The sequence below is a fragment of the Mirounga angustirostris genome, unplaced genomic scaffold, assembly GCF_029215605.1.
Source record: "Mirounga angustirostris isolate CCGP_5_RB_7025 unplaced genomic scaffold, mMirAng1.0.hap1 SCAF_2, whole genome shotgun sequence".
Lineage (NCBI taxonomy): Eukaryota > Metazoa > Chordata > Mammalia > Carnivora > Phocidae > Mirounga > Mirounga angustirostris.
Window position 1 is genome coordinate 89,079,742 of NW_026991710.1, and position 52,316 is coordinate 89,132,057.

At 41.8% G+C, this 52,316-nt stretch overlaps 1 protein-coding gene across 1 annotated transcript; it reads right to left on the reverse strand.

Annotated features, from left to right (window-relative positions):
* Nucleotides 1-11,231: 11,231 nt before the first annotated feature.
* ETNPPL (ethanolamine-phosphate phospho-lyase) lies at nucleotides 11,232-31,506 on the reverse strand. Its single transcript, XM_064584949.1, has 13 exons — nucleotides 31,231-31,506; nucleotides 27,916-28,034; nucleotides 27,492-27,651; nucleotides 25,619-25,693; nucleotides 22,841-22,931; nucleotides 21,763-21,879; nucleotides 19,535-19,617; nucleotides 18,707-18,932; nucleotides 17,646-17,800; nucleotides 16,903-16,992; nucleotides 16,264-16,394; nucleotides 13,996-14,063; nucleotides 11,232-12,850 (listed from the first exon to the last, which is right to left on the reverse strand). The coding sequence occupies exons 1-13, from the start codon at nucleotides 31,419-31,421 to the stop codon at nucleotides 12,722-12,724; spliced, it is 1,635 nt and encodes a 544-aa protein (XP_064441019.1). The 5' UTR covers nucleotides 31,422-31,506; the 3' UTR covers nucleotides 11,232-12,721.
* Between the last annotated feature and the right edge of the window lie 20,810 nt (nucleotides 31,507-52,316).

Below are 52,316 nucleotides of genomic sequence, written 5' to 3' on the forward strand. Positions count from 1 at the left end.
AGGTTTCTATGAGAAAAGCCTGGAATAACTGGGCTTATTTAATTTAAAAAAGATAAATTTGGAAGCATTTTAATAATATTGGAAATCCAAATTCCAGTTTTCTCCTCCACTTTAAGGGTCATTCTGCACCATTATATTTGGTAAAAAGGGGGAAAAGTGACATTCAGCCATGACTAGTTTATTGGCTTCAGACAGTGTGCAGTGGGTTTGGCATGCCAGTCCAGAAGTCCCCCATGGTGGGGGGCGGGGGCTGTTGATCCCTTTAAATCTAATCCTTTTTAAGGATTCCTGGATAAATTTTGCAGATATGCTGGTATACTTTTAAGTGCCCTTGAGGTACCTGTTGGAAAATAAACACACACACACACACACACACACCTCCCAAGGACCAATACAAATTCTCAGAAATAATATGTACTAAACACATAAAAAGAAAGTCATTTCTCTAATTGACTCATAACTTACAAGGTTTTGTATGTTCACAATAGAATTGGCCTTAATTGCTCCATTACTGACCCCTTAATGGCAACTTCCTTAGCTATACAAACTCCACTTGTTTCAATTCTTTAACCAGATATTTCTCAAAATATGGTCCTCAGACTACCTGCTCAGAATTATTTGGAATGGTGGTTAAAAGTGCAGATACCTGAAAGTGAATTTCTAAGGAATCTGTATATTAAAAAGTCCCCAGGGGATACCTGGGCGGTTCAGTGGGTTAAGTGTTGGGAGATCGGGCTCTGTGCTGGGCATGGAGCCTGCTTAAGATTCTCTCTCCTTCCCTCTTCTTCTGCCCCCCCCCCCTTCCCTAAAAAAAAAAAAAAAAAAAAAAAGTCCCCAGTGATTATTAAACCACCAAGACTTGAGAACACCCATTTTAACTATTAGGAAAGGATTAACTTTTTTCTCTTTCTAATGGATACAAAACAAGAGCAAACTCTCCCTGCCACCATTTTAGTTTGGAGATAATGTGGTCCTAGGAATGACTTGCAAAATTGAGTAGTTCGTGTATTCTAAAGATTCCTTATGGAGGTGGATGCCCATTTTTATGAAATGACACAAGGGGGGCCAAGCACGAAGGGAGGCAAAGGAATAGATGGGGCGCAAATGGCCACCAACCCATGTGTGTAGGGCGTTTGGCTAGGGCACTGCCTTGAATGATTTCTGTCTAGTTCTCTAAGGTTAGTAGTTTCTTCCTTCTATCCATCTGTCCTTTCTTCCTTCCCACCTTTCTTCCATTTAAAAAACTTAGGTGTATATATGTATAGAACTGAATGAGCATTATCCTTGGTTTGTAAATAGCCTCATCATTGGTTCATGCATGGTCTTTAGTCAGTTATTTAATTAGATATTTTAAATAATGCAATAAATACCCAAGAACATAACACCTAAATCGAAAGCTAGGACCCTAACAATAACTTACAATTAACCACATGATACCTTTTATCAAACTATCCTTTGTCATCCCTCACCCTCATCCTCTGCTCATCACTACCTGCTTTGATTTCTCTAGACTTCTTTTTGGTATCTAAATGTATTATTAAAGAATACATTGTGTGTGTGTATAGTGTTTATAGGAAGGGGTCTCACGTTGTCTGGACTCTTTCAGACATATTTTTCACCTATGATTATATTGATAAGGTTATTCCATATTGTGTGGCATTGCAGCTGATCATTTTTTAATGCTGTATTATATTCCACTGTGTACATATTTCATAGCTCATTAATCCACTCAACCGCTGAGGGGGCATTTGTGTGTTTCCAGGTTTTTGCTGTTATGAACAGCACTAGTGACAACATGAAATACAGGAGAGGAGGTGGGTCTGCAGGACCTCTTCCAACTTGCCGGTGAGAATGGATATTGAGGTAATGACTTTGGTAGGAATAGTTTGGCATTATCTACCCCAGCTGGGCGTTCACATACCCTATGGACTCAGCAATTCCACCCCTAAGCACACACTCAACAGAAACTATGGCAATGTGCAATCGGAGATGTATAGATGAACATCCAGAACGGTGGAGTGGTGTATTTGGGACAAGTTTGGAACCCTCAAACTCAGGGAATGGGGTGGGGTGGGGTTGGGAGTGGAAGAGCCTGAGGTCCAGCATGGGGGGGTCACAAATCCAGGCCCCCCACTGCCACCCCTCACCACCCCCCTGGCTTTGCTTGCGGGGAGGTGCAGTTCTGAAAGGAAGAAACACTTAGATTGTCATTCCTAGCCCAAGGTTTGGAAGAGGAAGCGGGGTGGTAAAACAGCTGTCTGAGGTCAGTGAGTCCCCACCTACAGTTCTCAGTTCTCCTAGTGACCTTTCAAACCGTGACTCTCGTGCCAGGGACCCCCGGAGCTGAGGTCTGAAGACACTCACCGGGTGACCCAAGGCAACGGCCAGGGTGGGCGAGCGCGGAGCCCAGCGATCTCCCCTCGGGTTTCCTCTTTTCTCCACGGAGCTGAGCAGCTGAGCGGGCCTCCTTCCTCCACCACCCTGTCCCTCCCCCTCCAGACACCAAGGTCAAAGCACCCCCACCCACGCAAATTTCAGTTTCCTCTCGTGGTTCCTTCAACTCTGGGCTCTGGGGGAAGGATCAACGATCACTCAGCAATGCGGGCCAGCTGTGTGGGAGTTTGCAAATTTGGTCCTAGGAGTCAACAGTAGTAAAACCTGGGTCACCAAGGTCACACGGTGATTAAGTGGCAGACCTGAGGAGACGCTCTGGCTCCCACCTGGTTGGGGGAGCGCTGCTGTGACCTCTGGGAGCCGGGAGCCTGAGCATTGCCCCCAACCCCCCCCCCCCCCCGGGGCTGGTGGGCAGCAGCCCTCCCACACTCACCTCACCTGCGCAGGCCACCTAAGGCCGCTGAGCGCACCTCACGGTCTCCTTAGATGTGTGTCTTATGTAAAGACAGCTTTCTTGCCGTGGCCAGTCCACAGGTGCTCTCTTGTTAGATTTTTTATTTATTTATTTATTTATTTTTTATTTTTTATTTTTTTTTAAAGGTTTTATTTATTTATTTGACAGAGAGAGACAGCGAGAGAGGGAACACAAGCAGGGGGAGTGGGAGAGGGAGAAGCAGGCTTCCCGCCGAGCAGGGAGCCCAATAAGGGGCTCCATCCCAGGACCCTGGGACCATCACCTGAGCCGAAGGTAGATGCTTAACGACTGAGCCACCCAGGCGCCCCAGATTTTTTTTTTTTTTTAAAGAATTGTTTTTTTTGTGACAGGAGAAGGAAGCCATGTTTTAAAATGCTGTCTACATGCTCAGACATCATAGTGAAGGCTCATGCCCCTGTGTCTCAAAATAAAAGATAATGTGTGAGAGGTCTCACGACAAATAAATCTCTTCTGAAACCCTTTTTAATGGATGCCGCTGATGCCCTGCCCGGACAGACCCTCTTATCAGGCTCATACACCCAGCCGCCCCAACTTCTCTTAAGTGTTGACTCCTGATGGCTCAGGGCTTCCTTTTCTCTGGAGAAGTGACCTCTGCCCAAGGGAGCTGGCTCTCCCAGGGATGTCTAGAAACAGCCCCCTCATCGGCTTGCAGCTAACCTGATACCGTAAAGGCCCCGGCCGCTTGTCTGAAAGGGGGTTAACTGTATGGTGTCATTCGTGTTCCAAAGGTACTGCTGGCTTCTGCTAAGGAGAACAGCTTTGCTGCCTCTTTCCCTGACTTCTCCTCTCCCCTTACTTCCTTAATCCATTCCTCCTGAGAGCCCCTCCAATAAATCACTTGCACAAGAATCCCTGTCTCGGCTCTGCTTCTGGGGAACCCCTCCCAAGATACCCTTCAATTCACAGAGAATGTATTAATGCATTCTAGATGCTCTAGAGTAGCATTGAAAACTTGGTATATTTGATTCAACATAGAATTTGGTTCAACATTTACCATTTCTTTTTGAGACTTCTTCACTTCTTTGACCTAAGATTTAAAAGTGTGTTGTTTTGGGGTGCCTCGGTGGCTCGTTGGTTAAACATCCAACTCTTGATTTCAGCTCAGATCATGATCTCAGGGTCATAAGATTGAGCCCCATGTCCCTCCACACTGACCATGGAGCCTGCTTAAGATTTTTCTCTCCCTCTTCCTCAGCCCCTCCCCACCCCTGCTTGTGCTCCCTTTCTCTCTCCCTCTGTCCAAAAATAAATAAAAGTGTGTTGTTTAATTTCCTAGTGTTTGGAGATTTTCCTGTAATCATTCTTTTAATAATCCTTAATTAAGGATTAATTAATCCTTAAAAGATTAATTCCATTATGATAAGAGAACATACTCTGTAGCATGTATCAGTCATGGTCCAATAATAAAAGCAGAACTGCTAGGATATATATCTATATATTATATCTAGTAGAGTGTGTGTGTATATATATATACACACATACACACACACATATATATCCTAGTGAGTCTGCTTTTCATATACATACACATATGTTTATGCTTATATTACATTTATATTTATAAGGATTTGTTACAGGGATCTGACCTTGTGCAACTGTTGAACAATCTCCGTAAGGCAGGACAAGCATTTATTTGGAAAGGGAAGGCAGATGTAATATGGGAAGAGCAAAATCTGGAATCCAAAGCATAAGCCCATGAGGACAGGCTGAAACCCATGTCGGGTTTTGTTGCCTCTGACCCTAGTGGTGTGAGTGTCATGAATTAGCCTGGTCCTTAATCATGGCTCTCAACATGTACCTCAAATCCAGGAGTTGGAGGAACTAAGGGGGACCCAGAGGAAAAGGGGCAGCTGCAGCCCAGTCACTGCCTCACATCGGGGAGGTGAGTTAGCACATTGGTGACAATGGGTGTTAGCTTCAAAGTGACTTCTGCTTTGCTGCCTCCTTCGAAGTCTCAAACCCAAATCTATCTTATGGCTTACCCTAACCAAAAACACACCAGAAAAGGAATTCTTGGAAATACAGCTCATACTAGGCAAGTTGACACATTACAAAGCCACCACGGTCCTTCCTTCTTCATCTTGGAAGCTATGCACATCTCCTTAAACTGTATTTAATCTCCAAATAAAGACAATAGCAACTTCATATTTCCACTGACCATGACACAACTATACCACCATGCAACCCCAAACACACACCCCTTTCCCCAGAAAAGGATACAAAATCCACTCCAACACATACTTTTTTTAAAATTTTATTTTATTTTATTATGTTATGTTAGTCACCATACACTACATCATTAGTTTTTGATGTAGTGTTCCATGATTCATTGTTTGCATATAACACCCAGTGCTCATGCAATACGTGCCCTCCTTAATACCCATCACCAGGCTAACCCATCCCCCCAGCCCCCTGCTCTCTAGAACCCTCAGTTTGTTTCTTGGTCTCCATAGTCTCTCATGGTTTGTCTCCCCCTCCGATTCCCCCCCTTCATTTTTCCCTTCCTTCTCCTAATGTCCTTCATGCTATTCCTTATGTTCCACAAATATGTGAAACCATACGATAATTGACTTTCTCTGCTTGACTTATTTCACTTAGCGTAATCTCCTCCAGTCCCATCCATGTTGATGTAAAAGTTGGGTATTCATCCTTTCTGATGGCTGAGTAGTATTCCATTGTATATATGGACCACATCTTCTCTTTTAAAAATCTTTGGGTGAGGGGCGCTTGGGTAGCTCAGTGGGTTGAGTGTCTGACTCTTGATTTTGGCTCAGGTCATGATCTCGGGGTCGTGAGATCAAGCCCCACATCGGACTCTGCACTGGACATGGAGTCTGCTTAATATTCTCTCTCTCCCTCTTCCTCTGCCCCGCCTCTGCAAAAAAATCTTTGGGTGATGTTTACTTTTCTCTTGCATTCCAGAAATACTCTTCCTTACCCTGATTGCATCCTAGCAACACTCGTTCCCCTTAACAATCCATATCCATCACCCCAATGAATTAAAGCAACCATCCTCTTTGCCTGTTGATTCAACGGCATGACAAACCCAAAGCGGCCAGGTGGCAGTCTCCATTTTTAGGAGGAAACATTGTTGTGTCCTCTAGTGGAAGGATTATTTCCTTTGGAACCAAGACTTCCAGACCAGCAAAGCCTAAAGCTACAGGGATAGGAAGCAAAAATTGGTCTAATGGATCTCTGTTGTTAATAGTGAGAGGATTCGCTTTCATTTCCACCCCATGATTCCCAGTCCCATGAATCCTGGCTGCAGGAGAAAGAACACCGTATATCAGTCACTAATATAAACCATTTACTCCACTCCTAAGGGCATTTCTCCAGCCTCGCAAGATGTTGGCACCATAATCGGGTAATAAAAAGGCCACTCCCCCATTCTTGTAAGCTAATTGTTTCAGGATGATGGAAAACGTTGGAAGACCAGTGAACTCTACAATCACGGACCCTTTTCCACATTTTATTTTCTGCGAAATGAGTTCTGTGTCAGAAGTCGTCATGTAGTGTGTAGTACCGTGTGTGGTACCATGACAGTGGACTTATTCTAGAAGTCTGTGTTTTGGTAGGAGCACTGCAGGCAGGGAAGGAAAATCCACATCCAGAGTTAACTATCTCCTCCGGGAAAAATAAGGCACTTCCCTTCCGTGGTTGAAGCAGTATAATTTAATCAACCTGCCACTAGATATTTGGCGGATTCTCTGGGGAATGGTGTCATCCTGGAGGTTCAGCATTGACTTCTGCTGTTGGCAGATTGGGCAATCAGGAGCGGCTGTAGCCAGACTGACCCTGATAAACAGAAGTCCATGTTGCAGAGTCCATATGTAACCCCTATCCCTGCTGCCATGGCCATTTCTTTCATGACCCCATTGGGCAATGACTGGAGTGACCGAATCAGACAATCACGAGGAAATTGGTGTTTCTATAAAACCAATCTGTATACTTGAAACCCTTTAGAAAAGAGGGATTAAATAAAGAAGCAGTTCTAGAAGAAAAAAGGAAAAGAAACAAACTTAGGATCTAGATAGATACCATAGGTTAGTAATCTCAGGAATATCACATGGCAATATTATCAGTAAAGAAGAAAAGCAAATTATTGAATATTTGAAAGGAATGGGTGATTATTATTCTATCTTTTCTCATTCTTCTTTTATAATTCTTACACCAAGAAGACCAGAAACCATGTGTGAAACATAGGGGGATATGGTTACACTCAGAGAGTCCTCAGCGTGTTCTGAAGGGAACAGATGTTAGGGGACCATGGCTCCCTGCAAATCATTCTTGCTTTCTAAATCTGCATTTTCTGCTCCCAGACTCCTGTTTCTCCTTCAAATCCTGTGTTATGACTGCAGTTTTCTTCCTTCCGGGGGTGGGAAATGCATCCTGGATTTCTACTTTCCTTGGGGGTAGCTGTTTATTTCCATTCACAGATGATATTGTTATTGGTATAAAAAGTAGCAAGGATGCATAAGCCAGCATTTGGTGGCCAATGTTATGTTCAGGTCAATATTACCTAGTAAAATTATTGTGTATTTGTTACTGTATCACTTGAGTGAGTTCCCCTAATTAATATTTTTGTGTCTGTCACTGACTGATAAACTGTGTTTTTCATTTGCTTCTAGTACTTCAAAGCCAATTCATCAAAATAACTGGTTTTACATTTCATTAGGAGATCCAACCATCTATGTTAAAATTGTCAATATTATGCCTCTGATCCCAACATTTTAGTATTTTTATTTTTTAAAAAAGATTTTATTTATTTATTTGTCAGAGTGAGAGAGAGAGCATGAGCAGGGGAGGGACAGAGGGAGAGGGAGAAGCAGACTCCCTGCTGAGCAGGGATCCCGATGTGGAGCTTGATCCCAGGACCCTGAGATCATGACCCGAGCCAAAGGTAGACACTTAACCGACTAAGGCACCCAGGCGCCCCTGATCCCAACACTTAAAATGATGTGGAGGAAAAAGCACTGGCCTAAGAGTCAGAGTGATCTGGGTGCCAAGCCCAGCTTGGCCTATAAAGACTGTACTTCATTCAGTCACTTAACATCTATGGCCTTCAGTTTATCCATTGATCAAACAAAGGAGCTGAACCAAGGACCCACTCTAAAGGAAATATTAAAAGGGTGTTCTACAAGAGAAAAGGAAAATAATTGCAGAGGGAAGGAAGAAATGAAGAACAACAAAAAGTATATATATAAAACAATGTTAATACATATATACAAATATATGTCTAAAATTATGGACTTAAAATATAAAACAGTAACATTCAGAGAGATAAACGAAATAAAAATATTCTAAAGTCTCTGCATTGAACAGGAAGGGGATAAAAATTCTAGTCATTACTGCATTGCTGGATTTTTTTTTTAAAGATTTTATTTATTTGTCAGAGAGAGAGAGAGAGACAGAGACAGAGCACAAATAGGGGGAAGGGCAGGGGAGAGGGAGAAGCAGGCCCCCTGCTGAGCAAGGAGCCCCATCTGGGACTCGATCCCAGGACCCTGGAATCATGACCTGAGCTGAAGGCAGACACTTAACTGGCTGAACCATCCAGGTGTCCCTCGTTGAATTTTAATAAGTACAGGTTTGGTTTGCCAGAATTTAGTTTAGGATTTTTGCACATGTATATATTTGAGATATATAGCTCTCTCAAATTCTATATATGTCTACATATAGAATATATAAATATAAAATAAAATACAAAATATATAATACATGTATAAATATATATATATAATTCTACATATAGTCTCTCTATATGAAACAATGCATCATGATGAAGTTGAGTTTATTTCAGGTTAGTTTTACACTTGAAAATAAATCTGGGTATATGACCTATGTAATTTTTCGGTCAAAATGTTTAATTTGAATTTAATCATGAGCAAAATTATACAAATTCAAATTGAAAGACATTCTTCAAAATGTCCAACTGGCTTGGATTCTTCAAAAATGTCAGTGTGATGAGAGGAAAAAAATAGAAAAATATTCTAGATTAAAAAAGACTAAACAGGGGGCACCTGGGTGGCTCAATCATTAAGCGTCTGCCTTCGGCTCAGGTCATGATCCCAGGGTCCTGGGATTGAGCCCCACATTGGGCTCCCTGCTTGGCCGAAAGCCTGCTTCTCCCTCTCCCACTCCCTCTGCTTGTGTTCCATCTCTCACTGTGTCTCTCTCTGTCAAATAAATAAATAAGTAAAATCTTAAAAAAAAAAAAAAAAGACTAAAGAGAAGTGACAGCTAAATGCTTTGCAGTATCCGTGATAGGATTCTGAATTTTTAAAAAAGGCTATAAAGGACATTATTGACACAATTTAGGAAATTTGCATATGAGTTGTATATTAGATAATATTATAAATTAATGCTAAATGTTCTTAATGTGATAATTGATTTGTGGGAAGATGCCCTTGTTTGGGGGGAAAACAAGGTGAAATATTTAGGGTAAGTTGCCTTGATATCAGCCACAAATCTCAAATGGCTTAACCAAAGCCAAAAAGTTTGTGTGTAACAGTATATAGATAGGAAACAAAGTGGGGCAAAATATTACGATCGGTGAACCCAGGTGAAAGATACATGGCATTTGCATTACTGTGTGAAACTTTCTTGAAGGTTTAAAATTTTTCAAAATAAAAACTTGGGGGAAAATGTAGAATAAAATGTAAAATACAAAAAAATGCCGTAACAAAATATAAAGTGCTTATTGACGTCAAGGAAATTAACAATGAAACCCAAGGGATAATGTAAAATGACTTTAAGAGAATACATAATTAAAGAAATTCCGTAAAGAGAAGATTGGAGCGTTGACGGAAAACATAGAAGCCTCCCACAGGAATAAGTAAAACTGTCGTTATTCTCAGGTGATATGATTACATATGTACAAATCCAAAAGAATTCACGAACTTTTGGAATTTGCAAGTGAGTTTAGTGAGTTTGCTGAAACCAAAGTCAATATGCAAAAGTCAACTGTATTTCCACCTAAAGAAAGAAAGAAAGAAAGAAAATTTAAAGAAAATCTAAAGGATGCAGGGGTGGCTGTGCCTATCACCTCTCCTCTTAATTAGCTGACTTGCTTCTACAGAAACGAGGTGCCAAGTGGGAAAAGACTATTCACTACTGGTAGCCCCATCAGTAAGTAGCCCCAGCTGCATGTGCCGTGCTAGGCGTGGGGGTGTTGCTGGAGCGCATTCATCAGGCCTCATGACTCTGACCTGCAGGAGCAGGCAGGGCTACTGTTCCACGGTGGGGGAGGCAGGATACATGTGCGTGGAGCTCGGATGGTACGCTTTGAGGCCTCTTGGTATGCCTTACCTAACTGTAACTGTGGATGGACTGTGCCTCAGCCCTGGCCCGAGGAAGGCATGGTTTCTAGAGGCTCCCACGTCTCAGGAAGGAGGGCTTGAGATGCACCACTACTAGGACATCCAGAAGCGATGGGCGAGCGTGAGTGGAATTTCAGTCGTGGAGAAGGGAGGTAATGAGTACCAGGTGTGGCCCTGAGACTACTGGCAGCGACAGGAGTTGCAGTTTGCTCCACTAAGCTCACCCAGAATTCTAAGTCTCCCCTGAGGAAGAGAGATGCGCAGGAACCATTGAAGAGCTACTTCCCAAACGTGTGGGGAAGTGGGTCCGTGCGGCACAAGGGGCCGACCATGGCGGCCAAGGGGGTATGCTGCTCAGCTCCCCTTCAAGAGGGAGCCTGTGGTGAGGAGTGCAGTCGGCTGACAGCCTCCAGCTACAGCATCTTCAAGATCCACAGCCGCATTCGAGCTGGTATGTGCTCCCTGGGCACTCCCAGTCAGGGAGGGAAGTCAGTAGGGCCACCCAGGGCCCTGTCATCTCTGCCTGCGGTTCTGTATGCGCATCCGTGGGTCCCCAGCGTACTGGCAGAGACTTTCCACAGAGCTGCGTCTCAGTCTGAGGCTCTTCCCGCTCAGATCTCCTCTCTGGCTCTTCTCTTTTCGTATGTGTCAGACCCGGAAGATCTTCCTGACAAGTCCTGCTTCCTTGCTCCTTTATCTTCCACAGGGGCTACCCCTAGGCCATCGCTTGCGCGCCCGGCGATCTTGGTGTTAGATCTACCTTGGGACTCGATCTAGAGACCCAGGGGACCCGAACTGACACAGCCTCAATTGTGACGCCACAGAAATGCGGCAGTTACCAGGAACCTCACGCACAGGTAGTCACTGCTGCATTCCGGAAGGTGTCACTTATTTCGAGATCTCTCCTCCTTATTATGGAAACCTAACTTATAGGCAACGAAGAAGAGTGGAGTATATCAAAGAAGAAAGTCTTAATTTTCTATTATTTTACATTTGGAAAACTTGTAGCACAGGTATGGGTGGTTTTCTCCTTCCTCTCTTGAACATACATACCCGCTCCAAAAAGAAAAGAGGACAAGGACTGTCTGAGCTTGCACCCAAGTGGTGCGCTGGGGGGTGCTGATCTGTGTTGTGAAAGATCTGATTAGCTGTCCCCTAGAAGCCAGCCACAGAGACCTCTATGCTCCCTCGTTTTTGCCAGCTTCTGGGAACCAACTTCAGTATTATCCAGCCAGAACTCACAGACTCAGTGCTATTTTTAGGAGGAAAAAGTACTTAATAACAAGACCCTGCTTTTTTAAATAGCATTTTAATTAATGATGAACTCAGAAAGGAAGATTTTACAATTAATTTTCCTCTCAACATCCCTCTCAGTTGTCATGAAACAGCCATAGCAAAATTATTCTCTCTCCTGTATGGAACAAAAACCAAAATACAAAGTTTAATAAGTCTTAGGAAGGCCACAGGGACAGAATGGGAAGGGAATAATAAACGTCAAATTTCTTCCAGTTCAGTACATTGGCCTCCAAGTGAACATCTCATGGTACCAGCATGTTACAAAGAGACGCTTGAGGTTCCAGATTTCCTCACTTCCCTTGGCCAATGTCTGGTTACAAATGTGTGTGTGTGTGTGTGTGTGTGTGTGTTTGCACGTGCGCAGGGGGGCAGGGGGTGGGGGTGGGGTGTGTGCTGGCTACTGATAAACTTGATGAGAAAGGAAGATGGCTGGTTGGAAGGTAACTTCCTACCTGACAGTTTGGTGATTTGTCAAGGTGACACAATCTACGTAGACAGAGCTGAGGTCTCCTGACTGAACACGGTGCTTTGGCTACTGCCTCTGTTCTAGCTACGTCTGTGTGCTTCTGAGTTGACTCTTTGTGCCCCTGGCTGCCGCCAGGCCCCCACCCACGATTCCACAGGATCTTGACTAACCTGGTCCTCAGCCAGAGGTCTGATTTATCCACTTACTTCTTAACACTTGCTGTATGTGATTTTTTCCAAATGGCTTTGATTTTACCACCCCTAATATTCTCTGCAAAGAAGGGTACATTTTTCTAGTAAAAATGTTTTGGTGTACATCATCTTTTATTATAGCCCCCCAAATATATATAAATTAAAACAGTAAAGAATGATTCCTTCGTATTTTAAGACACTAAGTCTCCAAAATTAAGGAACCTATTGTGCTTTGCTCTCTCATTTCAAACATTACAACACACGAAGTAAAACTGCCAACTTCATTTTCAATTCGAAGCATAAATTTAGTAGAATAAATAAAACACTTTCAGAAATCTCAAGTCAGGAATTAACAGGCTAGAGGCTGAACTACTCATCTTGACATGGCTTGATTATCACTTGGCTTATTCTTTTCACTCCGTTACCTTTTTATCAACACACCGAAACGGAACGCAAATTCTACCGTTAGAGTAGGTACGATAGAGCTGCTAAGAGAAGAAACACTTCCAATGATTCTCTGTACCCCTGGACATTTGTCCTGCTTTACAGTGTTAATCTCTCATGTCTTGAGCCTCTTACTGAGCAGGGAATGTTTATCTGTGCACAGTCCGTTCCTCTTTGGGCTGGGATTTTCCCTGGGGTCCGAGGTGCCGTCCCCGAGCAGTTCTGAGTGTGCTTCGTTCGGCAACTGCAAGACAGACGCATAGACTGCAGCGGGCCAGGACTCCCCGCCCCCCTGCACCCCCCGCACCCCCCAGCCTCCGCGGGCTGACTCAGCGGGCCAGTGGGGCAGCTCAACCCCACACAACACCACAGTGCTGGGCTGTCCTCCCGAACCCTGGCTACTCTCTTCCATAGACATCTGAAATGCAACGTCAACATAAAATTCGGGACTCCCAGCCAAAATTTCAGGAACATGTGTGCTAACTCCAGTGTGCGAGTTCCCATGAACTCCCTTCTTCTGTAAGCTCCTTGTCAATGCGTGCTCAGTTCTCAGCTACGATTCTGTCCGGGACGTGATAAGCGAATCTCAAACTACAGATAAGAATTGATTTCTAGAATTGGTCTGTGTTCCACCAAGAGACAGAAGCAGTCCTGTTAGCAAACCATTTGCTCTCAAAGAGCCTAATGTTTTTGCACCAGGAAAAGGGCTTTGCTGACTGCTCCGTACGTGCAGGCGGGCTCGAGGCACTGAGTGTTCCTTTATGCATCGGAGTCATAAACAAATAGCAAATTATGCAACAAAGCCTCTTGAGTGTTCGCCTTTCTGTTTCCTGAGCCGGGGAGCGCTTTCTCACACCCTGGGCAGCTCGGGGAGAGAATGGAAAGGCCCTCTGCTGGAAGCACATCAAATGCAGAAACTAGGCCACTCGGTGCCAGAGGGTTCCCAGGCCCCGGCGGCCATCTGAGACCGAACCCGGGCCTTCTGGAGCCACGCTGCTAAGGATTCTGCTGATTTTAAAGAGTGATGTGTGGGAATCCAAGCCAGTGTCAGGTGGCCCTCAGACAGGAAGGAGCTGAGGACATTTGTTATCATTTCTCTCTATACTTTGCCGGTTTCCTTGGCAGGCCTGAGGGTTTTGGGGGGCAGTATGGGAATGATCCTGTAAGAATGGCTCTTTGACTTTATTTCTTTCAAACGGTATGACACTTGCTTTGAAATGTAATTGTGCACTCAAAATTGCCACAATAAGCCAACCCCAGCAAAGGTGGATTTTATTCTAAAGGTTATTGTACAACTTTTTAAAATTTGCCTTGGAAAATTGACTGAAAGTCAATTTTCCAAAGTTTTAAACTTTTCCCCTAAAAATAGAGTAGCAGACTCTTCCTTACCTTTGCTCTGCATGGAGCATTCTCAGAGATCATACTCTCACTTTGGACTCCGATGGCTTCTTCTAAAACTACATCAAGGAAGATACAATGGAGAAGACAGAATAACATAAAAATCTTAAAAAAAAACCTTTCTGGTCTCTTTAGAAATACCTTTAATGAAGAACTGAGAAGTAAATGTAATGTGTTTAAAACATGTCCCTATTAGAATTGCTGCTTTTAACTACTGGGTATTTACCCCAAAGATACAAAAGTAGGGATCTGAAAGGGTACGTGCACCCCGATGTTTATAACAGCAATGTCCACAATCGCCAAACTGTGGAAAGAGCCAAGATGTCCATCGACAGATGAATGGATAAAGAAGATGTGGTATATATACACAATGGAATATTATGCAGCCATCAAAAGGAATGAGATCTTACCATTTGCAACGATGTGGATGGAACTGGAGGGTATTATGTTGAGTGAAATAAATCAAACAGAGAAAGACATGTATCATATGATCTCACTGATATGAGGAATTCTTAATTGCAGGAAACAAACTGAGGGTTGCTGGAGTGGGGGGTGGGGTGGGAGGGATGGGGTGGCTGGGTGATAGACACTGGGGAGGGTATGTGCTCTGGTAAGCACTGTGAATTGTGCAAGACTGTTGAATCTCAGATCTGTACCTCTGAAACAAATAATGCAATATATGTTAAGAAAAAAAAAAAAGAAGAAGAAGAAGGTAGCGGGAGGGGAAGAATGAAGCGGGGGAAATCGGAGGGGTAGACGAACCATGAGAGACGATGGCCTCTGAAAAACAAACTGAGGGTTCTAGAGGGGAGGGGGGTGGGAGGATGGGTTAGCCTGGTGGTGGGTATTGAGGAGGGCACATTCTGCATGGAGCACTGGGTGTTATGCACAAACAATGAATCATGGAACACTACATCAAAAACTAATGATGTAATGTAGGGGATTAACATAAGAATAAAAAAAAAAAGAATTGCTGCTTTTAAACTTTTATTGCCACATTTCATCATTGTCATTTACAAGGGGCACTGAACCTGGGTTAGGTATGCCTCGTTCCCTTTATTCAAAGGAAATTCTTCGGCCCACCGTTATTAATGCCCAAGCTCTGAGATGCCTTTGAAGCGATGGTGACAGACTTGCCTCATCCTATACTCTTCCTTCCACCTGGCCCTTCAGAGGACCAGAGGAAGTGCAGGTGTGTGAGGAATGCTTGCCAGGTGTGGGTGTGATCTTGATCCAAAGACAGTGACCATACTACAGATAACTTGGGCTGACTCCCAAGTTTTCCAACACTGACAATCTATTTTGTATGCTATATTGATTCCTGGCTTATCAGCCTTACCCTAACCCCCAAAAGTCTGAGAAGGGAGCAAGTGATAATCAAACCATGTCAAGATGATTAGTTCAGCCTCTAGCCTGTTAATTCCTGACTTGAGATTTTTGAAAGTGTTTTATTTATTCTACTAAATTTATGCTTCAAATTGAAAATGAAGTTGGCGGTTTTACTTCGTGTGTTTTAATGTTTGAAATGAGAGAGCAAAGCACAATAGGTTCCTTAATTTTGGAGACTTAGTGTCTTAAAATACGAAGGAATCATTCTTTACTGTTTTAATTTAAAGCTATAACTAAAGCAAAACCAAAGTATTCTAACATTTGACAGTTTGTTATGTTTTCCAACAGGGTTTTATGTCGCTAGTTTACTTTTTAAGCTCAATTTATGCTCATAACAAAAAACCAAATGAACCTAATTATATGATATAGGTAAGCAAAAGATAAATTCCTGTGACAGGGATAGTTCTGAATGACAAACAAAAAGCCTCAAAAGTTAAATGTAATAAGTGAAATATACACACAAGTCACACGATTCAGCATATAGCAAAGAACTGTTAACCCGTATCCTGTAATATTTATTACTAATGTTTCTCAAATTTCCCTGGTAGAAGGCTAAAACCCTATACACTGAAGCATCTGTAGGCACAGTGCGAGGCAGACATGCAGTTTTTTTAAAAAGTGAAAATAGGGAAAAAATAAGGCTGTGTCAGGTCCTTAAAAACCCAGATCTGGAGCTGTGGGAGGGCAAACAGAAAATTTAGAGTTAACTAAGAGTCTACATAGGTATTACTTTTCAGCTTTTTCTAGTGCTACCTACAAAGTTACACATTCATTTCCAAGCGCCTTCCATTCTGTCATGAAGAACAACACGCACCATCATGTATGACCGGGTGTGAGATGGGGAGGCATCTGAAATGTCTTTGAACAGACCTGTTAGAATCTCATCGAGTTTGTCCACCATAAACTTCGCATCTTCTTCCGTGAAGCACATAGGTGGTTTTATTTTAAGCACATTTCGATGAGGTCCGTCGGCACTGAGAAGGACTCGCTTTTCTTTCATCCTAATTTGGGCAGGAAATATGCGTGAGTGCATACAACTGGTAACTAAGGTTACTTAAGAATGATGTGAAAAAGAAAAAAAAAAAAAAAAAAAGAAAAAAAGAAAAAAAAAAAAAAAAAAAAAAAAAAAAAAAAAGAATGATGTGAAGAGGGGTGCCTGGGGGGCTCAGTTGGTTAGGCGTCTGCCTTCCACTCAGGTCATGGTCCCCGGGTCCTGGGGCGCATTGGGCTCCCTGATCAGAAGGGAGTCTGCTTCTCCCTCTCCTTCTGCCCCTCCTCCCGCTTGTGCTCTCTTTCTTTCTCAAATAAAGAAATAAAATCTTAAAAAAAAAAGAATGATGTGAACATAGACCAGTTAAGTATTCTCATGTAAGCAGCCCACATTTATAAATTGTATGCATCTCCAACTTCCCTTATTTGGAGAGATGCGAAGAAATAAGAGACACTTTCAAGGAGTGGGAGGGGCATGTTTCAAACCGGGACATCAGTCAGGTGTGGGGATGCACTTACGCGTAGATGACATGTTGAGCTTCATCTGTGGCGGGGGTCCTCTTCTGACGGTCCTTCACCAAGTCAATTCCAATAAACAGGCCAATGCCTCTGAAGAAGGTAAAGAAAGAAACTTGACAGATGCTCTATCAGACACCGCATTGTCATAAAATATTAACACTGTTCCCAAACTTCAGTTTAATTCGAAGCTGGATATGATTCCCCATAGGGGTAACTGTTATTGATTCTAACTAATCCAAGGTATCAATCCAGTGTCACAGGTCTGTCCAGTTTTTGAACCAAGCTGGTTTTGTCATCCAGTTTTTTTCTTTACTTAATTGTAAAAGAAAAAATCTTAAAAACAATCTTTTATGCTATTTAGTTTCTCAGGACATTAATGATGATGTTTAATGTTTACATATATCTATGAAAAACATCAAGTTTTCCAGGATGTCATTTTAAATAATTTTTAACAAATCATTTAGAGTTACTTTAAGTTCCTTCTTCTCATCTTTCAGGGGCTGAAATTATATTGGCTTTATTTATTTATTTTTTTAAAGTATAAAATTGAGAAAGATATACACCCAAAAGTTAATAGTGGTGATATCAGGATTCTGGATTAAGAATGAGTTTTGTTTTTTTTATGTTTTTCAGTGTTTTCTAGATTTGATTTTATGTAATTTATTTTAAATTTGTAAGATAAAATTTAAGCTATTTTCATTGGAAAAATGAATAAGCACATGACAAGTTCATGATAAACATACCTGATGTCTCCTATCAAAGTATGTTTAGCCTTCTGTTTATTGAGTAACTCAGTAAGATAATCCCCTACTCTAGTGGCATTTCCTTGAAGGTCTTCATTTTCAATTATATTCAGGACAGCCAAACCAACAGCAGAAGATACTGGATTTCCTCCATACTGCAGAAAAAAGATTGAAAAAGCATAATAGTTGAGTTAGTGGTATTGCTTCATCCATGAGAAATTTGGCTCACACATAGGCAGGTAGAGCTATAATTTCAATAAGTTTTTCCCTTGTGCTATAAACTTTTTAGATTCAGAATATAATGTGATTCTATTTGCTTACAACTGAGTAAAAATTCACCCCGAATTATATTCTCTATCCTGCATAATTGTTATGGAGGACTATCAGGGGATTTGTTAGTTCATCCAAACAAAAACCAGACACTGCTTTGGGAACTAACGATTTCAGAGTGTGGTTCAGTGAGGGGGATATGGGCTTCTGCCCCTGAACAGTTGTGTGAAAACAGCTAAACAATGACATTTTCTCCGAATAATTTATGTCCTTAGATTCATATCTTACTTTTAGTTGTCACAAGTCCTATTACACATACAGCACAAACTATAATAATTTTTCCAAGCTTAAAGTTCACGACTTATGGGGGTAAAACCAAGGAAATAAAATTTCCCAAAGATAGAAAATTTAGTATCTTCTGTGACAGTCATATAACATTTATAGTTCTGTATCATCTAAACACTTTAGAAATGTTTGGGGAATTTAAATGTGATATAAAATAAAGAAGATCATATCATCTGTGGATGAAACATCATAACCTCTAGAGTTAGCAAGGCAACCACTTATCACTGGAACAATTAGTCATTTTAGAAAGGGGAAAGATACACAAGGAAAAATACAAGGAGAATTATGCCAGATAGAATGAAATATGGTTAGATCAAAATTTGGCTTAGGTCCTGGGGTGGTTAGCTGGCAATCACTTTATTCTTTATTCTTTACTACATTGGCAAGAAGTGTAAGAACACACAGTATTTTTCCCCGTAAGCATAAACTGGGAGGCCAACATTTACCGTATTGAAATATTCCATCCCAGAACTGCTGAAGGCTTCTGCGATTTCTTTGGTTGTTACCACGCATGCCATTGGGTGGCCATTGCCCATTGGTTTTCCCATTGTGACGATGTCTGGAACAAAGTCTTCACCATGCATTTGGAAGCTCCAGAAATGTTTCCCAACTCGGCCAAAGCCCACCTGAACTTCATCAGCTATAAACACACCTCCTGCTCTGTGTACGTATCTGAAAAGCAAAAGGGAAGTCTAACGTCTTCAGGTCACTGAGAGTCCCCAAACCCACCCACAAAGGTACAGATTATGGAGGACTTAAAAAAATGTTGTTAATTTGAGGTCTGGAATCGTTGTCAAAAACAGTTCTGTGCTCAAACCCCCAGTGACATCTGTGTGATGTCACTGACTTTGAAATATAATCACATACTTTCCAGAGTAGACATATTCTTATTATTCAGGTTTGTGCTGCTTTAAGTAAGCTCTACTGTGGCATTTTAAGTGGGAAGAGAAAGACGTGAACAAGAAGTAGTGGTTAGCAGGGTTAATCTTCAAATGTTTACTCATTGGTAAGGCATGGGCACCAGCCAGAGACGATGTCAGGCTGGGAACTGGGGCAGAGCCCCGGAGGCCCCCCCTCGGTGGACCATGTATAAACCCTTTATTTGCTGGATCTTGGGAAGGTGGAGGGGTTCGGGGGGTCCTGGCATGGCAGGCATGCTGAAGTGGCTATTTACCAGCTAGTCTGGAAGTACTTCAATATTTTAACCAGTATGGCCTTGCAGAACTGTCACAGAGCCTTCAGTTTGACCCAGAGTGCCCAAGTCAAGTACATACTCTGCCACTTTCTGGAAGTAGCCTGCTGGAGGAATTATTTGTCCGCCACAACTCTGCATGGATTCAGCAATAAAGGCAGCAATCTATACAAGAGAAGATGGGGTCAAAGTCCATTAGGTGCCCCTTGAGCCCCCTAAAAAAGAGGACTTCTTACAGAGCAGGTTATTTTCAAAATGGTTGGGAATGGGCCTGTGGAAGGTGGCAAGTCGCAAGTAGGCCAGTTGGTGACAAAGATGAGAAGAGATGTCCGTGCTGGAAGAGCAACTGATCTGAAATTCATCCGTTTCTGAAATTCTAGAGTACCAGTGACACTACCATGAGAAATGGAAGAGAGAGCAACCTCCGGTTCTCCATTATTAATTCAAATGCAGTGTTTTCATTAGGATCAACTGAGCAAGAACGCTGATCAGTCTTTGACATCAACTTCTAAAAAAATTACCCAGGTTCTAACCCCATTACCGAGGTGCCTGTTCCCCCAGCTGGGTGATGAGGACTGCCTGAGCCTGGAATTTGCTCTCGGGAAAGCGGAGGGTGACTGGTGGCCACACAGGTTAGTTACTGTGCTGTATTTCTAATTCTTACCCTGAACCGGACTTAACGGAATCAGGCAATTCACAAGAGGAATTGCAGAGGGAATGCTCTAGAGGGGAAGAAAGGAGGAGTAGAAGATAGGTAACACTAAATCAAGAAGAGAAAGCATAGACAAGATGAGATATGAAGTCAAGAGAACTGAAGTTTCCGTCCAGACTACATCTCAGTAACTAGATTACCTTGGCTTAAGTTCTTCACTTTTAAATATTTCATTTATTAGCTATAAAATGAAGCCACTGGACCTAAGAGATTGCTTCTCTAAAATCCCCTGACTTTTCAAGCACATCTAATATTCTGAAACTTCCATCTTATATTTGCTCATTGCTTTCAGCATTGTTAACAGGACAGCATCGGGTCCATAACTACTGAATGTTAATGTTCTCAAAAAGTTCTCCGAACCCTTTTGGCAGCAAAAAGACCATGTGATCTTGGTAATGTAAACTTTTTTCTGGAAGCACTCTTTACCGTTTGTGTAAGGAGGGATGGGCTACCCTTGAAAAAGAAAAGCATATGAAGGTCTCCAGAACAGGTAGCGCTTAGGGCTAGTTGCACAGATGTCACATCTGAAGATACAAAAAATGATTGGGATGGGAAGAAAACATCCTGTTAAGAAACGCAAATGACTCTCCAATCACTAAGATAAAAGTATTTGCATTGGAAAAAGGAAAGGCTTCATTTTTACCTCAATTAAGATTTTTTTGGGGCGCCTGGGTGGCCCAGATGGTTAAGCATCTGCCTTCGGCTCAGGTCATGATCCCGGGGTCCTGGGATCTGGCCCCACATCGGGCTCCTGGCTCAGCGGGGAGCCTGCTTCTCCCTCTCCCTCTGCCTCTGCCCCTGCTCATGCGCTCTCTCTCTCTCTCTCTGTATCTCTGTGTCTCAAATGAATAAATAAAATCTTTAAAAAAAAAGTTTAAGATTTTTTTTTATTTTATTGCCCTGTTGATGCTATAAGCCAGTTTAAAGGCAAAGCATGTGTCAAATCACTTTAAAACTCCACATAAGTAACCCCCAAACGGGCTGAAAATTTATGTTAGGCTGAAGAGAGTAGGGTGAAGACCGAGAAAATGGAAACTCTTTTTTCTTACTCTGGAGGATTCTGGTTCTGTCTTCGAAGCCCAGGCTCAGGTTGGAGAAACACCTGCCTTGGCTAACCCAGGCTCTGCAGCTTTGGGTAAGTTGTACCAGTTCGAGGGAAGCAGCATGGCTTCCTGGGCCCGGGAGCCTGCACTGGCTCAGAGGTCCCAGGGCCACTGTGCCTCTTCCCTTCCCTTCCTCATATATCAGCCCACCCCCCAATGCTACTTGCATTTGGAAGAGTCTGTCCATGGGCCTTTTCTAATCCCCACTCCCCCTCCCCCTTTGGGCCAGAGTCAGCAACCCACTGGGAAAGTGAGAAATTAGGCCACCAGTTCTGAAACAGGCATAATGACTGCATTTTCAGAATAAATAGAAATAGTCTTAGAGGTATGATCATAATAACACACTTTTTGAAATATGAATCTAGTGAAAAGCAAGCAGAGAAAAACAGAACGGGGATGGAGATCTAATCCTTTTCCACCTCTCCAATGTGTCACAGTGATTTCCATCCACTTTATAAAAGATGTTACACTGTTTCCAAAGCTGTAAATACACACCTTCCTTCCACTGTTATGAGCTTCTTCAATAATTTCCTTTACTTCCTCTGCATAAGCGCTGGCTGGGTCTGCATGATCTTCTCTGTATTTGCCTCTGTAAGTATCTGGAGTTGGTGCCTGGAAACAACCAAAAGGTAGAGTTTCTCAAGATTTACCTCTCAGACAAATGAACTTAAAACAAACAAACAAACAACAACAACAACAACAACAACAACAACAAAACGGCATTTCCCCACAAGAGCATACTGGAAAGGTGACCATGTAGGTTTAAGTGACTCTAGGTTCTTTTGTTCTTTTTCCTTAACATTTCTGAATTCTGTGAAAACTAAGATCTTTGCATTTGTGAACAGGAGCTTGGATTTGCTCCTAGACCTTTATAAGTCAAGACTACATCCTTATTTGAATCAAGAGCAAATTCACATGACAAGTGTGATTATTGTATTTGAAAATTTCAATGGATGAAAATTGTATTAACTATTCTATACTGAAAATAAACCAACACTTACCAACTATATAGCAAATTGTAATCATTCTGAAAACTAGAATGCCTTAGCACAGATGTCAGGTCTTACCATTTTGAAAGAGGGAATTGAAGATTCGCTTAAGAAAGTCTACTGACCCTTAATTAAACCAAAGGGGTTTTAATATTTCAACAACAACTTGATTGGTTTCTTTATTTTCTTCACTATTTATTTTACTTCATAACTCTACATAATACTTTAGCATAGAGCCGTATAATTTTGAGACATTCATACACACTAGATTCAACTCCAAATTGAAGCTAGCATCAGTAGATAGGAAAAGTAATTAAAGACCAAAAGGCAAGAAAAATAAAATGATAGCTGTGAATAATAGCCTTCACTACCACCACACTAATTTGCTAATTGTGATACTCATCGATGGATTTTAAGCCACATCCTGTCATTAACCAGCTTTTTGACTTTAGTAAGTCAAAGTAACTGCTCTAGATTTTAGTTTCTTTTTCGTAGTTTCATTTTGATGAAAGGATTGGACTGGATTATCATTAGGCATTCTTCCAGTACCAGCTTTCTGATTCTTGGATTCTTAAGATACTTACCACATGCACAAATGCTTTCTTGACATCTTTGCCCTTTCGGAATTTATATGGACTGATTTCAATTAAAGATGATAGGTGACCATGATAAGCACTGGAAAGAAAAAGAACAGGAACCAAAATCACTCAGAGAAGGAAGTTTTTGTAGTATATGAAAAACAGCAGTGTACAGCATCTAGGAGAATCTCAACCTTAGTGCCAGACTTAACTATACAAGATCTAATTCTTCATGGCAAGACTGGCCATTTAATTTGTCCAGTTCTCCTTATTCATGTGATAAAACACATAGGAAACAAAATATGGATCCTCATAGACAATTTTTTTTAAGCAGGAAAAGAAAACTTAATTTCTTAGGATGATATTAGATGTGCTAAATTAGATTGTCTAGATGCAAAAATTATTTTCTATAGCTTTATGGAAAACTTGCCAAGTAAGTATTCTTTAAATGTATTCGACAGTTACATTCTAGTGAATTTTAAAACAACTTTATGTCACAGAATGGGCTGTGTTTCTGTCTGGAACAGTTTCTATGGGATGTCGGATTGCATGTGCTGGGCAAATACAAGTTGGTAAGGGCAGGAGGTCTCCTCAGGAAGAACTAAGATTGAGAGATGACCAAGTGGCTATGAGATTCTTTTCGCTTGCTTAAAATACAGGTGGCTATAATATTCCCTTTTCTGTTTCTTGCCCAGAGGCATAAGTGGGAGATCTGGAAAAGAAATTTTAAAAAGCCCACGAATAGATAAAACAGAGAGAGAGGACTTCCCTTAGCAAGACTAAAGATGCACCACAGTAAGTATCAGAATGATACGTATGTATCAGTAAGTATCTATCAGCATGAGAACAAAGAGAAGACTGGGACAGACGGCCAGCTCAGAGACACCTCCACACATAGATTTAACACAGTGGACACCAGGTGGATTTCATATGAGGTAGTAGAAGAAAAAAGAGAAAACATCTTTGTGATCTGGAGGGTGTGGTGGGTGTAGGGGGAGAGATATTAACAAAACTTACGTCACATAAACCATATGATGAAAATTTTATCTATTTGATTTGATGAAAATTAAAGATTTTGGTTGAAGGATACCATGGACAAAGATAAAAGATAGATGATAGTGTGGGAAAAGATATTTAAAATGTTTCAAACTACAAAAGATTAATGCTCACAATGGTGGTTCTCAACTCTGCCTGCATAGTAGAATCACTTGGGAAACTTAAAAATATATACTGTTTCCGGGGATCCACCACTGATTTTCTTTTTTCTTTTTTTTTTTTTTTTTTAAAGATTTTATTTATTTATTTGACAGAGAGAGACACAGCGAGAGAGGGAACACAAGCAGGGGGAGTGGGAGAGGGAGAAGCAGGCTTCCCGCGGAGCAGGGAGCCCGATGCGGGGCTCGATCCCAGGACCCTGGGATCATGACCTGAGCCGAAGGCAGACGCTTAACCGCTGAGCCACCCAGGTGCCCCCACCACTGATTTTCTTTAATTGGTCTGGGGTGGGGCCTGGGCATTGGCATTTAAATAAATTTTTCCCAGATAATTTTAAGACACAGTCAAGGTTGAGATCTTTTGATCTAGACTATATAAGCAAACACAAACCAACAAGAAACAGGTGGGGATACCAATAGAAAAATGGGCAAGGAATACACATTCTAGTCCTGGGAACCTAGGACTATGTTACAGGGCAAAGGAGCCCTTGCAGGTGTGATTAAATTAAGAATCTTGAGATGGAGAGATAATCCTGGGGGTCCAGTGGAATCACAAGAGTCTTTACAAGTGAAAGGAGGAGGCAGGGGGATGGTGGTCAGAGGCAGAGGAAGCGAGGTGAGGATGGGGGCACGGCAGGACTGGCAGAATGGCTGCTTTGATGATGAAGGGGGGACCCTGAGCAAGGAATGCGGGCAGCCTCTACAAGCCAGGCAAAGCAAGCAAACAGAAGAAGCCTCCAGAAGGAGCACAGTCCTGCTGACACCTTGGTTTTGGCCCGGTGAAGACCCATTTGGATTTCTGACCTACAGAACTGTGAGGAAATAAATTTGCGTTGCTTAAGCCACTATGTTTGTGGTAATTCAGCCACTACGTTTGTGGTAATTTGTTACAGCAGCAGTAGAAAATGAAGAGATGATCCAACACATAAAACAAGAGAAGCCTATAAAAGGGCAAGAAATGAGGTATGTGTTCAATTTAATCCTCTGTGACTGAGATGAGTGGGGTGGAGAGGTAGAAAAAAAATTAAAAGAAAAAATCTTAATAAAGATGGGGGTTGTCAGCTTTCTTGTTTAAAATGTACTAAATTCATGTTAAGGAGATGAGACTAAATAATGGCTGGTAATAGTCTCAGACTAACAAGAAAGTATTATCTTTTTCTTGGTTTCTTATTTTCTTTAAAATTTGCTCTAAATTATGATCTTTTAAAATGATTACAGTGGGTAGTCACAATAGTGATGTGAACGTAGAGAGTTTGAAGAAATCAATTATATTTTTATTTTGGAAAATACTGAGTTACTCATTAGAGTGGCTCAATAAATAATGATTCAGGCAAAGCCCATGAGGCCATGACAGAGCATCCAAGAGAGCCTCCCCTGTTTGCAGGAACTTGGATGGAATTATGTATCCTTCAGGCCTCAACTGACCTTGATACCTTACTACATAATAATATCATTGTGCCATATATCCGCCCTCCTCCCCGTGTGCTTGTAGTATTAGTATGGACAGGATCAACACAATTTTGTCTCTTGAAAGAGATCCTTGCTTAGAAGTCTTGCATCCCAAACTTACTGGTCAAGGGTAATCACATCTTGGTGGCCTCTGAATTGCCGAGCCAAACGTAAGGCTAAGTCATTGGCTTCAGATCTATTAAGAGATCACAGAGAGAGGGGACAAGGTGACATGAGCTCTTTTAAAAATATTTCAAAATCTTAATTACAAAAGTTGTAAGATCCCAGTTTTTCAGAAATGTATGGGGGAAATAAGGGCAAGTCCTCTCTTTCCCCTTTAGTCTCCCCTCCCGCCCCAGCAATCTCACTTCATCCTTCTAATACAAGTTCCCCAGATGTCTTCAATAAAGAATGAGACACACAGAAGAAACCCAATGCAAAGGATACGCTGCTCATTTCAAACTTCTGCCCAATTCAGCTACAGGAGTAGGTGACTAACTTGGAGGATGTTAGGAAGCCTGCATTAAGCCTGATCTCAAAGGGAGGAAGGGGAGCGTGAGAGCCCATCAACTTGACCACTAAACTATGTTGTCCTGACTCAATATTTGATCAGCTCCTTACCGACAAAAATAAAGATCATAATTTTTCTATCTGGCTTAGATAGTCTATATATACAACTCAGACACAGAAGAAGAAAATGATCATTTGTGGGATGTTTACTATCTGCCAGACATCATGCTGAGGGTTTTGCTTGCATTTATTCTCGTAACTCCTTTGCAAGGCAAGGGTTGCCATTTCCTTTATATGGATGAAGAAAGAGCCTCAGAGAGGTTAAGGAGGCAGAATAAGTTCTCGCAGCTAATAAGAGGTAGAGCCAGCATTCAGACTGAAGTCTATTTAACTTCAAGATTACTCTTTGTCCTAACCCAGGCTCTATCACCTTCAGTCTCTGGTGACAGCGCTCCTTGGGGCAATCCCTCTTTGACAGTATAGGATTCTTTAGAAGTGAAAGTCAAATATTATGGCATTTATTTATTGAAGGCAAAAATGCTTTATAACAATAAGTTAGATCCTAAAATACCTTAATTCTTTACAAAGAAAAAAGGACGATCTTCTGCTTATAAATTTGGTTTTAAAATCTCATTGCAAAGATGAAAGTGAATCACAGAATCATATAATCGAACATTTACAGAATTTCTAATAGTTTTAATACATTTCTACATATACCTAATTTTAAAAATATGAGTGTACAATGTATGCACAGCTTTCCTCCCAATATAACGTTGCATTGCAAGCTTTTCATGTCATTAGATGTGTATTTCCAAAAAACTTATTTTTAATGTCTGCATAATATTCCCCAGAATAGATATATAACTTGAATTTACAGAATGTAAAAGTTGGGACATATCTATTCTTTTGAATTTACTCCTTCCTTTTTCGTATTTGTGTTGAGGACATTGCCCAAGAAACAAGTCAATCAAAAGTCTTACAAAAGTTATAGCTTGTTTAGTAGAATTCTTTCTTTGCTAAAACCCCTCATTCATGCCTTAAAGAAACTATGTATGCCCATTGATTCTTTAGCTACTTACTCTACTTCCTGAGGAGGTGAGAGCTATTTGACGGGTTAGGTTTTCTCACATGAACCTAACCTTCAGGGATACTAAAGCATGCTAGGTAAGCTTTCCCCATCTTTCACCAAGGAAGCCATGGCAATAAGAAGTTGAGTTGCATGCACATGTTAATCATCAGCGGCTGGGTCAAAACCCCTAGAAAACGCTCTTGGGTATCCTATCGACCACAAGCTCATGAAGTAAAGCCGAAGAACCAGAACCATCAGGGCCCCATCGTGTGGTCACTTAGTACATGGCAAAAATCTCAGGAAACCTTAGATGTCTGGGCTCCCCCAGGAATCAAGAAGAAAGGTATGCGTGAGAGAGTTAAAAAAAAAAACAGATTGGTGGGAATGGGGGTGGGGGGGAAACCTGGGACCATACCCTGAATTTGTAAAATAGCAAACAGAGAGTTTCTCCGGCAGGGTTGCTGCAAGGCGTCTGGCGTACTCCACAATATTGTCGTGGAGGAATCGAGAATTTGTGTTTAGCAGTTCCATCTGTTTCAGGGCAGCCTTGACCACTTCTGGGTGGCAGTGTCCCACTAAGATTCAGAAGACAAAAACCCAAAAAAGGAATTACAATTCCAAATTCCCGGAGTGATGGGGATTCTGAAGCAAGGGGAAAAAAAAAAAAAAAAAAAAAAAGGCTGAGCTGCTTTCTCTCCCACGCTGCGCTGCTAGGACTACTGGCCCATCCAGCCAAGGAACAGCAGCTACTGCACCTCCTGGGGCAAACATCAGTGGCGCCGCGTCTGCCCTACTCCACGAATGTACCCTTCCCAGCACTACAGAGACAGGACATTTACCGTGGGCAACGTTGTTGACGCAGTCGAGGTACCGTTCACCTGTCTCGTCAAACATGTACTGCCGCTGGGCTCGCACTATTTTGATGGGATCCGCAGCAAAGAAAACTTTGCATGAGGGTCTAGAAATAATGAAAGGAAACACTTTGGTCTGGAAGGACTGCTCAGTGTTTTTCCTTCTCAAGGAGGGTCATGATCAGTGGAAAATTACAGTTACATAAAGGAAAGGGGAAACACAACCTGGGTGACATAAGTTATTATTTTTTTTTAATTTCCTATTAGCCTGGAACCTTTTACCTTAACTCCCCATTGGTGACACTGCTCACATTTCATATGTTTGTTATATTAAATTTGCCATGATTTGACAACTCTGTTTAGAGGCACATGAATCAACTCTGACAACTCTAATTACACAAACCAATAACTAATTTTCTTCTGGGAAGTTTTGTTCTACCAGAAAACAAAACAAACAAACAAACTTTTTTTTTCGAGGTTTACTATGTGTCAGGAACTGACAAATATTACAAAATCATTTCATTTAGTCCTCCCAATAATCTTATGAAACAGGGGTTATTATCATTCTCATTTTTATAGGTGAGGAAACTGAGACACAGAAAAATCAAGAAACTTGTTCAAGATTACACAGCCAGTAAATGAAAAAAACAGAATTTGAAAATAGACGGTCCTATGGGGCGCCTGGGTGGCTCAGTTGGTTAAGCGACTGCCTTCGGCTCAGGTCATGATCCTGGAGTCCCTGGGTCGAGTCCCGCATCGGGCTCCCCACTCGGCGGGGAGTCTGCTTCTCCCTCTGACCCTCCTCCCTCTCATGCTCTCTGTCTCTCATTCTCTCTCTCTCTCAAATAAATAAATAAAATCTTTAAAAAAAAAAGAAAATAGACGGTCCTATACCACAGCCCAAGACAGTGCTTGCTTGCTTGCTTCCTCTGTCTCCCCTTCTAATCTAATTGATAAAGAAATGAATAGCACTGAAAGCTAAATACAAATAAATGGGTAATAAATACTACAAAAGATTTTATAGGAGACCATTTTCAAGTCTTTTGAGTGGTATTTGTCCTGTATCAAATGGATTTTCCATTCTCAAATAATGAAATCCAATTATTCTTCTAACCTCTTAATCCATTACTTTGAACATAATAAAAAGTCATCCATATTTTTGGTTATTTGGATGAATGTCTGGAATATAAATTTTAGCGACATAGAAACATCACAAAGTTTTCTGATGTTGGCCCTATGGACACGTAGAAACTAAAATGGAATATATTATTATTATTTAAAGATTTTATTTATTTGTGAGAGAGAGAGAGAGAGCACAAGTAGGGGGAGTGGCAGGGAGAGGGAGAAGCAGGCTCCCCATTGAGCAAGGAGCCTAATGAGGAGCTCGATCCCAGGACCCTAGGATCATGACCTGAGTGGAAGGCAGATGCTTAACTCACTGAGCCACCCAGGCATCCCTGGAATATATTATTTTTATTTTGGTGAATTTGCATGCACACACACAAAAAATGCCACATGCATTGGAGTTATTTTGGAAGGTAACTGGATGCTTGTATATTAAATTGATGTGCAACTGTTTAGAAAGTATTTTGTGTATAGGTAATCTTAATTTAAAATTGCCTCAGATTAAGCATCATCAGTTAAAATGAAAACAATATTTAGTGAGAATTTCTTATTGGCTCAATCCCAGCTGTTAGTTTATACCCCTGAGTTAAAAGCCAAAGAAAACCTTTGTCATGAATGTGGGCTGTTAACTGCAGACTTCACCTTCCCTTGTTAATGGTACTTTCCACCTCGCCACTCAGACTTCAGGTAAAATTCTTTCAGGCTGTCCATGGCTACATTCCTCCTTTCACAGAATTTCTTCAGTTCACATTAGAAGTCATTGGGTTTGCATTGGAATCTAACTACATCGGATTGAAAACTAAGAGAAAGGAGTGGTGATTAGAAAAGAACAAGGGGGTGACTGGGTAATGAGGGAGGAATTCGATCATTTTGGCTTTCCCTACGCAGGGATGAGAGAGTTCCACCCGGTCTCCTAAAAGGCCATCTAGAAACCTTCCCGGTTGAGACCAGGAGATGAGTAGAGGAGCCGCCCAGCATTTCTCAGGAGAGGATACCAGTTATTTTCTTTCTTATGCGGCCCCCCCCCCCCTCCAGTCCTCTCTCTGTTCACCCGCGACACTGTTTGTTAATTACGTGTGACTATTGCAGGCCTTTGACAGTGGCCACAATCATCACTGATACTTAGATGTGCCTTTTTAAAAACCAGATGCCGCTTACTAATCTCGTTTGCTCGCTCCTGTGAAGCAGAAAACTATTCCTACTTCCACAGAAGAGGAAATTAAAGTAATTTGACAGAGGTCACACAGGTAACTAGACACTGTACTAGGACCAGAGCCCAGGTCAGACTTAAGGTTCAGCCCTGTAGGCTTACCAGTATTTCACCCAGTCTTTTATAACACGGGCAAAACAAAAGTAGACAGGAGAGAACACTGCACTTTTTAATTGTAATGAGGGCACAGCTTGGGAGACCGAGGTGGGTAAGTGGCATTTTACCCTGAAGAAAGTGTTTTGTTTTTGTTTTTTAAGATTTTATTTATTTGACAGAGAGAGAGAGCGAGAGAAAGAGAGAGAGAGAGAGCACAAGCAGGGGGAGTGACAGGCAGAGGCAGAGGGAGAAGCAGGCTCCCCGCTGAGCAGGGAGCCCCATGCGATGCGGGGCTGGGATCATGACCCGAGCTGAAGGCAGACATCCAACCGACTGAGCCACCCAGGCGCCCCACGAAAGTGGTTTTAAGGATTTTTTTTACCGCCTGGATTAACCCTTTATCCAACCAAGCATGCAAGAAGAAAAAGTTCACTTTAAGCAAAAGCTGTCAGAATTAGTTCGTTTTCACAGCCATTGTCAAAAATATTTTTGAGTTCATGGTTTGGAGAAACGTTCGAGCTGGTGGGATCCGGCGCAGAGCTACCCATCTTCCCTCGCAGCGCCCGTCCCTGGACTGGAGTTGCCCTCCCGGGGCCCCTCGCGGGCCAGCTCCTCCCGCCGCCCGCAGCCCCCGCTCGACCGCCGGCGGCTGAGCGCCAGGGCAGCGCGGGCGGAGGCGGCGGGCGGGCGGCGGCGCGCGTGCGCAGGGGCGGCGCGGGGGCGGCGCGGGGGGGCGGCGGCGTCTGCCCGGGCCCGCCGGCCGCAGCCTGGGCGCGTTCAGCCTCGCCGGTCACCTGGCCCGCTGCAGCTCCCCGCCCCCTGCGCTAGTTATTTCCCCCCTGCGCCTTTCCTCGCGGCTTCGGAGCCCTCACCCGATGTGCTTCCTCCTCAGCGCCAGGGTGTCCTGCTTGCTGTACAGCTCGCACATGGTGGCGCGGCTGCCGGGCGCTCCCCGGGGCTCCCTCTCGCGTGTGCGCGCCTCCCTCGCGAGCCCGCGGGCTGCCTCCGCCGTGGTCCCTCGTGGGGTCCCCTTGCCCTGGGCGGTGGAAGTCACCGGTGGCATCAGCTAGCGCGGTCATCCCCTTTTAAGTCGTGCCCTGCCATTGCCCTTCGCCAAGCCCCACCCTCCCGTTCCCCTCCTCCGCCGGGTGCCTGCTTTGGCAAGTCGCCGGACTAGCCACTCGTTCGCCACCACCCTTGTCCTGGGTCTGCCTGGCTCGCGTTCCTGCCCTGCCCTTCCCATTTCCCCTCCTGGTCCTTGCTGCTTCTCCGGACTCGCCTTTTATTTCCCTAACGTGGCCTTGCCTTTCTTTCTCTTCTGCCCGCGAATTCCTCCTTCCCCCTTTCTTTCTCGTTTCTTTTTGGTGTATCGCATTATGTTCTTGTAACCGTCCAGAGATAGGCGCTCTCTGGAGATACCCGGACTCTGCAGTTTTCTCCTTTCCCACGCTGAGCTTATTTCAATACCATAACCTATAACTCAGCAAAGGATAAGTAACAGGGGACTGAGTCTGGTACTTGCTGGGAGTGATAATGTATACCGTGTTTCAAAGATCCACTTTAACAGTACTTACACTTCTAATTTCTCTACTTTAGAGATGATAAAGCATACCTTACCTGGTTCAGTCCTTGAAACAATGCTGAGAGATGAGCAGATTTATCATGCCATTAACATATGGGGAAAGTGAGGTTATTCCCTGTCCCATGATTACATGTCTACCTGGTGGTGCCCTTGGAATTCATTTCTAGGTTTCTTGACTTCCTTTGGGATGATCTTCACACAGTGATTAAATTGGAAGTTCAATATCTGGACAGAGTTAACCCTAATTAACTCTAACATTAAGCATGTTATTTTAAGAACTAGACATCCTCTGACTGAACTCCCCTGTTCTGTAGATAAGAACAGTGAGGCACAGGAAAGGTAGTCTTATTCAAGGTCATGCAACTACTTAGCCATGGAGTTTAAACTAGATCATTTCATTCTTTCTGTGTTTTGAAAGGCAGCGAAGAAAGCTTAATTTACTTACAACAACACACTTGAAAACTGTATGCAGACTATCTTTCTCCTGACTGAAGTTATTCATTTACATTAATGCACTGCAGAAGCAGTATTACTGCATTGCCTAAGATAAATTGAGAAACTGAGTCCTATGAGGAACAGTGTGGTAAAAATTCTAGGTGTTACGAATGAAGGGCAGAAGGCACTTGGAAACTTACAAGAAATCCGGATCATGTAATCTTCGTCTAGTTGCATACTTGAAAGATGATGCCAAATGTACATTTATTCTCAAAACACCTAAACCTGGTGAAGTCACAGATAAGTCACGCTTTTTCTATAAACCTTCATGGTTTCTTGTTATTCCCAGTGCTTTAAAATATGTTCTGTAAATATTGCTGGACTGTCTTAGGGCCTAGATCTGGTTCTTCGGTAAATTAGTTGGGCTCCTTGACCTTTTGGAGGCCAAATTTCTTTGTACTAAAAAAAAACAAAAAAACCCAAAAAACTCTCTTTGACTCAAAGCACTATCAGGAGGGCTGAAAAGAGATCGTGATTGTGGAATGTGTGGCAGGATCAGTGTTAGGATCTCCATGCTCCTACCTTTTTTTTTTTTTTAAAATACCTGATCTCTCAGCAGTTGACCACTCCTCTGTCCCTTTTTAAAGCACTTACTCTTCCGATTTCTTGGCAACACCACACTTCCCTGATTTTCTTCTTCTGTCACTTAACATTGAAATGTTGGTATCTCTGAGGGTAAGGTCTTAGGCCCTTTCTTTTCTCTGCGCTCTTTCCCAAGGTAATCCACCATGATTCCTTTGGATTGAGGACCCATCAAGGTGCCAAATTTACCTCTCCTCCCAGATCTTCTCAGTCCCAGACTCTCATATCTACTTCTTTTTTTTTGACTTCTCTACTTAGATGCTTCATAGATATCTCCGACTGAACAAATCCAAAATGAAAGCTTTGATCCCCACCCCCAAAATGATTGCCTCTGATAGGGCCCCCCCAACCAGGCATTTATGGACTCATTCAAAGTATATCAAATGCTCACTGTATGCCCCTGAATGTTTCAGTTGCAGGAGATAACAGTGAACTAGACTGAATGGATGCACCCTCGGTGGCTCATTTTAGATATGCACTGTCCAGCATATGGCCACTAGCCACAGCTGATTCTTAAGGACTTAAAATGTGGTAATCTGAATTGAGATGTGTTCTCAGTGTAAAATAAACACTGTATTTTGATGACTTAATACAAAAAAAAAAACTGTAAAATTTCTCATTAGGTGTTATATTGGCTACTTGTTGGAAAAAATATTCAAAAAATATTTGAATTAAGCAAAATATATCATTAATATTAATTTCACCTCTTTTTTAAATGTAACTACTAGCAAATTACATATGTTGCTTGCATTACTTTTCTTTTTTCTTTTTTTAAAGATTTTATTTATTTATTTGACAGAGAGAGATGCAGTGAGAGCAGGAACACAAGCAGGGGGAGAGGGAGAGGGAGAAGCAGGCTTCCCACTGAGCAGGGAGCCCGATGCAGGGCTCGATCCCAGGACCCTGGGATCATGACCTGAGCCGAAGGCAGACGCTTAATGACTGAGCCACCCAGGTGCCCCTTGCATTACTTTTCTATTGGACAGGATTATTCTAGATGGACAGAATAAACACATAAACAAATAAATTAACAAGGTGAAGGCTTAAGTTGCCTGAATTGTGGTAAGGGCCTTGAAGGAAACTAAGGGAAATGATCCTAAGCCAGAAACCTAGGCGTCCTGGATAATTCCTCTCTTTTTCTCCACCCCATCCCCATGTTAAATTATTTTTAAGCCCTGTTGACTCCACTTCAAAATATATGCTAAATCTATCTGCAACCACCCTATCTACTACCACCGCAGGGAAGCCTTCTGCATCTTCTCCAAGGTATATGCAGACGCATTCCCTTGCTTCCCACTTCCCACCCTGTGCGGGCACGATTCTGTCCTTTCCCTTCTTAAAACCCAGCAGTGACTTCCAGCATTCCTCTCCAGGTTCATTTTTGCCTCCCCCAGGCCCCCACCGGTATTCCTTGTCCTTAATGACTTCAAAGACTGCATCAGAGAGGTCATTCTTGACTACTCTGCCTCACATAATTCTCAGTGAATTGAAAACACGAATCTTGGCCCTGTTCCTCTGTCTGAATCCCCTCTTTGGTCTTTATCTGCCTTGTTCGTCAGTGTACCTCAGCCCTATCACAGCGCTTGACCTATGGTAGACTGATAAATATTTGTTAACTGACTGACTGACTGACTGAAACAGCAAAGACTTATTTAAAGACTTAATACCTTATTTTGAAGATGAAAGTTCTTACCGGCCATATAGCCCTTGAAACTGTTCCCTCTATTTGCCAGTTGATGGCCAACTTACATTTTAACCATTTCTTTAGGAGAAAAATGCCAGATTCTTTTATGGGAAAGTAAGTTACTATTGCCAAAAAAATGACTTCCCCATTGTTTTACTTATTTCACAATGTGGAATGTATCATACATTTTTCTCCTAGGGGCCCATTTAGCTTTCCTAAATGTCATTTGTTTTCCCATAAATACTCTTTCTCCCCTTCCCTTTCTCCCATTAAGATGGTATATAAGCTCTGGGGCGCCTGGGTGGCACAGTTGGTTAAGTGACCGGCTCTTGGTTTTGACTCAGGTTGTGATCTCAAGTTTGTGGGACCGGGCTCCATGCTCAATGAGGAGTCTGCTTAAGGGCGCCTGGGTGGCTCAGTTGGTTAAGCGACTGCCTTCGGCTCAGGTCTTGATCCTGGAGTCCCTGGATCGAGTCCTGCATCGGGCTCCCTGCTCGGCAGGGAGTCTGCTTCTCCCTCTGACCCTCCTGACCCTCCCCCCTCTCATGTGCTCTCTCTCTCAGTCTCTCTCAAATAAATAAATAAAATCTTAAAAAAAAAGTCTGCGTAAGACTCTTTCTCCCTCTCCCTCTGCCCCTCCACCTTCTCTCTCTCTCTCAGATAAATAAATAAATCTTATTTTAAAAAGACGGTATGGGTGCCTGGGTGGCTCAGTCAGTTAAGCGTCTGCCTTCGGCTCGGGTCATGATCCCGGGGTCCTGGGATCGAGCCCCACACCTCTCCCTCTCCCCTGCCTCTGCTCATGCTCTCTCTCACTATCTTTATCTCTCTCTCAAATAAATAAATAAAATCTTAAAAAAAAGAGAAAAGATGGTATATAAGTTCCAGATTCTAACTGCCCCGTCGAGTCACATTTTCCTGTGTGCTTCCCCATAAATGAATACAAATGTGTCTTGGGCAAATTGATAGAGAGGATAACTGGACAGACTGCAAACAGGTTCCTCCTCACTCCAACTGGATAATATGCCACTATGCCAGGACCGAAAAGAGTTTTCCAAGGACATAATCTATGTGAAGTCTTGCTGTTTTCCTCCAAAGAGCTGGCAAGAGTTGGGGGCAAGTGACAAAGTCCCAAGTTCAATTACTTCTGGGCTGGGGAGGTGCATTGCTCTGCGGGACGCTTCCAGAATGTAGAACAAAACCAATGTTCCATTCCGTTGCTCTCCGTTCCAGCTGCCCTTGGAAGCTTCTGCAGTCAAAGAGTGCCCGCTTCTCGCTTCTCTTGGCAGCTGTGTATCTATCGGTGCCCCAAAAACTCCTGTTTCAAGGAACACATTTTAAAAAACACCAATATAGGTAATCTGAATGTTGAAAATATTATAGCAAATGAGGGAGGGAGCAAGAGGTGGGGGTCTCCCTTCACTCAGGCCTCAGCCTCAGCGATGCTCGCCATCAGCCACCGCCCCACCCCCTCCAACCCCCTGGGAAATCTACTCCAGCCAGCCCATCTCTGGTATTTCCACAGGATCCCATACTTGCCCTCGGGAGAACTGGTCACAATCGTAACTAATTAATAAATGAGCTATATCATTGTGTTGAAGGTCTATTTTTCCTCCTTAAAATGAAAGTTGCCTGGGCCGGAGCCTGGGTCTGACCTTCTCCTGCTGTATCCCTTGTGTCTAGTCCAGGGCCCGGCACATAGTAGGTACTCAATAAATACTTTTAAAGTAAAGATCGTATTTGCTTACCTGCGTAACAGCAGTTACAGCTAACAAATTATTATCTCCATTATCAGAGAAAGGAATGGAGGCTCAGGTCATAGGCTCGGCTCCAGGCCACAGGGCTGCTTTGGGGTAGATTGAGGACAGGATTCTTTACACTGCCAGTCTGGTCTGCTGATAGAGGGTTAACATGGCTCCTGGCAGGGTTGACGGAGCCTGATAGCATCAGCTGCGTTTCCTGGAGAAAGTCTATGTTGGGGGGTCACAGTGACACCGAAAGACAATCATTAAGGCCATCCCTGAGGCAGCATTCGGCCATGTGTTAGCTCGCCCTGATGTGAAAAAAGTCCAGAAATGTCAGTAAGCCTCTTGAGTCACCATTTGGGTGACCCTGCAAGATTAGGCATGGGACCCAGGAGCCCCGAGGCTTCCAGGCGGGCTGCCAGGATCGGCGTCCCTGGAAACTGGCAGGCCCAGGAGCCACGTGGCTGCCAAGTGCTTGGCCAACAAGATTTCTTTCTTCCTGACTTACCTCTGAGACTGAGAGATGGGGGCAGGTCAGTCGCAGCCAAAGTTATATAAGATGTATGTTTAATTTTAGCAATGGAGATAAAGCAGTGTCGAAGTGGATGTTAGATGTTTGACACTATAAACTTGTAAAAAGTGAAGTATCCTGAGGTTTTCCTGACATGCAATGTCTGTAGCCTTGACATTACTCCCCATGATAGTTTTCCTGATGATCAAGTCCTGCGGTCGGCTTGGCAGCTGGGTGTGATTGCCACTGTCAAAGCCAGAGTTGTGCCTCTGCTGGGGAAGGAAAAACCCCTTGAGAAGGTTTCTAGATATGACATTACAGCCCTCAGGAGGGCATCTTAAATAGACGGGGCCCTGAGACTGAATGGCTGTACTTGGAAAAGGGGAAGGAATCCTTGCCCCGGAGATGGGGGCTCAAGGAGAGAGGACAGGGGGGTGAAGAAGAGATGAACATCCTGATGGGAAGCTGCGGTGGGAGAAAAGGTCTGCGAACCTTTCTATTTTTAAACAGAAGAACAGGGCTTTCGGTACATGTACCTGGGACCACTGTGGATCTCGTGCGGACAGGGCTGGATTCCAGAACCAGGCCCACAGGGGAGAATGGGAATAGCGGTCAGCAGAGACAGGACACTAGAGGCCAAGGTGGCTGGGACGGAACAGCACCCCTGACCACTCCTGGGGCTCCTCCCGAGATGCGCAGAGGGGTTTGTAGACACAGTTGTCTAGATTTTGAGGGGCGGGAGAAACCCCACTGACCTCTGGGAGGCGTCCATAGAGCTTGTTCCCCAGACCTATCTCATCTTGTCTCCGCCTTTGACACCTCATTTCTTTTTAGGAAAACTGGGGTAGAAGGTTTTGGAGATAGACTGACCTGCATTTGAAGCTGAGCTCTGTTTCAACTGCTTAACCCACTTGAGGGGCAATTTTGTTAGCCGTAAAAAGGATCTTACAGGATACAGGATTATGGGGCCATTCAAATGATCATATCTCTCTTTTTATTAAGTAGGCTCCATGCCCACCCAGCATGGAGCCCACTGTGGGGCTTCAACTTATGGCCCTGAGATCAAGACCTGAGCCGAGATCAAGAGTCAGACACTTAATGGACTGAGCCACCCAGGTGCCCTGGAGATGCTCAAATTAAATGGCTTGGGTTAGAGCTCAGGGCCTGGAGTCAGATTGCTTGATTCCACCATTTGTTGGCTGCATGAGGTCTGGGTGAGTTATTCAACTTCCTCTTGTGGAAAATAGGGCAAATAGTAGGTCGTTGGGAAGATCAAATGAGATAATACAGTAAAGCATTTAGACCAGTGCCTGACATTACAGCAAATGTTTAGTAAGTGCTAACTCCATTACTATTGTTATTATTATTACATATATAAAATGTCTGGTCTTGGTAGAATATTAATTGCTGACTTCTGCTGTTAATTTTATAGAAATAAAGATCTGGGAATTCCTATGCTACCAACACCTCTTTTCCCCAGAAGTGTTAACTAAAAGAGAACCAAATGATTGCGAACATCAGTGATGAAGGTTCATAGAAGCCTTAAACCTCTCTCCCCTTACTTTATCCTGTGTAAAGACTTCTGACTATAGAGATTTTAAATGCTGTTGATATATAAGTATATTTTATCTACAAAAAAATGCCATCAGTTCTAAGAAATATACTTTCTGTTTTTCCTTGAACTTCAACAATCTCCTTGTAAATTGAATAGCCAGTGTTCAGCCTCTCCCTGCGAGAGGATGCTCTGACCTAATGCTCCTCAGTTTCCTCCCATGTACATTCATTTTCTTAGTATTGCTTTAGGTTGATTGTTAACGACTTTCCATTGTTATTTGCAGTATACATCCACATGCCAGAATTTTGAATGCCATACTAAATAAAGGGGTTTAAAAAGCAGGTTCTGTAAAGTCGCTGTTCCTATAGATTGTTCCTTTCTGGTCTTTGTTGTTTGCGGGCTCTCTCTGCTCAAAGGACCCCCTTAAATATTTCTTGCAGTGCTGGTTTCATGATCACAAATTCCTTTAGTTTTTGTCTGTCCTGGAAACTCTTGATCTCTCCTTCTATTCTGAATGACAGGCTTGCTGGATAAAGTATTCTTGGCTGCATGTTTTCCCATTTAGCACGTTGAATATGTCATGCCAGTCCCTTCTGGCCTGCCAGGTCTCTGTGGACAGGTCTGCTGCCCCCTTATGTGTCTACCCTTGTAGGTTAAGGACCTCTTATCCCCAAGCTGCTTTCAGGATTTTCTCTTTATCTTTGTATGAATGCATAAAGAAGATGTGGTGTGTATACACACACACACACACACACACACACACTGGAATATTACTCAGCCATCAAAAAGAATGAAATCTTGCCATTTGCAATGACGTGGACAGAACTAGAGGGTATTATGCTAAGTGAAATAAGTCAGTCAGAGAAAGACAAATACATATGATTTCACTCATATGTGGAATTTAAAAATTTAAGAGACAAAACAGATGAACCTAGGGGAAGGGAAGGAAAAATAAAATGAGATGAAAACAGAGAGGGAGGCAGACCATAAGAGACCCTTAACTATAGGAAACAAACAGGGTTGCTGGAGGGGAGGTGGGTGGGGAATGGGGTAGTTGGGTGACAGGCATTAAGGAGGGCACTTGATGTAATGAGCACGTGTTATAGGCAACTGATGAATCACTAAATTCTACCTCTGAAACTAATAATAAAAAAATAAAATGGGGGTGCCTGGGTGGCTCAGTGGTCAAGCATCTGACTCTTGATTTCAGCTCAGGTCATGATCTCAGGGTTGTGATATTGAGCCCAACATGGGGCTCCCTACTCAGTGGAGAGTCTGCTTCTCTGCTTTTCTCTCTCCTTCTGCCTGTCGCCCTACTCACACGCTCTCTCTCTCTCAAGTCTTTTTAAAAAAATAAATGAAGGGGCACCTGGGTGCCTCAGTCGGTTAAGCGTCTGCCTTCGGTTCGGGTCATGATCCTGGGGTCCTGGGATCGAGCCCCACGTCGGGCTCTCTGCTCAGCAGGAAGTCGTCTTCTCCCTTTCACTGTCCATCTGTGCTCTCTCAAATAAATAAATACATCTCTAAAATAAATAAATAAATTGAAACAAGCTAAAAAAAAAAAGCAGGTTCTGGAAAAGTAATCTTTCTACCCCTTGTCCCTGTGGAGCAGAACTGTTTAGTGCTGACTTTGAGACCCCCCTCCCACAGCAGAGCACAGGCACAGCTTGGTGGGAGAGTTAGGGCTTTGATGGCAGGGGATCTGGGGTCAAGTCCTGGTTCTGAGCTTATGCATATGATCGCAGGCAAATCACTTAATTTTTCTCTTTGGTTTCCTCATTTGGAATAGAGCAGCTGATTCTGGGAGGAGGGTGGGTAAATTACCTATATCGTCCTGACAATACAGTAAATGCTCCGTAAGAGCTGGTTCTTACTGCTTACTTGCTAGGATACTTTAGGGAATGATTTCAGGCCCCAAACCAGACTCTTTCTCACCCCTCGTTCAGGAAATAATTAATCCAGTCCCCTGTGCTGAATTACTGGGAAGGGTTGAGTGCAAGGGGCTGGTTGTATTCCACAGCCATGAAAAGTTGCCACCCTGCACTCTGTTGTGATCTTGAATTTGATGGTTCTGAATCCCCTGATAGTAGTGCTGGGACTCCCGACTCCCCAGCAGACAGCTGCAGCTTGGGGAAGGATCTCGTCAGACATCTGAAATCCCTCTGCCTGGAGTTGGATTCCAGTCCCTACCTCTCACTTTCTAGTAGGGACTTAGAGCCAAGGGTTCACTTTCCTGAGCTTGTTTTTATTGCTTCTGTAAAATTCAGCTGACATAATTGATGTGAAATGATTTTTAAATTGGGAAATATTACAAAGATATGTTATTTTGTAATAAGTTGATACAAATGTTTATAGAAATAAATACTCAGGCTTGCCTAGAACTTGTTTTTCTTCCCTTGGGAATGATGCAGGTGATCTTAGGCACCTCATCTTTTCCTTTTACAGTGTTGTGACGTTCGGGCAAGGTCCTAGATACAAGAAAGGCTATAAAATGCATATTAGTCAATTTTGCTAATTATTAGCCACAGTAAATGATCTGAAGGAGAAAAACAGAGATTTGGGGGGGATTATGATGTGAAGTTAAACTATCCATGTGCTTTAATTTGGATGACTTTGGAGAGTGTAGAAGGGACTTCATATAGGCAACATATTATAGATCCTTGATTTCAAGCTCAGAAATGAATGCAAATACACTTTCCTTTATTTCCAAATGTCTGGGTTGTTGTTGTTGTTTTTTTTCTGAATTCTCGATCCACTTTCTCTTTTGTACCTCAGTAAACACAGCTAGTAATTAGTTGAGGTTGAGGGAGAAAGTACATGCTCTTTGCCTTAGTCTAACTATACTCTTGTCCTGGAGTGTTTGTAAGTCTGAGCAGAACTATTAGATGTTCCATTTGCTGGGAAAACTCCTTTCAAATTCTTCTGACTTTGGGGGTCACCAGGGCCCAGAGCCACCCATGGTTTCAGAGACCAGCCCTAGGACTCCAGTCTGTTCCCGGACAGGTCCCTGCTCTAGTGGTACAATGTCTGACAGTAAGGTATTGCCATCCCTTTCTTCTTCCTGTCTTTTTCTTCCCTCCTTCCCTCCTTCCTTCCTTCCTTGTATTGTTACCATACAGTCGAAGCTTCCTTTGTTCCAATCCCGCTCCCCCCGTTCCTTTCTCTCACCCCCGGAAGTAACTCCTATCCTGAACTCCAAGACTGTCTTTACAGTCCAGCTTTTATATTTGCTTTATTCCTCATCCATAACAATGTAGTATTGCTTTGTGTTCAGCTATACATCAATGCCACCAACCAATACATATAATTCTGTAATTTCTGCTTTTCCTCAGCGTTATGTTTTTGAGATTTAGCCATGTTTTTACATGTAGAGCTAGTGAGTTCATGTTAGCTGCTGTATCGGATTCCACTGTATGATGATGCTCCTTTCCTATAGCAGCACTATAGGACTCTAGAGTATGCTATGTTACTATACCATTCCTATAGCTTTGTTTCTTTGAAAGTTTAAGAGTTTTACTATTTTACATGTACATCATTAATCCACATGGAAGTTACTTTTCTATATGCTATGAGGCAGAAATTTTATTTTCTTCCATATGAGTTGTCCCCATATTTTTTCAACTCTTTTGACATTAATATGACAAAACTGAGGCCCAGAGGGAAAGGGTGACTTGCCCAAGATCACACAATGACCCTGTGGTGGGACTGTGTCAGAGAAGACATTTCCTTTTCTCTCTTTGTTTTTCTGACCTGACAAATGCAGTTATTTTTATATTACACAATTCTTTATGAATTAGCAAAATTAACGCAGCTTACATTCAAATAACGGAATTTTTAAAATTGAGGTATAATTGACATATAACATTATATTAGTTTCAGGTGTACGGCATAAAGATTCAATATTTGTATATATCGCAAAATGATCACCACAATAAATCTAGTTAACATCTGTCAGCATAGGGCATTACGGAAAATTTTTTCTTATGATAAGGACGTTTAAGATCTACTCTCTTAGCAGCATTTAAGTATACAACACATTATTATAAACTATAGTTACCGTGTTGTACGTTACATCTCCATGACTCAGTTATTTTATAACTGGAAGTTTGTACCTTTATCCCTTCCTTATATAAAATTTTTATATAAAAGCTTATATGTAGATACAAACTGATTGGCAAGTGTACCGGAATCTCTGCTAAACTCTTGAGAATGTCCCCACTTGCTAAGAAAAGCCTGATTCAGGACATAAAAACCATGACGATAATATGAAAGCACTTTTCTTCTGCTTAAGACCCATGAGTTCAAGAACTATTTAATATTTCTTCTTGGTTTCCCCCACAACACTTTCTTTGTGCCATCATTATAGATTTTATTTTATGCTGACCGGAGCATTCCAGTGGGTTGATTTTGTTTATATAGATTGCAAATAGCTTGAGGGCAGGAGCCTCCTTATGTTCATCTTATTCTGGAAGTTTATATATGATGTGTGCTAAAGTGTTTTTGATTTGAAAAAAGTGTGTGGGCAGGGAAGCTAGATCAAGAAATACAGAGAAAAATATTGAACAAATTTCACTTTCTGAACATAAATAATGTTATGTTAATTGAATTGCTTGAGTTTGCTGTCCAATAAAAATGACTATAAAATGTACTACTAGTATTTTTAAAAGCTCTTACATAATTCATTTAATTTTTAAAAATCAATGAATTCATTAACATTCAGGCAAATTCTTTCCATTAGTTTTCAAATACGTGGGCTTTTGGGGGGCAAATATTTTGTTTAGAGTTTATTTTAAATTGAAATATAAATCTTTATGTTAATTAGCACACAGATTTTTGGATTTCATTGCACACACCTCTTTCCTTGGATTTACTGGGAAAACCTGCTGGTTGCATACCTAAGATTTTGTACTAATTCTTGTGTTATTTGGATTTGGGACTTGTAGAAACATTTAGTTTGCTTATTTGCTTGCTTTTTGGTACTGTTTTCTTAAAACAAGAGGACATTATTTGAGAGAGAAGATGTGTTTATAAAGGACTACATTTCAGATAAGTGAATTAGATTAGGGCTCACTAACATAATCAGAAAAACTTGTAGCTGTAATTCTTTATTCATCTGTGAGTTTATGAGGAAACTGGTTCAAGGGCATTTAAGGATACATTACTTTTCTGGACATTCAGGGTCTGCCCTCTATTGGTGAGATGTGCTGGAAAAAATGCCTTTATCCCTCAGAATTCTACATTAGGTTGAAATAAACTTTATAGATTAGGCATAGTGTTGATGGGAAGTCAAGTATGAATAAGGTAGAAAACTCTTTAAAAACTCAAAATTGGATTTAATTTTTTCTTAGTCTGGGACTTGTTAATACAGGAGGAAAGACTGGGGGAATGCTAAAGAAACATAGACAAATTATGGGAAAATATCAGTTTCACATTCAGAAGAATATCTACTTTGAAATCTTAAATCAAATGAAGCGTTGGACACCTTTACTGAAGGAGGAGTAAAGTCCACTCCATTTGCCTCCATGTACCTAATACACTATTACACTTTACATAAATATGTCTTGATCTTTTGTGCATACCAGTTATTCCCTTATAATAAGCCCAGTGCTCTTGTTATCAAATATTTGAGACTCTAAATATTTTGAGATACAAAATTATTTTGTTCATTGCAGAATACCCCCAGTTTAAGGGTTTCTAATTTACACTGAAGTTATAACTTTATGAAACAGTTATATTATAACTTCATTAAAAAATTAAAGTTTAGTAGGCTCATTAAACAAAAAAAGTGCAAAAATATTAAAATTATATACTATTCTTACTGTTTTGCCTTCTTTTTGTTTCTTACGTGATTTTTTTTGCATTCAGAAATTTAATATATATGAGAAACTTGGAGGAGGAAAACCCATTTTTATATATTACTCTTATGGAATAAATGCTACATGAGTGGGCTCAGAAACTAAACTGGGTTTACACATAGACTTTTTCATAGTTGAAAAACTATCTTTCATGATTACTATGCAAGTTGTGAGTTATTTATCTCTTTGTTCCGGTTGTTGGCTTGTAGATTTTGGTGAAGTCTGAAGAAGAAGTAAATTCCTATGTCCCCTATATAAGAATCTTTTCCTCTTCTTCTTCTTCTCCTTCTTCTTCTTTCCCTCCCCCTCTCCCCCCTCCTCCTTCTTCTTTGAGTAGGCTCTACACCCAGCGTGGAGCCCAACACTGGGCCTGAACTCATAACCCAGAGATCAGCTCATGAGCTGAGATCAAGAGTCAGACACTTAACCCACTGAGCCACCCGGGCGCCCCAAGAATCTGTTCTTAATAAACAACCTCATAGGATACCAAAACTGAAGTGTCTTTATCATGAAACCCCCCCTTTTTAAAAAGCATCCGCCAGAAACAAACAATGTGCTGTATGCCAAGCCCTTTATTTTTGGACTATCCATGTTCCTCCCAGAACATTACTCCGACTTTCACAGGAGTGTGCTGGCTACCATGGTCCATGGTCGGGCTGGAAAAGCCAAGCTCCCAGGGTGATACTTGTATTTGACTTCTCTTTTTCTGCTCTATCCCCCTGTTAGGGGATGAATTCTGTCCCCCTAAAGGATGTCGCAGTCCTAATTCCCCGTCCTTGTGAATGTGATTTTATTTGGAAGTAGTCTTTGCAGATGATTAGGTTGAGATGACGGCAGTAGGTTGGGCCCTAATCTTATCTGAGTCTTTGTGAAAAGGGGACACATGGAGACCCATGGAGAGGGGAGACCACGTGAAGCCACAGGAGGAAATGCATCCACCACCACGGAACTCATGAGATGACCAGAAACGAGGAACAGTTTGAACCTGTCAAGAGGCCAGGTTTTTTTCTGTATGTTTTCTTAGCGGTGCCCTGCACGGTCCCCAGCATCCATTCATCTTTTTTTACCTCTCATCTCTCTACTTCTCTATGAATCAGATTTGGATTTCTGAATGTCAGAATGTTGCCTTCATTAGTGTCCTGAAATCCACTGCAAAGAATTTCTGCTTACATTTCACTGACGCCCTGTATCTTTTCCCAGGGAGGTTCTGCTTGCTTCCATTTTGTATGTGAAGGTGCCCTCAGGTCTTTAGAAGGCAAGTGCAAGATGAATTCAAATGTAATTATTCTTAAGAGTTACTCTACAGGACAGTGCTGTGAACCAGGGAAGGCTATGTAATGGAAGCTTTTATTATAATGACCAGCCTCACATGATACATTGCAGTTATGTGCTCTAACTCAGAATATTTTCAGCATTAGCTAAGTTTATTCTGAGTATCGGCTTTTTCTTAGGCATCCCTTTTCATTATCTGATTCATATCTCTCATTTGTGATTTTAGTGTGACTAAATATTCTCTGAGTATAGTAAATATAACAAAACTAGCACCTTAATCATGTAGTGAGACTTGTTCTTTATTGTTTTCTATCTTAATTTTATCCTTGTATATTTTGGAATATGGACCAACTGCTTCTATACCTCAGGATTGGTTTTTGTTGAGACCCCAAAGCATGCATGTGCGGACACACACACACACAAATATTTGTATACAATATTTACATATAAGCTGGCATTTGCTGTCTGGGCTTCGAGTTACATTTGAAGTCCGTGTCAGTCTAGCCACTACAACTGGTTTCTTTCTGCTCTCACGTTTACTCTGACAAGAACTAGATGGTATCATATGGAAGGAGAGGTGTCATGAATTGTGGCTAGTTTTGGGGAAACTCATCAAGAGACCGTGACCCGATTTATTGTGGGATTTGATACATGCGATGGAGGCCACAGAAAACATTTTTAGTGAGTATCATGAATTTTAATTTGGGTTATGGTCTTAGGAAGGTGAAGTTCACCCTCCAGTTCCCATATGGACCAATTTCAGATACTGGGAACAGATGTTTGCAAAACCTTCCAGGTCCTGGGTAGATTTGTTACCTCCTCCCATGAAGCCAACCGCATCCCTTTTTAGCATTTTTGAGTTGTAGGGTGAGAAATGGAGTTGGTTAGGCCAAATATCCCTCCCTTGTGCCACACTGTATCCTGAACACCGCTCCGACTTGGCACTGACTGCAAGGCCATAGTTTTAACACTGTGAGTGAAAGTGTAGAATCAGAGCGCTTCGTTTCCAGTTCTGGCTCTGCTACTTTCTAGCTGTGTGAACCTGGAGAAATAACTTAACTTCTCCGAGCTTCAGTTTTCTAACGTGTAAAATGAGAACAATAAAGTGTCTAGCACACAGGGTGGTCATTAGTATTAAATGAGATATTATGTACGATGAGTTAGCATAATAATGTGTGGTATGCGCTCGTTAAATGGCATCTATCACTATTACGTCTTTACCTGCATAGATCCTGAATTCTTTTGTGTCTTACTTTCAGAGCTTGGCAGCTGCCCTCTCCACCTGTTTGTTGAGCTGAACTAATCGATTGGAGTTTGATCACACCGTGCCCGTGCTAGATAAAGCCAAGGAACTAGTTAGGTTTGGACATGTTGGTGGATGGCTTAAATTCATGCCACTTGCCTCAAAGGACCTTGAACAAGAGCATTTTCTTGGTTCATTGCAAACCTATCACTGGTATTAGAAAGCAGCTCAAGGGCATATGAGGAAGGGTCATCACCTCTGTGGAGGAAGCATCACCTGTGTTACTTACTGACTTGTTGCTGTAATTCGGAGCTAAATAGATTTTAGTCAAGTATCTCAAGAGTCAGTATCTTTAAGAGAACACAACTATATGCGGAGTTGCTAGGGAGTTATATGACAGAAGAAAGAGTGCTGCAGTGATCTGTGATGATATTTTTCTGAGTTTACTTTTACTGAGTGTCAATAAAGTTCTGCACTATTGAACTTAAACAGGAAGAGATTGGTCATGAAAAGCCCATTATCCTAAGCTAGGTGTTACTAATCTCTTTGTCTTTGCTAACATTATAATATGCCGCACTGTGCCAGGCTTGTAGCACAAAGCATCAGGGTTATATATGTGTTCTGGGATGTGGAACTGCCTGAGAAAGACCCTTGGAGTTCTAGCTTGTCCAGTGATTGAACTGGACTGTGAAAATGTCGCAAAGTGCCTCTATTTTAATGGCTCTTAATACAGCTGTCTTTTGATTCCTTCCCTCTAATTGCTCCTTCCTGAGAGTCCCGTATCTCTCTCCTGTTAATAGTTCACTATCTTTATGCAAGGAAACTTGCTAAGTGTCTTGGGAGGTGGTGACATTCACTACTTTTGAACTCAAGTTATTAGAAGAAAACTACTGTGGTATTATTCACAGTAGCCAAGATACGGAAATAACCTAAGTATTGTCAGTGGATGAATGGATGAAGAAAAAATATACATCATGGAATATTATTCAGCCTTAAAAAGGAAAGAAACCCTGCCATTTGGAAAACATGATTGAACCCGGAAGATGTCATGCTAAGTGAAAGAAGCCAGATACAGAAGGACAAATACTACATGATTTCACTGTATGTGGAATCTAAAACAGGTGAGCTCTTAAAAGCAGAGAGTAAAATGGTGCTGGTCAGGGGCTGGGGGTTGAGGGAAATGGGAAGATGTTGGTCAAGGGGCACAAAGTTTCAGTTATGCAGAATGAATAAGTTCTGGACACCTGATGTACAGCACGGTGACTATAGTCAATACTATATTGTATACTTGAATTTTTTGGGGGGGAACAAAATATATTTTATTTCAATGATACTGGTACAGTAAGGCCCAGAAAAGCCATGGGGTTGCATACTTGAAATGTGCTGAGAGAGTAGATCTTAAGTATTTTCACCACTTTCACACACATGAAATGGTCACTATGTGAGGTGATGGAAATGTTAATTAGCTTGAAGGTGGCGATCATTTCACAATCTACATGCACACCGAAACATCACATTGTGCATGTAAAATGTATACACTTTTTATTTGTCAATTATACCTCAGTAAAGCCGGGGACACAAGAAGAAAACTGCATAGATCCCATATTAGCTTTCCTTTCACGACTGGTGCTTAGGCCTGTGTACGTGGGGTATACAGGAGGTTTGGGGACAGTAAAACAGTCACGGAAATTCAAGAAAAAGCATTAAGTTTTTAAGAACAAATGGCTCATGTTCCCAATATAGAACGAAACCTTCTTATCACTGCAAACTTTCCACTATGATAACAGATATGCAGAGCTTTTGTTCTGAAGAGAAGAAAAGAATAGCTAGGGGTGTAAAGAGTACTTATCAGTGGAATTAATTTATTATTAATTAGCTTAGTGTAATTATAATTAATTATTAATGGAATGATTATTGTCCTCCATCACATAAGGAGTCTTGTCATCTCAGAGTTGGAGGAAATGGTAAAAGCACCAAGTCCCTGCCAGAGGGCAGAGCAGTAAAGCTGGAAGGCGGTAGAGCTTCCCAGGGCTGTAACATTTGTCCTGCATTGAAATCCTTGCTCGGTCACTTACTGACTGGATAACCAGTGATCCAACTTCTCTGAGTCTCAGCTTTTTTTATTTATAGAAGAAGGAGACTAATAGTTATTTTTCAGTGTTATGCGGAGTCAGTGTGCCAGTATATAATAGTAGTATCCTGTCACACGCTCTCTCAGGAAATCCTCAAATAGCTTAAAACAAAACAATACAATCAGAAAGAGCTTCCCAGTTTAAATCAATAAAAACAATAAAAACCACACATCATAATATTTTGAAGATAAATAGAAGTCAACGCATATTTAAGTATTAGCATAATGCAAAGAATTTCAAGTATTCTTAGTAGTATAGCATGTGAAACATGGGATGTGAATAGCATTTTTGCTTTATCTAAAAATATCAATGCTGTTAACTATTTAAAATTTTTAGAACATGTCAATACTACAAAATCTGATAATTTGTAGTTTCTTTAGGTTTATCTATATACACAATCAAATAACCTGTGAATAATGGCAGTGTGGTAAGCAGAATAATGACCCCCCCCTCGCAAAAATGTCTATGTCCTAGTTCCTAGAAACTATGGATATGGTATGCTATATGCTGAAAGAGAATTGAAGTGGAAGAAAAATTAAGTTTGCTAATCAGCTAACCTTAAACTAAGGAGATTATCCTAGATTATCCAAGTGAGATAAATGTAATCACAAGTGTCCTTAAAAGAAGGAGAGGGAGGTGGAAGTGGGAGAACCAGAGAGGTGATAACATCAGAAGGACCTGGTTTGATGTTGCTGGTTTTGAAGACAGAAAAAGGAGCTGAGGAATGCAGGCAGCCACTAGAAGCTGGAAAAGGCAAGGATACTGATTCTCCCCTAGAGTCTTCAGAGAGGAATGTTGCCCTCCCAGCAACTTGGTTTTAGCCCAGGGAGATCCATTTAGGAGTTCTGAAATATGGAACTGTAAGATAATATATTTGTGTTGTTTCAAGCCACTAACTTTTGGTAATTTGTTACAGAGGTCATAGAATATGAATACAGGCAGTTTTGTTTCTTTCTTTTCAACCCTTTTACTTTATTTTTTCTTTTCTGATTGCATTGGCTGACACTTTCAATACAATATTTAATAAAAGTGGTGATATTAAATATCCATTTCTTGTCTTGATTTTAAAGGAAATGTTTTAACTTTTTGCCATTAAGAAAGATGTTTGTAGATTGTGGTGATGGCTTCATGAATGTATATGTATCTCCAAACTAATCAAGTTATAAACATTAAATATATGCAGCTTTTTAAAAAAAGATTTTATTTATTTATTTGACAGAGAGAGACACAGGGAGAGACGGAACACAAGCAGGGGGAGTGGGAGAGGGAGAAGCAGGCTCCCCGCTGAGCAAGGAGCCTGACGTGGGGCTCGATGCCAGGACCCTGGGATCATGACCTGAGCCAAAGGCAGACGCTTAACTGCCTGAGCCACCCAGGCACCCCATATGCAGCTTTTTGTATGTCAATCATACCTTAATTAAGTGGTTTTTAGAAAAGACAGATGTTTACTGTATCAGGTTAAGGAACTCCATTCCATTTCAATTTTTATCAGGAGTACCTATTGAATTTCATTAAGTGCTATATCTTTATTTCCCCTTTTTAATGTTTTATATTTCTCCCCCTTTTCTTCTGTCAAGAGCATAATATAATTAGGCTTTCTTCCCTTTCTTGTATTTTTGGGAAAGTTGATGAGCTAGGGAGGAAAACAGTTTTTTCAAAATTAATAAATCCTTTAGCCCTGAAAGTAGAAAAGATACCTTTATTGTGGTGGCGTTCTCAGAGCAGCACCAAAATTGTTAGATGAATGAAAGAAGAGAAGTGAGAGCTAATATGGCAATAAGTTATGCACTGTAAATTATGGGTAGTAAGTTTAAAACAGCAAATAGTGCAAAATATGCAGCTAAAATTTATCCAAAGATAAATTTTCTTGTCAAACATCTTGCCCAGTTTTCCCACTATCACTTGCTTTTGTGTGTGTGATTGTTTTTATTTTCTGAATGGAGGCAGAATTGTCCAGGAAACTCCATGGTTATTGAACCCCAACATGCCTAAGATATTTGCTACTTTGTCCATCTACCAATGTTTCAGCCACAGGTGGAGTCAACAACTATTTCTTCCACAATCTGACCATTTCAGTATTCCTACTTTTTCAATCAGTGGCTTGACATATTGGCTCAATATAAATATGGCTCACCTTCTTTCCCTTTTTTCATGTTCCAACCTCCCCTTTAATTTGCAAGTACAAACTCATAATTTAGCAAGAGAAGTTCATTTCTGGTTGAGTGCCTATTATGTACTCTGCTGAAACACATTTCCCAAATGGAACTTTATTACTCTTGGATCTTGTCATTGCCCTTGAATGATGGATTTGGGTCAACACTGAAATCAAGTTCCAATCCAAGCTGAGAAATGAATCCTAGTACATTTTAGGGTGGAGATATGAGAGGGGATTGAAGGTAGCAATGGGGAGTGGAAGGCAGCTATGCTCACCACTATACCACCAACGCGCAATGGGGAGTGGAAAAGGGTGCCAAATAATGAGGCGTTACCACTGGAGACAGCTTTGCATAGAGTCACTCTTTGGTGACGGGAGCATAGCCTGCATACCTGAGCTATGGCAGGTTTTGAGTGAATAGGTCAAATAATGCTGTACAGCAGCAGTGTCCAAACTGTTCTATGGAAACTGTATCTTTTATCCCTTTCCTAGACATTCCAGTTCATATTCTTACATTTAATGACCTTATTTGTGGAATACCCCCTACTATTCCATAGTACATCTGTTATCTGGAGAATATAATTTGGACCAAAAAAGAGTGAGGAATAGTTTCTCTAAGTCTTTTTTGCTGTCACTATTTAGTGTTGATACTATAATTAGAAAGAGAATAGAAAGAGGAAAATGTGTGGGCGCCTGGGTGGCTCAGTTGGTTAAGTGACTGCCTTTGGCTCAGGTCATGATCCTGGAGTCCCAGGATCGAGTCCCGCATCGGGCTCCCCGCTCGGCAGGGAGTCTGCTTCTCCCTCTGACCCTCCCCCCTCTCCTGCTCTCTCTCTCTCATTCTCTCTCTCTCTCAAATAAATAAATAAGATCTTTAAAAAAAAAAAAGAAAGAGGAAAATGCGTATAGAATTATGTCCTTTGTAATAAGGGATTCCCTGTTATCATGTTTGGAACAATGGGATAGTCACACCAATTTTAACATGAATTATATGCATACTGTTGTATTGCATAGCCTCACACTCAGTTATTTATATTATCCTTGGATAGCTTGTTCTGCATTCCTTTGGGTAATTGCTTTCACTCATATGTTTATTCAACAAATATTTATTGAGTGTCAACTATATGCCAGGCATTGTGCTGGAAGG

What these genes read in the sequence shown, in the direction of transcription:
- ETNPPL (XM_064584949.1), bottom strand. Translation starts at nt 31,421, where the DNA reads ATGCCACCGGTGACTTCCACCGCCCAGGGCAAGGGGACCCCACGAGGG. An exon ending in TACTTCCAGAAAGTGGCAGA is followed by an intron (nt 18,933 to 19,534) that starts GTATGTACTTGA and finishes TTTGCTTTTCAG; the next exon opens with ATACGTACACAGAGCAGGAG. An exon ending in GGATGGAATATTTCAATACG is followed by an intron (nt 17,801 to 18,706) that starts GTAAATGTTGGC and finishes TTTTTTCTGCAG; the next exon opens with TATGGAGGAAATCCAGTATC.